We start from the raw sequence: 72089 nt of genomic DNA, 5'->3' as shown, positions 1-72089 counted from the left end.
CTCTCTCTCTCTCTGTTTGTTCTCCTCTGTCTCTCTCCTGCTCTCTTTTAATCCCACCCCCTTTCCTCTGCAACCTTCTCTCCCCTTGGTATTCTCTCTCTCTCTCTGTCTCTCTCTCTCTCTCTCTCTGTCTCTCTCTCGCTCTCTTCGCTGTCTCTCTTATACCTGTGTCTCTCTTATACCTTCTATCCAGCTTTCATCCATCTGTCTCTCTCTCTCGCTCTCTCTGTCTCCTCCATCTCTCCACTCCCTTTCCTCTCTGCCCTCTCTCTTTGGTATTCTCTCTCTCTCTCTCTCTGTCATAGAGTTCAGCTGAGGACAAGTCTCTGCTGTTGCATGCATGCTCTCAGTAGGTCGACAGACTCGACGTGTTGTGTGTAATGGGGCCCATAGGAACAGATGGAAAATTCGGCACCAGAAAGAAACAGATACAGCACACAGAAAATAAAACCCAACCGCCTAAAATGTACCCTGTGGAAGGAACCTTTAGGTTGCATTTTGTACTATATATCTCTGAGTTACAATTGACATTTGACTACATGTGTGTAGACATTCTGGGTATATAACTGTGACAGGAAGAGCCAGCAGCGATGTGACATGTCATCCACGCTGTCGAATGGTATTCCATACATTCAGGCTCCAGTGTCACACCGTAAACATTGTGGTGTTTGTTCACAGGGAGGTGACATGTTGAGTGATTCCATACACTCAATCTCTAGTGTCACGTCTTAAATCACAGCGACGGTTGTTCACAGTAAAAATCCTCTGTATCCGTTTAACTGTGCTTATGGGTCAATTTGATTACATGTATGTTGTGGAGTGACAAAAATGTATTGAACCCAGATTGTCTTAGTGTTTTACATTTGTTCTCTTCAAAGCAGGTTGTGACACTTTAACTGCTTTTTTCTTTACATTTAACTTTTACTCTAGATAATTGTGCATCTGTGCATCAGCAGTCTCAAATCTCAATAAGTCGTTCACAATTCGAGACATATGATTACAGCTTACAGTTTCTGTCAGGCAAGATTTCTGGAATCATATTCACTCTGTCTGGATCGATCCTCTGCATGATGCATACTGCTGGTTGCACATGCGTTGGTCACTCACAAGCTAGCTATGCCTCAAACGCAGAAAGATCATGTAAACTTTATTACTGTGAAGGGTGTAGTGCAGTGGTTCTCAAAGTAGGGTCCAGGGACCCTCATGGTTCCTTGAGGGGTGTTCCAAGTGGACCCTTAGAGTTGTGTGCAGGCAGGGTCCTAGCCTATAGGAATTAAAATGTTTGAAAACCACTTGTATGGTGTGATTTCCAGCAGCAGCGGCTCTGTGTCAGTAGCCTTCAGCTGCATGCAGGGGCAAGGCTGAGAGTTAGTCAGAAGTCTGTGGTAGCAATAATGAGGCTCATCTGGTCACAATCAGTGGTGTACTCACATTTTTGACTTAAATCAAAGTATCAATACTGCAATGTAGAAATACTCATAAAGAATGACAGCCTTTGACACCTTACAGTCCTAATTATCATACGTTGGTTTACCTGAGTCGCTGCTTCGCCTGGAAAGGAGCCAGCTTAGGTGGTTCGGGCATGTGGTTAGGATGCCTCTCGGGCGTCTCCCTATAGACCGATTCACAGAGGGTTGCCTGGGTGCGGCCATTACTGAGGTGTACCATTAAGCGCAGCAGCACTGATTAGCTACACCTGGCCTACGGAGCACCTGCTCCATGGATTACACCTCAGTAATGGCCTCGCCCAGGGCACCCCTCTGTGTGGTCTATAGGGAGGTCCTCGAGGCACGTCCCACTGGGAGAAGACCCCGGGGCAGACCAAGGTGCAGTTGGAGGAAACACATCGACTCACTGGCCTTGGAACGTCTCGGGATCCCCCAGGAGGAAGTCACTAATGTTGCTCTGGAGAGGGAAGTCTGGAGCAATCTGGTGGAGCCGTTGCCTCCACGACCTGACTATGGATAAGTGGTTGAAGATGGATGGATGGTGTACCTGAAGTAAAAAAATCGGCTACATGGAGATTCCTGGAAGTAATGGATCCTATTCCCATTACTTCCAGGAATCTGCATGTAATGGTGGTTTCTCTATTACTTCCAGGGAAACCAACATTACACGCAGATGTAAGGAATGTAGGATTACTCCGTTACAGGAATCAAAATAATACTTAAAGTACCAAAAGTTAAATTACTGATTGTGCAGAATGTCCCATATTTCACGTTCAAAATGTAAAAAGAAAAAAAATCTTTAGAAAATAGTCGATCTACAAGCTTGTAGATCTGCTATTTCCAAAAGGCCGAAATATATATAGGGCAGAGGTAAAACATGAACCTGGGACAACATTTTCAGCAGCAGTTTCCAGTGCAGTAACATTTGCTTCAAGGATATGATCGTTCAGTGCCGTGTCATTCAATCTTATATGGTGTCCTTCTGGGCGCCGAGCGCCAGTACTGCAGCATCCATTAGCATGTGTCCTTGAGCCCGGGCATGACAGTGTTGATTTCGTCGATGACGAAAAATCTTCGTCGACTACCTTTTTTCACTGACGAAAACTAAATGGAAACTAAATGAAAACTAAGCTATGATGACTAAAACTAAGACCAAATATATTGACAATTTTGTCAACGAATAAAAACTAGACTAAAATATCGTGATATTTAGTCGACTAAAACTAGACTAAAACTAAAACATTCCAAATGACTAAGACTAAAACTAAATGAAAACTATTCAAGACTATGACTAAAACTAAAATCAACATTTGCTGCCAAAATCAACACTGATTGGTTAGACATAGCATACATTAGTCCGACAACACCATGGCTCCCGACATGCGTGGCAGGTTAAAACTAACCCGTGGCAGGTTAAAACTAGCCAGTGGCTTCCTCTGAGGTTAGGTTTAGGGTTGGGTTTTGGGTAGGGTGTCGGAATAATGCCTGTCGGACCAAACACATGCACTCTCCTTGAGCAAGACACTGGACATTTAGCTGCTCACTCCGGGATATCAGTTGAGAAATGTTTCTAAAAAGAAAAACAGGAAACATTTGTTAGATTTACTTGTCAACAACACCATAAACATACAGCAGATCTATTTTTTTTCTTTCTCTCGGACAAAGATAAGAGGCCGCCTGTCACTGAACGGTGATGGTCGCTGAGTGCGGCACCCAACCCGCATTCAGAAACCACAGACTCACTCATTGTGTTCAAGTGACCCTCGAAATGGCTGCTATTCAACACAGCATGACCTTCCACTGCTCTGAAATGTGTATCAGGCTTGACCCCAGGGGACCGAGAATTCACCTCAAATCCCATCTCTCTCCAGCCATCAGCACTGGCCCTATTCCAGGTCAGTACCTTTGGCTTATAATGAACGCATGCATGCATGCACACAGACACACACACACAGACACACACACACACACACACACACACACACACACACACACACACACACACACACACACACACACGTCTGTCCAATGACATTTTTCCTTTCTCACACTTTCACATTTTCTGTCTTTTGGTCTTTCTTATATTTGCCCCCACCGTTGAACTCTGACCGAGTTCCCCCCCCCCCCCCCCCCCCCATACACACACACACACACACACACACACACACACACACAGAGCGGCCAAGCAGGCAGGGTTCCAATCTCATTAGCAGGCATGGCAAGGAGCCATGCAGGGAAGAGTGGGTCGATGATGGGCCAAGAGCTGAGCGAGACTAGGTGGCCAAGAGTCTGACTCTGCTTCACAGATGAAGAACTTCTCTCTTGATAAGACAATGTTAGGGCACATTATATATAATTAATACTTCGATAGGGCAACAGATCAGATGGGCCTATGATTTATACCTGGCTGGAAAAAGCCCATTTAGGCTCAAAATGCATCGCAACGCTGTGCGTGACATCGGCGTGCATGTAGAGCTCCTTTCAATTCACAGACAGTGACAGTCACAAAGTGCTTCACAGGTTTAAGAAACACAAAAGCATAATAATAATAATAATTATTATTATTATCCTGTCGAGTGCCTACTTGCGCGTTGCACACAAGTATAGTCCATAAATGGCCCAGAGATAGAATGCCATTAAATGGGGGTCCGTAGACGAATGCATGTAAAACTGGGGGTCCTTGAAATGAAATGGGTTGAGAATTACTGCTGGAGCCGTAAAGATCTTCTCTTATGGGGGGTCCCTGGCATATCTCCTTAAATGGGGGGTCCGCGGGGCTAATAAGTGTCAATTTGGGGGTCCTTGACCTGAAAAAGTTTGGGAACCCTGTCCTACTCTGGCCGGAGCATGTGCCCCATCTGGACGTTCCAATGTACAATTAACGTCACTTCTCAGAATTCTGTGTGAGATTATGTTCAGGCGATATATTTGTGCAGGTGGAGCGGGCGGTGGAAGGAATGTAGCGTGTACACCAAGTGAGTGACACCAATATCCAAGCCGTACTGACGTTCACGTGAGTGTTGAAAGCTTTGAAGCTTTTCAAGAGTGTAAAATGGAATAATCCCACCAAAACCGTTTAATCGAATAAAGGCTACTCACTGTCCGTCATGCCAACCATATCTCTCTCAACGGCCATGCATTTGCATTGGCATGTGCTGGGGAACAAAAAAGGTTTCTCAGCCATTTTCTAGCCCACATTATCCATTTACAGGACCCTCCTGTTTTTGCATTGGAAACGGGATAATTCCTGCTTCGTCTCCCTGGATAAAGTTATATCCACACGGTTGCAGGACTGTTCCATATTCAACAGTCACTTTGCAGATACCGTTCTTAACAAATGGAAAAGTTATGGAATCTCTGGAGAGGAGATGGGGAGAAGGGGAAGGCTGAGCCACTGCCAAAACTGGCAGATGATGGATTGCTTTAATGTTAGACTCGAGGATGTATAGCTTTTTGCTTCCATGGCGGCCGTAGGAGGATTATGTCCTGTTGAATTCATTACAGAGTCTAGTATGAGAATCACTCAGACGGCCCACCAGTAGCAAGACCCTGACGACAGATTAACATATAAATAGAACTAGCCTATTACATGGAAGATCCTGCCCCTCATTCCCTGTCTGCTTATTCCCAATTATGTACATTCAGCATAGATGAATGGATATATGTCAAGCTTCTGGATTTGATGCAGGCAAATGACCTGCTCCAAAAGTGTTTGTGCTCTGAGTCCAACCCCTAGAGTTATAAAGGATAGAGGGAGGACCGGAGCGACAGCCCCACCCCCTGCTATTCATTCTAATAGAAGTTGCTCAGTGGCGTTTTGAAGCACCCGGAAGAGTACCATTATAACTCAATGGCTCGAGTGAGTAGAAGAGCAGCCCGGACCTCAAATTGGATTACGCACATGACGTCACTGAACGTCTGTCCACCTCCATGAACGTGCTGCAGTTCTACTTTTAGCCAGTAGGTAGTGGCAGCTTCAACGTTGGATAGCCTTACTGGGGGCTTGCGTCCAACCCCATAGCCCAAACTATCCCAAACAGATTGAATTGGTATAACAGCAGCATATACGGTATACACGTTTGTGTAGTTTTTTCATTTATTTTCTTAATTATGGCTTCTGGTTACCTTAAAATTCAGGGAACAATGCCCTGTGGACAGTTTTACCAAGTTACAGCCTTCAAGTGCCTCCAAGCTTTACTTGGAAGGAATAAAACAAAGTATCCTATATAGGCCTAATTAACGTACTACATAACTTTCCCTTCTATCAAACAGCTTGAGGATCAAACCCTCGATAAAGTGTACACAAAGAAGCAGCTGCTAGTGTTTGTTTTATATTATTGTAAATTCAAGTCTGGCATTTCTCGATATGTAAATAATACGCGAGCAAACAAACATACAACACCATGCACTTGCAGGTCTATGTGATTAAATCAAAGCAACCCTAATTACAGAGCGTTGCTTCCACAGCAGCCTTTGTAACATCACAAACTAACTGTTTGCACACACTCCTAACTGGTCCTCGGCAGTGGTGTAAAGTAACTAAGTAGGCCTACATTTACTTTATTCAGTATGCTAATGTACTTAAAGCTGCTATAATAAATAATAGGCTATGTCAACATTTTCATTTTTTCCTTTTCTTTATTCAGACAGCCGGCAATGGGTAAAGCTCTCCCAAAAATAATTTAGTCTATGTGACACATCTAGGGGCTGCAATCTGCATTCAAAGATTTTCCTAGAAGCTTTGACGATTTGCCTGTCTACTTCCTGATTGGTTAGTCATTTCGACCGGGGTTTTTTTTTCAACCAATGACAAAGCTTCTAGGAACATCTTTGAATGCAGATTGTGGCCCTTAGATGTCATGACAGACTAAATGTTTCATTCATTTTTATAGACACTAGAGAGGTGCACGTGGGGCCACTATGGCGGTGCCCGTTGGGCACTGGCCTACTTGATGATGATATGATGCAAGTTAGAAATGGATGGCCCACCCAGATATTATGTCTGTGTCCCTTTTATGCCCAACGTCAGAATGATGTCAGATCTCTTTGTGTCCCTTTATTCCTATTCTGTGTCAGCCACTCAGCCATGCCCAAATATGGAGTGTTGGGATGTCAGAACAGGCCATCTTGTGGAGTTCTGTGTCAGGCATGCAGGTGGTGTGGAACCCGTGTGTCGAATTTGAAGTCTGTGTGGCGAACGGTTCTCAAGTTACATGGACTACACACAGACAGACGTACAGAGACTTGGTGCAGTCATAGACAGATATGATAACTTGTGAAACAGGACATTCTTCATAATGAGTATTTTACTTTTGGCAATTGATGCCTACTAATTGCCTATACTTTTGTACTTTTATTCAAGTAAATTTTGATTACCAGACTTTTAGTGTTTAGTGTTTCTACATTCATTGCACTATTACTGATACTTTTACTTTAAAACATGTGAGTACTTTTTCCCCCACTGGTTTAAACCCCATGTGTTCGGTCTCTTCTTCAGAGCGTACAGTGCAATAAACACAACCAAGACATCCCAAGAAATGGCTGCATAATTGTATGTTATGCTTAGATGGTCTTTGCTATTTTAATCTGTGCCTTTGTATAAGGATACAATGTTTGATGGCTCTACAGCAAATAGTCAAGTAATCCACCGCGGGGGTGGATTACTACATAAAACGCAGTGGCACGTACATTTTATGAATATCCCACACTTTCGTCAAAAGGCTGAAAACATTTGAAGATTCATGCTGTAAACATAAACATAGAGTCTGTGGTAATTATATAGGTTCTTGGTCCACTGTGTGTGTGGACGCTATTGTTCTGTTTCCATGTTCTTCTCTCCAGCATGTGGTATTTTATTGTTTGGATGTGTGTGCTGTTGTAAACAGCAAACATAGATTCACACTATAGTCTATACTTGCCAGCCCATAGAGCCCCATTGTGAACCTGAACATGTTGAGTACACTACGGTTTTATGTTAGAAATGTTGATCATGATTCATGGGTCCCCAACATGTAGAAACTGCCGGATGCTAACTTGCATATGTTGAGCAATTTTCATAATTCGCATAATATGTGACCATACCATTAACAACCTATAGAAGGCAAAACAAATAAAAAATGTCATCATGCTTTATGTAGCATGTGACGTGTCAAACTAGGTGGTTTTCATGACGCTGAATCCATTCCAAGCATTAGTTTTGCACAACAAACACTCCTTGGGCTCAAAACGGCCATAGCCGTCATCACAGCACATTTGAGCAAGTGACTATATAAGTTTTGGGCATTATAGTCAAGGGCTCCATTTTCGTTCGAGCATTCTAAATACACTATTTGGGGATTTAGTAGACCGAGAAAAAGGACAAACACCTGTCCTGAGAACTAGTGGGCAGCGGATTGGCCGTTGTGCGTAGAGCCCGATCCTTAATCACTCATTGGAATGCAAATGAATGCCGTTCTGCCTTTGTAGCCTATAGTCGTCTGGCAGGTATATGTCTTTGAAAACCTTTAGTGCTTCTGATTGTGCGGGGGGGGGGGGGGGGGGGGGGGGGGCATCTTGCCCAAAATATGATTCCTGGAAACGCTACTGGGCTCCCGGTGAATACTGTCCATGGATTATGCTTGTGTGCAGTCTTAAGAGAACCGCGTTATGCCAACTAAATATCCATTCTTTGACTTCTCTTGGTCTGTGTGTGGTTTAGGCCAGGGCTTAGGTGGAAATGAAAGTGTGTAATTTCCAAGTCCATTAAGGCAATGTGTTGTCAATCAGTCGCAGGGTCTCTCCACTTCAGTGTTTGAAAGATGACAGATCCTATTATGCTGCTTATAATAGTACAATAACAAACACAGGGCCAGTAAAGCAAACTCGCTGTGTTTCTGATGTTCAAAATAAGGTTTATGTGGGTAAAGCCTCGTCGGATTAAATGGATTACATCAATAGAATGGCTTAACGTTAATGACTTTACAACATGTCAACATTTACCATTGGACACTCTTTTGTATGCAGTTCAATAATAAAAATCCGGCTGAGCAATCAAAATGAGAGCAACTTGGCAGTGGCCTTTAATCTCCAGAATACTAATAACCAGCTGGTGTAAAGTAACTACATACTGTACATGTACTCAAGTACTGTACTTAAGTACAATTGAGGTATTTGTTTTTACTTTATTCAGTATTTACACATTTTGATACTTTCTACCCCACTGCATCTCAGAGGAAAGGAAAATATTGTACTTTTATTCAATTATATGAAGTAGACCTACTGTATATCTACATGGCAGTATTACCGCGTACATAGATGCTTTATTTGCTCTCCACAAAAAATATAAACTATACACAGTATATGGAAATATTGCATTGGCAATGTGGAAAAGAAAAAAAAAAGGGTTCTCATTTTCTAGCCCACATTATCGACGAAATGCAGCTTCATCATGCTGTAATTAGAAATGGATCACACTCTCCTCTTCAAACACCAAGCAATACAGACACTTAACCAGGATTTGATTCTAGGCCAGGCCAACATACACAAGATCTCTGTAAGCGTCTTAATTGTTATGCCATTTATGGCTATGTATAGACCTGAAATGTGCTAGTCTTAACAGCTTGTTAGATTCTACCATTTGGGCAGAAATCTTGTATCTCCAATTTCCATATATATTTTTCATAAATGAATGCCCTACTTAAATATAGAAGAGTGAGTCGTGAGAATAACACGATGCAACGCATTGTGAGCTTGTAGATCGGATATTTTCCACCATTCCACGATTCCGGACATGAGGTTTCCACCCGACAGCAACGGCATTCAACAAATATCATCATCAATAAAGACCCTGAGCTTTACAAACGCCAGCATGAAAACACAGCAACAGATACTTCTGGCCCTCCAATCCCAGTGTTTAATCATTTTAAGCCGATCAATAACCTCTTGGCGGCTGCTCAAACACTGCACTGCAATGGTTTCCTTATTTCCTGACACAGTGACACACACACACACACACACACACACACACACACACACACACACACACACACACACACACGCACGCACGCACGCTGCGCACGCACGCACGCACACCCACCTTGAATGTGATGGGTGATTTGACAGGCCATAGACAGATGACAGTGGACATTCATTCACCACCATGACACATCCCCATCAGGTCAACAGTGTCCACTGCTGTCCCTCAAGCAGGCAGGAGCTGTAGTAGCCGCAATTTGCAACTCTAGATTTTTTTACAATGGGCTGAATCCAGAGTTGCAATACCCTCCATCCACTTCCTATTCATGTTTTTTGGTTTGTGATCTCCTGGTCTTAAATGACGTTAAACTCACCAACATTGCAGCTGCAGTCCAAGCTTGAATTATCCTCTTTCAATCTGCTGTCGCTTGTTTTCCATAAAAATCCCCCGTAGACATGTTATGAGCTACTTTCTGTCCAAAATATTCCACAACTATTATTCCGAGCCGCCATCTTGGATTTTTTCAACGTGCCATAAAACAAGATGTGAGGGGGAGCGCTTGTTTAATAGCGTCCCTCCCTCCCTAGGGTGTCGGCCTCTTCTTTGGGTGTCTTACCTCAGGTAAGATTCTATTAAACAAGCGCTCCCCCTCACGTCTTGTTTTATGGCACGTTGAAAAAATCCAAGATGGCGGCTAACACACAGACAAATGGAACTACCACTAAACCTGACATGAAACACATAAGCAGTCGGCTGGATGGAAGGCCACACGCTGGAGTGCTCCCACACCACACGCAGCAGTGCTCCCACCCCGAAGTCCAGACAGAGAGTGAGCTTTATAGTCCAGGAAGCAAGGCCTGAGCTGCCACAGGACCAATCCGAGGGCTGATCAGGCTCCAAGCCAGGCCCTCCTCAGGACGGCAACACATTAGGGACAATAATGCTCAGCACCTGCAGGGGACAGAAGCAACAACCAGTACCAGGCAACATAATAGGCGCTCCTCCTATAACCTAGGCTAAACAAGCCTACTAATAAATATATATATAGATATGATAGCATCAGCTCTATATATATTGATCATCATTAATCAAACATAATCAAAACAGCCAACAGCTGTCACAGATGCTTAGAAGTATATTTTGGACATTCTAAACAGAATTGGAACCATGCTCTCAACTCTCCAATTGCATGCAGTTATTAGTTTGTAGTTTGGAATGATGACAGATGAACTCAATAACAGACCGATGTCGAATCAAAGCCTCAGAACACCTGCTGCACTGCTTGATTTGATGCCGTATCCAACATGGCAGCCCTCTAAACAAACGCACAATGTCATGTAGGCCTAAAACATTTGAAACGACAAATTGACGATGCAGTAACTGAAATGTATTCTATTTGATCAACACTTCCTCTTTGGATAATTGTAATGTTTTAAGTTCTTTAAGGCCAGGTCAAATTTGATCGGTGAAGGAAAACTACGGTATTGCTTAAAATATACTCTGCTGTATGGTGGTGTCATGTGCCAAAACCGAAACTATCTGATCTACAAGCTCACAGCGCATCACATTGCAACCCGTTGTGAACCTGTAGATCAGCTATTGCCACCATGCAACACCATCGTACAAGGACGTAGCAACGGTAACTAAGTGCCTGAATCACAAAATTAAAATAGAAATCACATGTCAAATTAAACCGATTGGTTCGATTGAACTTCAAGATCTAACACGAGGAACAGAAAGGGTGACATCAAAGGGTCATATCAAAATAGGGCAGGGCGTTGCGACGCGACACCCAATTCCACGATGGTGACATGACAGCCCTGTAGACACGCCTGCGTCTTGCCATGTGGATGCAAGGGAAAAATTTCAATTTGTCCCATTTCCACCCCGCTGGTCCTTGTTGGAACGTTCCGCATTGATTGTTCAGGAGACATGCAATCTGCAAGGCAATTCCACCCATTTAACCTGTCTCTGTGCATTAGAGTCACATAATATCGGGTCCATCATCATGGTTCATAGACGTTGCACAATATCACACAGCGGCCTTGCCAGTAACCGCTTCTATTTTTGTTGAAGCATTTAGCCTGGCTAGATCAGCATCCGAGACATGACGGTGAGCACATGCCATTGTACGTAATTTATGGAGGTATAGCAGCAGTGCTATTTTAATCAAGCTGTAAATCTGTGCAAGTTGCAACCAGTGAATGTGTGAAGGAGTCCATATATAATGCGGTGTGATGTTGTACTGGTCTGAAACAAGAACATATCGCACTCCACTTAGCGTTGCACTAGATAAGAATGCCAGCTGATTGCTATCTTTTGTTAAGTATTTCCTTACATCGTTCAAATCAAATCACGTTTATTTATAAAGCACATTTTAAAACAATTGTACCAACATTTCATCAACACGACAGATAGTGGGAGCACAGCAAAAAAAATAAAAAATTGCAGACAATTAAAACACAATTATAAGCAGACTAAGGTTATCATGAAAATAAAAATGATAATACTCATATACTGGTTTATACTTCGTTGTGGCCCGTATATGTCAATCCATCTCAGAAACAATATGTATCTGCACTGCAGAGCAAGATTGTTTGGGATTTCTTTTAAGGCTCCTATAGAAGTATATTTTGCGAACGTGATTGGATTTGGCCAAACAACAACAACAGAAAAGCCATAAAAATGCTAATTGAAAAGCTGTGATGGCAGGAGTGCTCAGGTGCAGTCAAACAGGGGTGTGTAGACACACCACAGTTAATGGCGCCCTGTGATCAATTGTGGCCACAGCTGAGGGGCGGGGAGGGGACCATACATATTTCATGACAGTGTTTGGATGGGACTGGCCCGAGGAGTATAGGTCCCCTCCCCGGCTGTCTCATCTCCTCCCCTCCCCTCCCCTCTCATCTCCTCCCCTCCCCCACTATAGGACCTCAAACCAACTCCTTCTCTCTCTCTCTCTCTCTCTCTCTCTCTCTCTCTCTCTCTCTCGCCCTGGCCGCCCAGATGAAAAAGAGGCTTGACTTGTTCGCACTCTGCATCAATTAGCTCCCGCTAGCAAGGCAGGTTGACACGGCAGGGGGCAACTTAGCACCCCCCCACCTCTCTCTCTGTGCGAGGGGTGTTGATCGAGGCCTTGTTCCTGTTAGTCTTTGTGTCTGCCAGTACTATACGGTGTGCGTACGCTGTGGGTGTACATACATTAGTGATGAATGATATAGGCCTGTGGCGATGTGGAGAAGATCAAGGGGAAAAACCTGCTGTGTGTAGTGTGTTGTATATTCTATGCAGGGCTGATTAAAGAGCTGCGGAGGACAGACAATTAAACTATATTCTTTGCATTCATTTGTCCTCTCTGAACAGAACAGAACAGAACCGAACAGAATCGCAGTATGCCTGGCAGATAAGAGATAACAGTTAACTTATAGTGTTTAAATAATGATTTCTCCTCTCACAGTCTGCCAGCGTTGTCTCACAGTCATATAGTATTCAGTCTGTGCCTGGGAAGCACCCGGCCTGTACGTCTGCTGTGATTGTTTGAGATTCTATGGAAGAGGTCAGTCTATTCATCATGGGACATTTTGGACCACAGACACATGATTTCTCTTTTAGACTATCTATCTATCTATCTATCTATCTATCTATCTATCTATCTATCTATCTATCTAGCTATCTATAGTTTTTTTGTTTGTTTTTTCAACCCCCATTCACACATATAAGCTGACTAGAATCATTGTGGAATTCATTTTGGTTGAAGTGTGCTTGGGTCCGGCAATTATGGTGGGGGGTTGGGGAGCCACATGGCTGGCAGTCGATTACTAATGCTTTGTAGTTGGGATCCTCCCAATCCCTTTGGCTTTGAATCACACGCTTGAAAGAACGAACCTCCTTTATTGTCATTTGTTGAATATGTTTTGGTATGTTTTCTTAATTGTACTTTATTGTTTATGGCAGCAGAGTGATGAAATAAAGGAAAGGCAACATTGCTCTATGGTAGGCCTTTATATAAAATAGAATGAAAGAATATAATTAAATTACTGCGATTGGGATTTCACATGATTAAGGTTTAAGAGTTTTATGTAAATGACTAAATTGCACATTTTAGTGTAAAGTAATATGGTAAACAATGGCATACTTAATACCACAGGAATGCACAGGCAAACCATCCCAAATAAACATAATCGGCCCTATTTCAACAGCCTGATGACTACAGGGTACGTGGTCAGACTATTCTCTCATCACACGCTGGGACGGTTACACCCTTCTGATGCAGCATTCTGGCCACATCGATGAGGATTTATTGCCAATATTGAACTGCAAAACAACTGATTGCTATGCCATAAATCACAACGAAACTCACCACAACATTCCATGAGGCGAATGTCTCAAACTCCACAGATAAGTGACTAACCTTTGAAATATACGGTATGTTAATATAGATCTACCTTATAATCAATCAAAAGGGGGAACCCATCTGCAAAAGCAATCTTCTACCACCCTTTCACAGTAATGCAATAGATGTGATGAGTGATCTGGTGCCATAGTGCGCAAATTACATGACTACAAAAACATTGTGTACAACTGTACACATCATACAGTAATACATCATACATATTTCAAGCTTTCAACATACCTTGCCTCTTGCCTGTATGTTACACACTTCAATGAATGACATAATAATCTTTATTAGATCTAAGGGTGGTAGCAGGGACATTCTCTTGAGTTTACAGGGTTTGATGAGTGCCCAGGTAGGGCCGGGCCTTAATTTTGGGCCGGCTGCCAGGTGCGGCTGCACTAATAACTTATACGGCGAGGCAGTTTGTTTAATGCCATGATGGCTGAGGGGACAAAACTCCTACTAAAACTGACGTTTTTCCATGGAAATAAGGTTCTATATCTTTGTCCAGATGGCATGAGGTTAAAAAAGCGATACAGATGATGATCAGTGTCATTTGATATTGAAAGTGCTAGCCGTGTAATGGCACTAGTGTGCGGATGTTCTTTCTCTTCCAGTATGGTGTAGAAGGTTGAATAATGCTGAGTCTATCAGCGTGGTTTGATTTGTTCATTTTACTAGATGTTCTGCAACAAGAATTTAACACAAATCACACAGCGATTTAGAAACACAGACCTTTCCTCCGAGGTGGAAAGCCTGGCGACACGAGGTTACAGAATCCTGTAGTGCTCGCTGGAGTGTAATGCCCCCTTGTGGTGCTGTGGAGCTACTGTATGGCTCCGCATGTGTTGTCTTTGGCAGGCAGGAAACACAGTGGCTATTTTAGTAGAAAAGACAACATAGAATATGACAAAATGAAATACACTTATGCATGAACTCTTAGCTTTTTAACTATATAACTTGTAGTCCCATGAACTCAACTATGAACTTGATTAGGAATTCATTATAATGGAATAAACAACACAATACTTATTACACAAATATTTCAGTGTACATTAAGTGGAAACACATTTCCTTTTAAAATAGTATGTAGATATTGGCTATTTAGTGAACCCCATTCATCACCAGTGACTGTCCCAAAGCTAGTGTTGAAAATGAGTCATCATCTTTCATTACAGAAGCCGTGAATTATCTTTCGATCTTTCATTCTTTTCATCCTCATAATGTCATTGCATGCTCATCCTTTTTTTATGCCAGTTGTGGAGTTATTCAGCTGTTTTAATCACAGCATCCCCCAAGGTTCCTGCGTGCACCAGGCACCGACCTTTATTCACAAACAGCCCACAATGATTACGTATAGGCTACTCTAATACGTGGTGGGGACATTTTCTGACAAAAGGTTACTGGGACACTGGGGCATTTTGGCAGCACTTTGGCAGGCCTAGAGAAGGAGCTTCTTCTTTATTGTCGGGAGGAAATGGTCTCGATGTATTCCTTGGCTTGGACTCATTCCAAGGACACATGCTTTTAACATGGTACATGGATGTCTATTCAGAATCAATAGTCTGCGTTATGTAACAAACATTTCCTGACGTCAACTAAGTTAAGTATGCCTCAGGTCAGGAGGAAATTAACTTAGGGACAAATTATTTCAAAATGACAGATTGCAATGCATGAATGTTATTGAAAGTATTGATAGCACGAGGGGGCAATACATTTGTATTATATGTTGATGAATTGAATACGTAGGATCACAATGGAATCAAGTCCCCAGGACTATTTTGTATTAGCTTTTAGCTTTAATGTCTTGACTTACTGTACCACGTGCTGTTTACATTACTCACTAATAAAATATTCAGTAGAAAGTTTAAAAAAAAATGCATACAATGCAATAATAAACCACAAATAGTCTTTGAGCACAAGATAGCTCAAAGTATGGTTTGAGGTACAGATATTTTACTATATTTAAATTACGAAGACCTGCATAAGGGAGAAGTTTGTCACATTAGACATGGTCAGAATCTGCTTTGTTTGCATGCATTTGTGTGATAAAATAGTGGCTTTGTGAGCAGTTTCACTGTGGAATATGAAGTCAATGGGGAGGGTATTTTGTATGATCTGACCAATATTTGTTATTGTATATCATGGGAATTAAGGTAATTAAACAACCCAAACCTCTACCAAAGTGTACAGTAGCCTATGAGTGTGTTTTAAAAGAGAGTTAATCTAGCAACAGTGTTCTGTACAATTTGGAGCCTATTGAGTGTTTTTTAGCTTTCATCTTTTTTAATCACCATTGCAATACCTCAAGCCATGGGGAAACAAAATATATGGTGATTTTGGTGTCATTACAATCTCAAAAATGATTTGATCCTGGATATATTCCTGAGATGATAAAAACAAGTTTTTTTAATGTGGCTCTCAGTTTAGGCTGGGGTCAAATAAGACTTCAAGGTTTTTGGCAACAGACCTGATATCGGTGGACAAAGGAGTGCTTTATTTTGGGTGATGAATTATAGTGTTGAGTTGACATAGAACCCCCCCCCCCCCAGCAATGGTATAATATAATTATTTTGGTGGGTAGATTTTGTTGAGCTGGTCATTTTGAAAGTAGCTCTCAAGTCAAAAAAGTGTGGGCACCCCTGCTGTAGACTAATGCATGTCAAACTGGGGGGTCTTTGAAATTAAACTTTGGGGGTTCACTGATGTATGATGATGACCCACATAATGACAATAGTAACCGTGCTGCTACTGACTACAGACACACATACACACAAAGTCACATGTTGGAGCAGTTAGCACAGCTCAAAAAGTGCTCCCCAGGGTTAATTAGCGTTTTGTGAGCTTGTAGATCGGTTATTTTCAAAAGATTATTTTAGACATGCAATAACTTGCATAATGAGTACTTTTACTGTTGGTACTTAAAGTTTGATTACTGGATGTTCACTTGTAAATAGTGTTTCTACATTGCAGTATTGATACTTAAAAAAAAAAAAGTGATGCGAGTAGTTTTCCCACCACTGCACATAGGCTATGTAGATCCCAGTCGGCGATTTTTTTTTTACTAAAAAAAGACCGACAATTAGCCGAAAATTACAATAATGCATGCATCACATATTTCCCCATAAAATATGTGATTTAATTTCAGTGCTAGTCTGGGAGACCTTTTAAATGCATAGTTCTCAATCTGGAAATTCCTCGGCTCAAAATGACATCATAGATGGCAGACCAACATTGTTACATTTCAATCTAGGGCTCAGATGAACCGAGTGAACCGGGGAAGAGAGGGGGAGTTGAGCGTATTGGCACCATCCTCCGTTCCACTTCAATTTGATCCAAGGGCTGTGATGCATGCAGTGTCCCGGTTTGGCCATCTACCATCAAACGGCCAAGCAGCAGAGGAAAGACTGAGCGCAGCCTGCAGTTATGTAGACCTAACAAAGGATTCGGGTGGTGGGGGGACTCCCTGTTGGAAAAATGGGATGACTGCCTCTGGATTCAAGCCAAAAGTCTGTCCACTAGGCTACAGTATTTGATGTGAATTGACCTCTGCTTGGTCTTAAAAGAGAAATAAATGATTGCTGTCAATTTAGATTTGTTATGTCTGGAAAGGAGCTGACTAACATTCTCTACCTAGCACTCACAAAAGACACCAACAAAAAAGGACAAACAAGCTTATCTAAGCACTGTCTAAGCACTTGTATACTGTAGAATCCACCTCTAAATCCAATGTCCCAAATGCACGAATAAAGCAGCAAAAGACTTGAGCATTTTCCAGCGGTAAAGCAAATATGTTTATTAAGCACTTTAATATACATCAGAAAATTCCACTTCATATAATACAGGAATTATTAACTGAACGTTTAATGTACAAGTTAAGCTATTTACAATCCAATTTGTTGACAAGTGAAACGTGACAAGACAAAAACACAAGCAAAACAAACTGCACCAAGACAGCTATGATGATTTCCAACACGTCGTCTAGAATCCAATCACAACCTTCAGACGAACCTTCAAGCCAATCGTCGCTGTGCGGGTGGAAACCTCAAATGGCTAAAACGGTTTATTTTCAGGATTCAAATTCAATAATAGCAAAGATCTGCAAGCTCAAAACGTGTCGCACCGCGGCACATTTTGAGCTTGTAGATTTAATGTTGTGGGACACAGTAGTACGACGAAGCAGGGCATTCATTTGCCGAAGGACGACATAAAAGGTTAAAATATGGAGATGAGAGGTTTGTCCCCGGACAGCAACGCCATACACACCGAGCTGCTGTTGCACTGAGGGAGCTAAGAGCTTTGACAAGGGCTTTAAGTGTTTGTGCATGCCATTGCTTTCCGTCTCCCCTCCACTCGCTCCCTGCAGAAAATAGCCCACTGTTAACATTAAGAAAAGCCTGCAAAAATATGACACAGCCTGTAAATGCTAACGCAGCTCCACACAGTTCATGAGAAACAGATGTTTCTGATGTTCTAGCGAGCGTCATATAGTCAAGCCCCGCCCCCACCACATACACAGTTCTTAAGGGAGGTTTACTGTAGGTTCCATTGAACTGCCATATGCAGTCAGCTACCCAGAAATGGGGAGGGGGGTGGGGGCAGTGGGATACAATTTTGGCTCGACTTGACAAGGACACATTTTAAGACAATGCTTTCAAATGACGATATTGAAGCCTTCAACGCCTCAGTTATACTTGTTGTGGTGCTCGTGTCGTGCTCAATGAATGGCAGATCTACAAGCTCCTAATGTGTCACGAATGTCACACGTTGTGAGCTTGTATATCTGCTATTTACAGCATGCAACACTGATGTGCCAACCAAGTACAAATCAGGTTTAAGTTGTCTCAATGGCTGAGACCGGCGGAAAATAAAACATACTGCCCACATGACACTAATAAGGGAAACAAAGGTTTGAATTTTGTTTCTTGCATTGTTTGTGATAGGTTAATATGTAACTGACAGCAAATACATTTTGTTTAATCACTGCGCTCATTTGAAAAGACTGCATTTAGCACCAAACTCCATTGCAGACAGCACACGATGGGTTATTTAAATATATATATTAAAACAAAAATAATAATAAAACACGCACACAAAATAAAAAAAACAGCTGGAAAAGAAATCCCATAGGGACAAAATGAAATCACGGGTTTATAACATTTTCAATGTACTGTCCCCTCACTCACATTATCTGCAATAACACACAATGCACATAGTGATAACAAAAAATAAGAATCCATAAGAATAACTGCAGGCAACCTTTGAACACAGCACCATGGTAGAGCGTACAACACAAAAAGTAGCAAAAAAAAAGTGGCTTCTTTTCCAAAAAAATAAATATGCTTGTATGTAATTGTATACAGTATATACGTAGCCTATATACTGTTTTTTGCGCGCGCGCACACACACACACACACACACACACACACACACACACACACACACACACACACACACACACACACGCACGCACGCACGACCGGAGCAGTAAATTGCCATAGCTACTAACATATTACACACAACATTATGTTTAGTACACTGATCAAGGTTAGACACAGATCATTTGGAGACTCTAGAAAGGCAGAGTATCATCAATGCAACGCATGTTTACATAACGGTGCGTATAGCACGGTGTCAGTCACCTTCTTGACGTCTTCTGGTTTTTAATGCGACAATGTACCTCGTGGTGCATTGCTGTCAGTGTGGACACACAAAAACGACTGTAAAACAAAACAAACGGCACATGTAATATAAAAAAAATAGCAAAAAAATAATAAAACAAGCATTGGTTTCTTTTGAATAAAACAAAGGGTGGGGGATGGGGGGGGGGGGGGGAAGTGGTATGGAGCAAACGGTACAAATGCATGTCTGTTTTTTGTTTTTCTCTCTCTTTACAAAGTGCATACACTGTTTCATTAAATATCAATACATTAAATTAAAAATGATAGTGTGCATGAGAAGGCTGTAACAGATGTAGGCACATCAAAGTATCAGTTCCTTTTAAGCCTTATTATGCAGCAATTGACAATCTTCCCTAGGGTTTGTTTTGTTTTTCTATCTGAGGTGTCCCACCGGCGTGTGGAAAAAGAAAAGTTATTTTTTTTACTATGCAGATGAAAATAGTCACTTTGGCACATTCCCTCCAATGTCTGCATGACGAATGGCATTCAAGACGTCTGAAATGGTATAGGAATGGTTTAGATTAATGCTCGGTTGAAAAACTGTTCTCTTGGCCAGATTGAGGCATTCCTCCAAATGCATCCATCATGCGCAAGTCTGGTGATATCCAATAGATGACAGCTCTCTCTTGACTGAGTCGAATCCCTTAGCTCTGCATATTTATCAGTGTTAATGAACAGAAAGGCGATAGAATCGCTTTATGTCGTCGCACCGATCACAACATGGCTGTTCGAGACGAATACTGAGTGTAGGAGCATAATAGTGTTTGAAAGTCTATGCATCATTACCGGCTATAATGGAGTCTCTTTTTTGTAGTTAAACCCAGCGTCTGATCCTTCAATCTGCAATTTAAGGGCTTGTTTAAGGCTTAGTTCCGTCTCCCCGATGGGATAGTTCTCCAGAACGTCCTGGTGGCCTCGGTTCTGGACGGCCCGAGGCACAGAGACCCTTCCCAGGAACACTTGATTTCCCAGGTGGTAATTGGGGTTGGTCATGATGCCGTTCCTCTTCTTCTCGGCGCAGCTCTGCTGCTGGATGAAGAGCTCGTGGCCCGGCCCCCCCTCCTGCTGGGGGGCCGAACCGCCGATGACGATCTTACAGTGAGGATCCTTCGCTGTGATGTTGGCGACCGCCTTGTTGAGAGCGATCCTCTTGTCGAACTGGGTCATCTCGTACTCCAACACTTGACCCTGGCTCGATCCGCTGTTGTTCTTGAGCCTTTTCTTGTCTCCCGACGACGTCCCTTTGCTGTTCGATGTCCCGTTGCCGACCTTGCTTCCCTTGGTGGACTTGAGACCGGGCTTTAACTGGGTCCAGTCAAAGTCGCTAGAGGGAGACGCCGGCGGCAGCTGGCCGACGGACTTGGTGGTGGAGGAGGGCGACACGATGGACTGCCTGCTGCGGCTGCGTGGAAGAGAGTGCTGCTGGATCTGCTCCGTGAAGGTCATGCCGTGGAAGCTGTCTATGGGCACGGTCTGTGCCGTGGCCGTGGACGAGGTGGTCCGCAGCGACGAGTTCTTTGAGCTTTTGAGGGAAGTGTTGGAGAGGGAGGATTTGTGTCGGTCCGCCGTAGAGTCGGGGGACTCCGACGGGGAGCTGAAAGCGTGGACTGGTCCGTTGGGCTGGCCACCGCGTCCGGACGACTGCAAGTCTCCGGCTCCCGTGCTGCCGGAGCTGTTCGACTTGATGGTCAGAGACTGCATTTTGCCCGTCACGGACAGTGGCGTTTTCTCCTCCAGGGTGTGAACAGGGGACGGGTTACAGCCGTTCAGAGTAGAGGCCCCGTATTTCTCCAGGAGTTTTATGATCGTAGAGTGGCCACCTTTCGCCGCCACTCGCATCGCGGTGCGCCCAAACTGGTCGGCGTGGTTGGGGTCGGCGCCTTGCTCCAGGAGCAACTGGACGACGTCGATGTGACCCTCCTGAGCCGCTATGCCCAGTGCCGTCGCGCCCTGGTTGCACGTGTGGTCCACGCGCGTGCCGTTGTCTATCAAGAACTGGACGACTTTCGTGTGGCCTTGCCAGGCGGCGGACTGAAGAGCCGAGCGCTTCTCGTTGTCACAGGAGTTGACGTCGGCATGGTAGTTTATCAGCAGTCGGACCATTTCGACGTGCCCCTGCCAGCAGGACACGTGAAGTGCCGTCCTGCCCTCTGTGTCGCTGGCCTCCACGTTAGCCCCGTTTTCCAGGAAGTACTCCGCCATTGCCAGCTGGTTTTCAAGTGCCAATATGTAGAGCGTCGGTCGTCCGTCCGCGTCTTTGTGGTCTATGTCAGCCCCGTGACTTAGTAACAGTTCCACAATGTCCCGGTGGCCTTCCAACCCGGCCACCCTGATGGCATTCCTCCCGTCGTATCCCCTCTGGTCGATGCAAGACTTGTTCTCCAGGAGAATGTGAACGCAGTCGTAATGTCCCTCCTGCGCCGACAAGATCACAGGTATCCTGCCGTCGTTGTCCACCTCGGAGCAGCGGGCCCCTTGCTCGAGGAGGGCGTCGCACACCTGCCGGTGGCCCTCGAACGAGGCCATGTGCAGCGGCGTCCAGCCCGCGTCGTCCCTGTGGTTCTCGTCCAGGCCCCTGTCCAGCAGGGTGCGCACCACCTCCACGTTGCCCTGGGCTGAGGCGATGCTCAGCACGGTCCTCCCCTCGCTGTCGATGCTGTCGACGGCGGCGCCCCAGAAGAGCAGCGTGTTGACCACCGAGGCGTGGCCCATGGAGGCGGCCGCCAGGAGAGGCGTGCGGCCGTTGTTGTCAGTGTGGTCCACGTCGGCGCCGCCCTCCAGCAGCAGGTCCACCACGTCCACGTGGCCCTCATAGCCGGCCACCAGCAGCGGCGTCATGCAGTCCTTGTCGCAGTGGTCCACCTCGGCGCCGCGGTCGATCAGGAGGCTCACCACCGACGCGTGGCCCTTGCTGGCCGGCACGCAGAGGGCGGCGACCGACAGGGCGGTGCGCCCGTCCACGTCCTCGTGGTTGACCTCGGCGCCGTGGTCCAGGAGGTGCTCCACGATCTCCCGGTGGCCCATGTAGGCCGCCGCGATGAGCGCCGTCCGCCCCTCGTTGTCCGCCTTGTTGACCTCGGCACCATGCTGGAGCAGGTTCAGCACGATGTCCTCGTGGCCTCCCCACGCCGCCGCCCGCAGGGCCGTGCGGCTGTCGGCGTCGGCGCAGTCCACCTTGCCTCCGGCGTAAAGCAGCGCCGACACTACCTCCGAGTGTCCGCCCCACGCCGCCGAGCGCAAGGCCGTCCAGCCGTCGTGGTCAGTGTGGTTTATGTCGGCCTCGCAGCCGATGAGGCAGTTGACCACCTTAGTGTGGCCCTGCCTCGCCGCGAGAGTGAGCGCCGTCTGTCCGTGGTTGTCCTCGAGCTCCATGTTTGCCCCCCTCGAGATGAGCAGGTTTACCACGTCGAGGTTTCCACTGTAGGCAGCGTTGGCCAACAGGGTTCTCCCATTAGAGTCACACTGGTTAACGGAGGCCCCGTTGTCGAGTAATGTCCGAATGGAGTCCTCCCTCTCCAACGCCTGCTGTACGATACAAGACGCGTGGTCGTCCTCATTGTTCACGTGAGCGCCAGCTTTGACCAGAAGCTGAAGCACCTCCTGCTCTTTTGGTATGGAGGTGCTTAGAGAGTCCTTGGCCGGGGTTCCGTTCCATACCATCCAAAGAGCTAGATTAAACGGCTCAATCTGCAGATTGGAGTTGACAAGATGCAGGGCAAATTCCTGCACTTCCAGCGGTTTGAGCTGCTTGGCCCGGCAAGTGTAACTCATCGCCAGCATCCTGTGGCCCTCCGCCGCGTTGCACAGGTACTTCTGCGTGCAGTGCTTGACGTCCAGCAGCCACTCCGCGAAGCTGTAGTGAAAGAGGATCTTGGTGCTTCCGAGGCCGTCCACCAGCAGCTTGGAGAGGATGTCCATCTTCTTCTGAAACTCCTCCACGGTGAGCGCCATGTTCCGGGTCCAGACAGCGTGGTATAGCTCCTTGACGGCGAGCGGCCGGCAGGCGGCCAGCATCACGTTGAGGATGGGCTGCACCTTGGCGAACTGCTTGCGGACAAACAGCCGCTGGCAGAGCCACAGGTAGAGGCCGTTGAGCGTGCCGGGGATGTCACGGATCTCGCGCAGCATGATGAAGCTCTCCACCACGCCGTCCAGCACACGCTCCAGGTAGAGGAAGCAGCCACTGCTCTTGATGTGCAGCTGGTTGAGCATCTCGGCCGTCTCCTTGGTGAGGTGCTGCCGCAGCGCCTCCTCCTGGTCCAGCCGGTGCAGGATGTACTGCTGCACGTCCTTGACGATGTAGGCCTTGCGCAGGTCGTCCAGGCTGATCTTGCGGAAACCTGGGGGGGAAAAGAGCGAAGAGAAAAAGGCGTTAGGGGCTGGGGTTACATTATAGGTCCGTCGCGATTGCACATTCGAGTTGACGATTAAGTGTCACGCAAATAATGATGCGATTGACGATTTAATTGTGTTTTTGGCATTGGAACAAATTGACAAACAAAATTTGACATTTTGGAGTAAAGAATACATTTCCGTTTGCCTGGTTATTAAAAAATATACAGGGTAGATATGACAAACAACTGGAATATACAATTATTTTTATACTTAAAAAAATATGGAAATAGCTGGTCTACAAGCTTACAATGCAATGCTATTTCACCTTTTTTTTTTGTGCGAAAATGTTCATAATCATAATCACAGTTGTTCCCTCTACAACGCCTTAGAATGGGAATACTGTAACCAATTTAGTCCCGAGAATTTATTCTACAAATGTCTTCTAAATCACAGTTTTCAGTTTTCTATATCAGTGGTTCTTAAACTATTTCATGTCAAGGACCCCCGAAATGATATGCATTTGGCCGCCGACCCCCATCTGAAAATATGTTCAGGGACCCCCCAGAAGATAAAATATGTTCAGGGACCCCCCAGAAGATAAAATATGTTCAGGGACCCCCAGAAGCAAATATAAAATATGTTCAGGGACCCCCCAGAAGCAAGGACCCCCCAGAAGCAAAGATTTGAGTTGAAAATGTTCACTGTTATGTGAAAGAGTGTGTATTCAAAGATTTGCACAAATTTTTACGATTTTTCTAAATTGGCAGATCTACAAGCTCGTAGCGCGGCACTCGGTGCTGTGTGAATCAAAACGTTGCGTCCCTCCAGGCTATGGTACGTAGCTCCGCATGCACACACATGCAGATCTGGTTGTAAACAAAGTCACAGAGAGACAGGCAGCAAAGCTCATGGATTATTCTACCCTATAATGTTTTCAGATACATATTTTTAGCCTGCTGCTGAAGCTGCTGAGTAATACACTGTCTGGATGTCATCTTAAATGGGATTAAAAACTGAGGATTTCTGTAATCAAAACCACCTGTGTTTGGAGGACGACGCAGCAATGGGAATCAAACAGGTGAATTTAATCAAGATTAATTTATATTCATGTGAGCCTCTACACGTCATCACGCAGCACGTTTTCGTTCAAAGGAAGTAATTGATATTTTCTCTTTATGATATATAAGTACACAAAAATGTAAATTCTCATTTCTTTGGCATCCATTGTTAGAAGTATGCCCATATGATGACCACGGATATGGTCTAAAAGTGTGAAAAACGTATTTTTCATTTCACTAGGTCTTTAAGGAACACAGGCAGCGCTGCAGAGCGCACCAATCAAGCCGAAGTGGGAACAGGGGAGCCATGATTTCCATGCTTGTAAGCACATCAATGGCCTGTAAAAAGATCTCTCAAATGCCTCACTTATGAGCCTACATGCTTCCAGCGTAGACTTTTATAAATATTGTTTGGTGTGTGTGTGTGTGTGTGTGTGTGTGACTGTGTGTGTGTGTGGGGGTATGTGTGTGGGGGCGGATAGTAATACCTCCATGGGTCTTAAATCGTTAATGTTGGATTCCTCTCCCAGGCAGGGGAGAAATGGCCATCTTAATGGCCTCTTTTCCACTAATAGGCAGAGAAAGGGGCCTTTCTCCATGCTGACACAATTTGCTCATGGTTTGCATGGGCTGTGTGGACCCCAGGGCACGGGGAGTGTTTTTGCATACTTTTACTTAAAAGTTCCCATGGCTCTCAGGCTCAGGAAAGATAAAAAAAAAAAGAAAACGTGGAGGAAGTCCATGCAAGACTCCTGTGATGTTATTGACATATTTCTCAACGACTAACAGGTGTCCAGCTGTGGGAAAATGAGTCGTTACCATGCTTTCTTATCTCATCTTATCTCATCTCACACTTTAACCTGTGAAGACCTGAGGCCAAAATCCTGAGTTTTCTATAATGGTTCAATGGTGCTTAAACATTTTCATGTCAAGGACCCCTAAAAATTATATGTATTTGGCCGCCGACCCCCATCTCAAAATATTTTGTTCCATGGACCCCCAGAAGCAAAGATTGGAGTTAAAAATGAACGCTTTAAAAGAATATATAAAAAAATATATAAAAAGTATTTAAAAGAAAATTGATCAATCTATAATGGGCCGGATTTGAATGGGTTAAAACCTGTTTTCCAGGAAAGAATAATTATGGTCTGTGTTCACATCGCCAAAGCCTAAAAGTAGTCGACATGCATTCGAAATCATGACACCCCTTGGACTCAACCGTTGGCAGTGAAACTGTGGGCACATGAATCACAGCAAACAGCAAAACATCCATCTTTGAGAGAAACCTTAACCCATTTAGACCTGAGGACGTGTCTGTGTCACCTTATAGCTTTTAACCACTTTAACCATCATTTCAAACTTGGAACTTCAATCTGTTGGAAAATAGTGAAATTGTCTACAAATCTTTGAATATTATTTCACAGTGAATATTTTTAACTCAAATATTTGCTTCTCGGGGGGGGGGGGGGGGTCCACGGCCAATTACATATAATTCTGGGGGTCCTTGACATGAAATAGTTTGAGAACCACTGATATAGAAACATAGGTTTTTCCAGAAAACTGTCATTTTTAGAAGGCATTTTGTAGAATCAGTTCTCAGGTCTGAATGGATTATGATTGCATGAATTATATAACACCGTTTGGCTCCGCAGACTATGAATCACACATCGTCACTATGCCTTAAGGCACAGTTCTCTCCGTTCAACTTATATTGTGTCGGTGAAGGAAAAAAGAAAAAAAGAAGGCGGCTGTGAAATGGTATTCCAATGCGAGGGAACATGGGAACCACCACACCTGCAGGGAAATGAGAAACATCCCCCAATCTATTGTGTGGTTCCTTAACCCTTTACAACCGGCACAGCATCCGTGTTTTTATAAAACAAAAATTGCAGACCCTCACGGCGTGTCAACACATGTAGATCTGCTATTTTGGGAAAAATTTTGAAAGTTTGTGCAAATCTTTGAATACTGTTATATTATTTTATTTAAACTCAAATCTTTGCTTCCGTGGGTCCTTGGAACTGAATATTTTGAGATGGGGTCTGCAGCCACATTTTGGGGTCACCACTGATGTTTATTTATTTATTTATGCATTTTATTTATTTAATGTGAAAACTGACGACTGGAATTAAAAAGGCATTTGTAGAACGGGACTCAGGTCTTGACGGGTAAAAATACAACCTGTGAGATTCCAGGCAGGTTCTGACAGCTTAGATAACAGACAGGGAGAAACAGGTGCAGCGGTTTCATGTCTGTCTCACAAGATCAATGGAGCACATCAGATCTCTACTACTCAGTCCAACCCCCACCCACAATACGTGCCACGAATGTGCCCAAAAAACACACAATCACACAAAGCGTTATATTAAGGACACGGAAATTATCCCATTTAGGTCTGGGTAGCGTGCCACTCGGTGGTGTGTATAACATAATGCTTAAAACACCAAAAGGGGTTCCCGTTCTGAATGGGTTATATAATGGTATTCATATCTTGCATGATGTTTTTTTATTTATCTTTTACAAATGATCGCAAGCCTTGCCGCAGGCGTAATTGTGGTGTTGTGTAAAATCATTCCAGTTGCATATCTAATTAAATGGTTCATTCCTAGTAGCCGTGACACTGTCTTGCAAATGCACATGGTCACCATGCAAGGCACCAACCAGCACATCGGGAACAATTAGGGGTTCGACACTAACTCTGGGGGAGCCCGGGTTCGAACAGGCAACCTTAAGGTTACCATCCAGCCACTACCCCTGAGCCACTGCCACCGCCACGTTGAAATGCACATGGTCCTTCAATCACCACTAAGACGTTGCAATGCACATGGTCCTTCAATCACCACTAAGACGTTGCAATGCACATGGTCCTTCAATCACCACTAAGACGTTGCAATGCACATGGTCCTTCAATCACCACTAAGACGTTGCAATGCACATGGTCATCACTAAGAACGGCTTTGATTCTGTATTTAATAGTGCATTATCGAGGTAAAGCGCAGGAAACAGATTCAGAGCCAATATGTTCAAACCATGAGATAAATTAAAACACTGAAGTATCCTTGTGAGACAGACCTTGCCGTAGCACTTGCCCTAGCCTCGACGACCTTGCAGGCATATGATATGCAAGGCTAAAATGTGTAATGTAGATTATATTATGTAGACATAGCATTCTATTGTGTATACTTTGTGGCGATCCGTTTGGAGCCACCATCATTTCTAACAGCAACCTTGAACCTGTCAGTTAAACTTCACACGCACGCCCATACACACACCTCTCTGTTGTCTCAACCACTGAGAAACACTTGCACAGAGTGTCGTTACGTTTTTATGAATGGAGGCGCAGTGTGGAGGGAGAGAGGAGAGGAGGAGGAAGCGGGGACTCACGGCTGAAGCAGTGGAGAACGGTGTTAGCGTCTGTGTGCTTAGTTAGCCCAGTATTAGCTCTAGCTTGTGTCGTCGACAGGAGGATCGGCTGTTTTCATTCAGAGGTCTATTCCTAACAAGGTCTATTCTTTTCAGTCTACTTATAATCCTAGAAGACTATTACTACTTTGATGTATTACCTTGTGTTGTGCTGTATGCCTACGTTGTACTTGTATTGTGTCTCTGATGCCATTAAGTCTTTTTCTTTTTTGTTGTTGTGGATTACTGTTTACCTGATGGTTTATTTTACTCAATATCTTGATTCTTTTTTTCCATTTTTTGTTTTTAAGGAAACTTGAACTTGTTTAACCCCTTCAGGACATCAACGCTTTTTGGTGTTTTAAGCATTATGTTATACTTTAGCCATTGAAAAATAGCAGATCTACAAGCTCATAGTGGCGCGCTACAAGCTTGTAGATCTGCTATAAAAATGTGTGCGCAAATCTTTGAATATATATTCTTTCAGAGCGAACGTTTTTATCTCAAATCTTTGCTTCTGGGGGGGGGGGGTCCCTGGAACAACATATTTTCAGATGAGGGTCTGCGGACAAATACAGATAATTCTGGGGGTCCATGACATGACAAAGGTTGAGCATAGGTATTTCAGAAAACTGTTAGGATTTAGAGGCAATTTTTTAAAGAATGGGCCTCAGGTCTAAATATGGGTTAGAGCTGCAGTGTTGGTTTTCCACTTCCCCTCCTGCTCCCAGACCCACCTCCAGGTGCAGTGAAACTAGAGGAGGCGCTGACATCATGGGAATTAGACACAGGGATAAGACACGCACTGTGGAAATTGAAAGTAATTAGCCCATTTAGACCCGAGACCAGGTTTTTTTTTTAAGTCTTCTAAATCATGTTTTCTGTCAGTGGTGCTCAAACAATTTTATGTCAAGGACCCCCAAAATAATATGTATTTGGCCGCCGACCCTCATCTGAAAATATGTTGTTCCAGGGACCCCGACCCCCCACACACACACTTTTTATGAGTTAAAACAGTTTGCTGTGAAATAATATATATATATTCAAAGATTTGCCTGCGTTTTCACGATTTAAAGTAAATAGCAGATCTACAAGCTTGTAGTGCACCACACGGTGCCACACGATGAGCTTGTAGACATGCAATGTTTCAACAGCTAAAGTTTAGAATAATGATTAAAGTGGTGATACAGACGCGTCCTCAGGTCTAAATGTCTTAAGACGGGCAAAAGGAGAAAACGGGAATGGAACACTACTAATGTTGAGTTTGGTGCAAGTCTGCAAAGTACAAGATAGACTAATCACACGTCTATGTATATTCCAAAACCTTTTGGTACCTCTTGGACGCTGGGATCAATACTTTGTGAAGGCTGTGACTAATGTAATATGATGCCAGTCAGAGCTCGCTCTGTTCTCAGATTCTGCTGCTATGGGAAAAGAGCTATGAGGAAGCACTTATGAATTGCCCAAGTAAAAACATAAAAGTGAAGGCATAAAAATAATAATAATAAGTACAGTACAGTATTCCATCAGAGACTCTTCCTCACTGACTGTTCCCAGACCTTCCATGGAAATTCTGGAATAGTTCCAGCTGGGACAGGAAATACATGCACAAGAGGGGGGGGGGGGGGGGGGGGGGGGGGGGGGGGGGGGTTGGAAGAGGCCACTAAGAGGGGGGGAAAGGGTGCATAACAACTTTGGAAGAACAGCCATTTTCTTCCAGCAGCAAGTGACTTTGACACAGCATGACATTTCACTTTTCAAAGTTTGTCAATTTAGATTGGTCCGATGCTCAGGGGGGAGTCTGAAAAGCAGCATGGACATCACAGAACACGAACACTGTTAAGAATACGGTGTTTGTGTGCGTGTGTGTGTGCGTGTGTGTGTGTGTGTGGGGGGGGGGGGTTACTTTTATGATCACGCTTTCTTCTGAATTCCACAGCTGCTGACATGCCAATTATGAAGTAAGTGACTAGGAAATCTAGAGGCAGAAGGGAGACAAATTTGACTGCAGCCATCACAAAATAAAGAGCATGTTTGAAAGGGGGGTGGGGGAGATTTAAAAAAAAAGATAAAGAAAAAAAGGATAAAGTTTTTGAATCAATCAATTCATGGGGCCAGGAGAAAGTCAAAAGCAAGAACTGCATAAGGAATTAGGGCGTCCAATCTGAATAAGCCGGGAAAAGGACTACTTCTTTCAATTATAGTGAATGGATGGAGATGACCTACAATTTCCACTTGAGTCATCGCAGGCATCACTTCATAAGGCTTGGATCTCAGTAGTGCAGCCCTTGCATTATTGCTCCCATTGTAGTAGGAGGGAGTGCAGCGAAAGCCCTGCAACAGCTGTAGGGCAAAGGCAACCAGGAGTATCGTTCTATAGCTGTGAGGGGACTACAAATAAATAAGTCTTACTAACCAAGAAGGTTCTTCGGAATGATGCACTCTCTAACTGAAAACCCAACACTCGCACAGCAAAATCTTGAACTTTTGTTTTACACAGGATGCACAACTACAAGGGCAGAATAAGTGGAATGCAAGAACTTTTGCTCAGCTTTGTGAGCATGCGCATATCTGTGTGTTATGTTATGTGAATGCATGAATGGCCGAATAGGCTGTATAAAGTGACTTGCTAAACAAGCAACAAATGACACATTCATCAGGCCGAGAGATGCAGGCCTCTGAGCCAGCTGCTGCTCGTTATGGAACTGGACACCAGCCATGAGAGACAGAGCACCAGTGCACAAAGAGGGACTGTTAGCCTTCTAGATTAATTTCTAGATGACAAAACGAAGCATGGGTGTGCGTGTGCGCATGTGTGCATGCATAGCAACTGGACTGAGGGCGTTTTACTACAGGTTCACTGGCTGATGGAGCAGGGTTTTTTTTTTTTAGGAACCGGCAGTGCCTCAACCTCGCCCGCCGCCACGTTCTTTGAGAGACACCGTCTTTAAGTCACGGGATCCAAAAAGAAAACAGAAACCCAAGCCTTGTTCCCATCTCTCTCCTCGGGCCCTCGGCGCTCAGCGAACGTCTGCTCGACAGCTGCAGAGGTCCCAGCTCGAGATTCAACTCCAATGTTTCTACAGCAGTCATTTCTTAAGGCTTTACTACTTTCATAATTTTGGAAAACAACATAACGTCATATTTGACAGCGACACATCATACCTCCTCCTTTGATTATGTCCATAATTAAGAATAGTAGCACGTTGCATTTCACCGTTGACAAATGGGGTTCATCAAACATTTTCGACACACATTCCAACCAGCCACTCTTTCAACTAACAGGCAGCTTTTGCAAGTGAAACAAGTATTTTTTTTTAAGCAGCTAGATTTTCGGGTCAATCTCTGTCCCTGTAACACTGCCTGACGAGTGACGAGACGCTGAAAAACAATTACTAAGAATCAACTTGGGTTTCTACCAGCGTAGACAATGACACATGGATGGAAACATCACTTGCCCCAACGTGCCTTACGTGACGAAATTTCAAACGGCTTCGCCAAGTCTTTTCCAGTTGGATCTGTTATGGTCTTAACTGAACACAGACAGCGGCGGCCCCCTCTCAGCTCCGCTGGGATTGGTGTGCAATCTAATAGTCTTATCACCTGCAGCAGGAAGGGGAATGCATCCATCAGACAGGTGATTTATGCGGAACATCGCGGAGCTCCAGGGCAGATGATGAGTGTTTTATTAAACAGCCAATGAAACCAGATTTTGCTGCGCTTGAGATGCACTCCGAACGAAGATAGTTCTGACATGAGATTAAGTCGCGAGGCACACCTGACCACACCTGGCCGTGCCGTGTGTGCGTGCGCTTCCACTTATCATCCCAACAATCCAGGGCTATTCTAAGCTAGCCGTCCCAATATATCACGGCGGTTCTTGATCGAGTGCAGCTGTGCACAGACGATGGGAAATTTCATCCGAGCGGAGAAATTCCCAATACGAATCTATAGCTGCAGTAAAAGAGTGATGACATTCCTTCAGCCAGTTCAACAGTATACAAATCAAATAGAACCCACAAAATATAAATAATACGGTAGTGCATACATTTAATTGTATGAACTTTATCCAATCCAAAGTATCTATTCACCAGTATATATATTTTTGAGCGGTGCCTCCACTCCAATATGCAGCTACCGGTATGTGTGTCTGTCTCTGTATATGCAGTTTCACAGCAAATAGCCTGGGAAATATCAATCTTTGTAACATCAGTTTTTGTTTAACTTTCATATGTGATATGTTTTTGACACACACACACACACACACACACACACACACACACACACTCCCAGTTTTAATGGGTAAACTCACCAAGTGTATGTGCAAACCAAACTATTTTATCAGTTGTAAATTCTAAATGTTTGCTTTTCTCTTGAGTTCTTGAAGCGTTGACTAACGTAACTGTCTATTTTCTCTCAACAATAGTTTGCTTTCCCTCTCAGTAGTTTGTCAGATCAGTGCATAATTCAAAAACTTTTTCGTAATTTTGCCAACTTTTAAATAACTTCTCGTTGTCATGTGGGGGTCCGCACGGCCAAATACATATCAATTCCTTGAAGTGAAAATGTTTTGAGAAGCACTGCTCCAGCCTTCCTGACTTCACCTAAAGTTTCTTGTTTGCCATTACGTCAGCTGGCCTCTCGGCGACCTCACTTGGCCGTATCACCAGCACATGCTTCTGTTCACCTACGCAGTAAATGCACTCAGTCTAGCGTTACCAATCATGTTTTATTTGCCACCGAGTCACTTCAAATAAACCCCATTATCTGCTACCGACACAACGTGTACAGAAAATGTCTGGAACCATTTACATTTGCCAGAATGTCCACACAACAGATTTCTTTAGGAAAAAGAGGAAAAAAAAGGGAAAAAAAGTTTCAGCTCTGTGGAATGCTCTGCAAGTTTTGCTGTAAAAGCGAGGTACTTGCAAAGTTATCCGTGGCATACCAATTGAGGGTAAAGTGTGGGATAGGACACTGGTTCTCAAAGTGGGGTACGGGGATGCCCCGGGGGTCCTTCCAGGGGGGTCCCCAGCAAAATGAGGAAAAGTATAACCACTTGAACCCTATTTTATACAGAGAGAGATTTGATCATTGCAGATCTGCAAGCTCACAACAATCTGCTATTTTCAAAACATTTGCAAAAATCTGGAATGGTTCTGAACATTTTGTAATACTTCTCTTTTATGGGGGCTCATGGCACACAATATTTTCAGATGGGGACAAATAGGGGAAAAAACCTATTTTTTTTTCCTTTTTAAAAACTAAATAATTTGGGGACCTCCAAAATAGTTTTGGGACCCCCCCCCCCCCCCCCCCCCCCCGAGGGGTCGCGACTCCCAGGTTTAGAACCCCTGAGCTAGAGCATCAGCATCACCAATTTGCGCTCCGAAAAACCGTGGCAGGGGCATGCCACGTAGCATGGGGCATCACCTACTGCTTAATATACATTCTGTTGCACGTCGAAAATATCAGATCTACCAGGTCACAACGAGTCACGATGCATGCGATGCGTTGTGCACTTGTAACATCGTCTATTTACAGTGCCCCTTAACACCTGACAACACAGACAACAACGGAGCACATAAATTAGGCTTCAGAAGTCGGGGGGCAGCGGGTGCGAAAGTGGCCAGCCAGGTTTCTCCTCCACATACAGTGTCATATTGCTGCAGAGCAGCACCTTAAGGTGTTATAGATACAGAAACTGTAGACCTGTAATTTGCCTGGCTTGTCAGACTGCACCGCAGTCAATTACAGTGTTCAGCCCAGGATTAGGCTCTCTGGCGCATCTCAAAAGAGAAGCCCAACAACGTACAAGCATGCAGACAACGAAACGGTATACATGAATACAAACGTGCTTGTCTGTCTCCAAGCCCTTCTTTTTTTTTTTACCAAGGGGTGACGAGATAACGGAATTAATTATCCGTCCTTTGCCCTGCTGACTGACAAGACGACGTTTACAGAGTTTGATATAAATATATAAATGTTTAATCACACGCATATAAAATGATTATATATGTAAACACAGTACACACACACACACACACACACACACACACACACACACACAGAGTACCGTGCATCATTTTAACCTGCAGCCTTCACACCTACAAAGAAAGCCCTGTGGATGACATTACTGAATGTCATCTGTGGTGGTTGCTACAGTAGCTACAAGAGTTTGTGTGCAGGGGGAACATTCCACCGTTGGCTCAGAAAGAAATACAGCGTCCTCCTCATTTCTGCATGGCTGTGTTTGTGTTGTCAGCCAGTCAGAATGACTTGTGGTGCCCTGACTGAGTGCGTCGCCTTGCCCTGCAGCCCCAAAGAAAGAACACACAAAATTTCCAGGGACACGTTAACAGCTCTGTTGACCTTTTGTGGGGGGGAGGGGGGAGATCTTCTCAAAAGTGTTGTAACCCAGGCCAGTGGGCAAAATAAGGGCTGGGGTCCTCCTGAGAGGCTGGACTAGCAGGGAGTGAAGAGCACCTACTTCAAACAAGGCTGCTATTACATTTGTGATCAGCGGTGGTAAATCAACTCTGTCACTCTGGCCACTGGGCAATGAAAGCCCCATTCATGGCCCGAGCAAGGGGAGGAAAGCGGCGGTTGAGGCTCCTTGCTGGGGTGGGCTACGCTGTGAGCACAGCCCACTTCTATAAACAAGAAGCGGTAGCAGGGAGCTAAAAACACAGTTCCAGTCCCCGGCCAACCAGGCAGAGAGAATGTCCAGAAAACTCTCGCTTTCTTTAGACAATAGCTAGCTGCACTAGGGCAGTGGTACTCAACCTGTGGGTCGATCAAAAGTAATGAACAAACGATACTTTCCTATAAATAATAGAGGCGAACAAACTTGTAGATAGGCTATTTTCACAATATATATCGGTCGAACAATTCCTACAATTACAAGTGTGTGTCAGAGTGAGGGGTCCCCAGTTCAAATATGATGATAGTTCTAATATGATGATTTTGAGAGGTCCCCAGTTCTAATATGATGATTTTGAGGGGTCCCCAGTTCTAATATGATGATTTTGAGGGGTCCCCAGTTCAAATTATGTATATTTAGAGGGTGAAAATGTTGACAACCACTGAGGTAGGGTATACACAATGAGCTCTCTTCAAAGGGTGTGGCATGTGAGTAAAACGAATGGTAATTTTGGCCGAAAAAGTACTCTTCTAGGAATGTGTCCGAATGTGTCATGTGCAGAAGGAAATGAGTAAACCGCGTTAAAATGGCACTTAGCCCTCTCCATTACCAAGACCCAACCTGAAATATGTTTAGACTAAATATCTCAGATCTACAAGCTCATAGTGCGGCACCGAGTGCTGGGTCCTTGACATGAAAAAGTGTGAGAACCACTGGTTTAGAAAGCAGTGGTTCCCAAACTTTTCCATGTCAAGGACCCCCAAATTGACACTAATTAGCCCTGCGGACCCCCATTTGAAAAGATATGCCAGAGACCCCCATAAGAGAAGTTTTTGCGGCTCTAGCAGTGATTCTAAACCCGTTTAATTTCAAGGACCCCCAGTTCGACATGCATATTAGTCTACAGACCCCCCATTTAATGGCATTTCTATCTCTGGGACCCCAATTTATATTGTAAAATCAATGTTAATTTAACTCTAAGAGTGTACAAATGGAACCAAATGGACTCGTTAGGGTTAATTTGGTTCCATTTGTACACTCTCAGAGTTACAGACCCATAAGGGTCCATTTGGTTCCAAACTATCATTTAGCTATCATTTAGCAAACTATCATTTAGATTAGGACACCCTGGAACTCCCTCAAGGACCCCTGGGGTCCCCAGACCCCACTTTGGGAACTACTGTGTTAAACCACTGTTTGGATGTGTTCCATTACAAGGAATTTGTGTTGGCTCATGGTGCAGTGACAGCCCAACAGATGCAACAGATTTTCTATCATACAGACTAATTTATGGTGGCGCATTTATGGAAACGTATAGTTTCTGTCGGGTGGAAGCCTGTGTTAAACCGTGAAGGTAACAACAATGGCTTCCACGGATCCTGTTTTCATTTGGTTCAATACTTCTAAAACCCACAGACAGACTTGTGTCTGACTAATGACGCGCCGTGAGCTTGTAGATCAAACTTTTACTATTATAGTATAAAAATAGTTTAAGAACTTTTTTAAGTAACTAAAAAAGTTCAAGGAAAAAGAAAAGGAAAAAATATGAATATGGGACACAAGGTTTATGCCTGACAGCGGGCATATTTTTGAATGTCAAAACCAAAATGTCAATAGTAGTGTGTGCCTATGTTCCAAAGCAATAAATTCCAAAATATCCCTCTTGTAGTGGACCAAGCACCCCTAGTTACAGTAACAGGCCTATGTATGCAGCCGTAGTTACAGTAACAGGCCTATGTATGCAGCCGTAGTTACAGTAACAGGCCTATGTATGCAGCCCTAGTTACAGTAACAGGCCTATGTATGCATCCCCACAGCAGTTTGAGAAATAGCAACTATGACATGCCCACACCACAAAGGATATTGGGCAGATGGCAGCCATTACAGTCCAATGATTCTTCTACTCCGATACGGAGATCTCACACACACACACACACACACACACACACACACACACACACACACACACACACACACACACACACACACACACACACACACACACACACACACACACACACACACACACACACACACACACACACACACACACACACACACACACACACACACACACACACACACACACACACTACCAGCAGCTTATTACTCAAGTCATTTTCAATGAGAGACTAAATGATTCAGCGTTTGAATTATATTACAGGGCAGAGGGGATTCTCTTTGCTTCACAGCAAAAGGAGAAAATAGAAAAATCTAAAAAGTCATCGAGTCAAAGCCTCTCTACGTTTTCAGGGATTTCAAAGGAAAGCATGGGATCTATAAAACAAGAGGCACGCTGTGAGAAACGGTATCTGTCAAGTACAAGCTGTACTGCGAGAGGAATTACAGATGGACAGCAGACAAATGAAAGAGAGAGAGAAAGAAAAACATGAGTGGCCGTTTATATTTATGTAAACCGTATTCAAGCCAACAGTCTACAACTCTGCCCTCACACTCATTTTGCTTGCTTTCCCTCCACTTCGGCTTCTCTTAAATTAGTGTGGTAGTACACAAATGAAATGCCTGCCTAAACAAAGCACTTCACTCTGAGGGCCGTACAGTAACGGAGAACCCTGGATTGGGAGATTTGGGTCTTTTCACCAGGATTTGGGCAAAAAAAGGGGCCATGACGGTGGCCTGGCCCGCTTAGCCCATCAACTATGATGACTCATCGTAAACCTGACACTACCGCCGACCATTTTCCAACGCATACCACCATTGGTTTGTTTGAGTTTCAAGACAGCCTTTGGATTCTGTTCATTTCAGTACGGTATGAAAATCAACTTGCAGAGACTTGAAACTTGAGGCTGAGATTGGTGATCCAACTCATGAAATATAATTGTGTGGTGGGGTTTATTGCTATTATATTATTAATCACAGTTATGTTGTCATTGTTCTTTCATGATTTTTATAGTGCTGATTGATTAAAACTATGGCCTGAAATAATCCCTGGAGACAAGATAGCGTTTAAACCATCCAGGACACAATAAAGTTTAGCGAACTCTAATTACTCTAATTATGCAGGCAAGTTTGGTAGTGACATAATGACTTAATGAGGAGAAAATGTAAACAAATGAGTACAAAATCTAAAAATAAAGCCATTAAAGCAAGCAAGCAATAACAACTTGTATTCACACTGTTTGTGGTCCTTTAACTACGTATTTCCTTGCCTCCCTACTCTGACCCAGTTCACAATACGTCAACGTTGGGCAATGTGATGACCATTCAGCAAAAAACAACGCAGCGTTGTGAGCTTGTAGATCTGCCATTTTTGGCAAAGAGATTTGGTGTTTTGAGGGGGGGGGGGGGGGGCAAGGATGCCAGGATAGACCCCTGGGGTACGTGATGGTGGGAATATAAAGTTGTCCAATCATTATACCCGTTTACCCCTCATTGCGTTGGAGGGAATACGTAGGAAATGGAGTGATAATGTTGATGCGATGGCAGACAGAGGGATGATGATGCTCTGGTAGAAATAATTTAAGTTAAAAAAAATTACCTTAAGTTTTTATCACACAATTTTGCAACCCATTTTTTCACCCAGTGTCAATTATCTAATGTAATCCTGGGCGCTACACTTCCTCTGCCAACCTGGGGGGGGCAGCGGACTGAACTCATGCTTTATTCTATGCATGAGGAGTCCAAGCTGCTTATTTTCACCTGACATGGGAGAGTTTCCCCGGCCGGACATAGCACGTGGAATGAACACGTTATTCCGAGCAGTTCCTTACTTCCTTTCCCCTCCATCAGGCGCCACCTGCTGGCCAGGGGGACATAGTTTAGATTGCATGTTTTTTGTGAGGGTACCTACTCTGGGGGACACGGGGAGAACATGAAAACTCCACACAGAAAGGCCCTTTCGCCAACCTCAGGTATGGGCACTGATGACGCGGAGGAGAGAACCCAGCAGGAATCAAACCCAGGACCTTCCAGCTGTGAGGCAGAACAGCACTACCGAAATGATTTAAGTTATTTCTACTTCTCCCTCACTACAAGCACAGAAACATAACAGAACATTCTTTGTTTGCGAGGCATTGGCCAGCGGATGCGAGTGAGGCATTCTGTTGGAAGGAGTCAGAATATAATGCCTCCTCCCTCTTCCTGCTCAGGGTCTCAGAGGTGTTGAAAACTTCCCAAAGCACATTCCAGCTCCAAGACCGACACAAGGAATAACAGTTGAGCAAGGAAAAAGGAATTCACGAGAGTGTGACTCCTGGGGTACAGCACTCTATCCTTGGAACTCCTCTATCTCCCCCGCCCCAAGTGATTTCAGCTCGCATATCTATGGCAACAGTAATGATTCAGCTAGCGGATGAAATCCTCCAAATTCCTTCAGATTTATTTTGGACGACGGACACTCTACTCTGCTGTACTTTTCAGAAAAAAATCCCTTTTGGTCAGAAGTAGTTTCTGAAAGTTTATCGGCACTATATTCACGGAACCACATCGTTCCATATCGCTGCAGAACACAGGGTGTACTGGCTGGGAAACCCACACAACCTCCACATCAGGCAAAATAGGCCGTTCTCGTAAAAAAAAGTTTGCTTTGCACAGAGCATGAAAAGTGTTTTGGCGGGCCAATGCCACCTCTAACTTGTAAACAATATGGTGGGTATTTTTAGCAGATACTTGGCCTCAATGTGATGCTCTGAAGTCCTCCCGTCTATTTTAGGTCTGGGGCGGCATGAATAAGGAGCGTTCACATGGCTGTCATAATAGGGCTAATGGGAGATGCGGAGAGTGAGTGTGAGAGTGAAAGTGTGCACACGCCTGTTATGTGCCTGTGAAGATGAGAAAGCAGGCCTTGCAGAAAATGTCTCAATCGTTGAGCTACAAGCGGAAGACAGAGTCTAGACAAAACAAAGACTGAAAACGCATCAGCTGAAGAGAACTGCCAGGGACGATTACACACACACACACACACACACACACACACACACACACACACACTAGTGCTACCCCGAGCATCATAAACTCTACCTTGTTACAGTAAATAACAGTCTTGTGTCATGCTGCTTCGGCGGTCCCCTTTTCAATGGCATCGTTTCGCATCCATAATCACTGGTGGTCGTGTTTCAAGAGCAAATCGCAGCTGAATCTCCATATTCTAACTTTGTGTCTTTTCACAAATTAACTACTTTCTTATTTTTTTTACCCATTTAGACCCGAGAACCGATTCTAAATGTCTTCTGAGACAGTTTTCAGAAAAACCTATGTTTCTATATCAGTGGTTCTCAAACTATTTCATGTCTAGGACCTCCAGAATTATATGTAATTGGCCCCGGACCCCAATCTCAAAATATGTTGTTCCAGGGACCTCCCAGAAGCAAAGATTTGAGTGAAAGAAATTTCCAAGATTTGAAAAAAATAGGAGAACTACAAGCTATGAGCTATTTTTCAATAGTATAACATAATAAATAAACACAGAAAGAGGTTCCCGTCCTGAATGGGTTAAAAAAACTACAAGGTTTCACACAACGTGCTGCTGTATGCTGCAGGCCAACACATTTCTCAGGAAAGTTAGAGTTTCTCAGAGGGAAAACTTTCATTTAGTTAACTATCTAGGCCAGGCTTTAGTAACCACTACACATATTTGGTTAACATGTTTTGCAGTTAAGTGTCACAACAGCTACATTTGACATTGCGCGGCCGTAACTGAAAGTGGTAAGGTAATGGAACATAATGGAAACCTATACTGTACCATCATGTGCAGTGGAATTTACAGTGTGAACTTGAATAGCTTCATTCATTAACACCTGGCTACGTGTGTATCTTCTCTGTCGGGTGGAAAGCTGTTACTTCTTAGGATTCAAATTCAAAAGTGGCTAAAGTAGCAGACCCCAGCTCACACCCCAGGTGGAATCACCCGGAGGGTACTAAGCCACGCCCTGGAAACCCCCAAGTCAAACACCAAAAGCCTTGATAGGAGCTTCCTCTACTCAATATGGAACAGCCTTCCCCCTGCAGTTGTTGGAGACATTACATCAAGTAGTGTCCATATGTTCAAGAAGAGACTGAACAAGGGAAAGGAACTGGCCGGAAAAACGTGTTCCTTCCACTCGCTACGTCCAGCCGGGGAATCTCCCCCGTCAGGTCTTGGACTCCTCATACATATAAGGAAGCATGAGGTCAGTCGGCTGCCCTCCCCAGGTTGGCAGAGGAAGTGTAGCGCCCAGGATTACATTAGATAATTGAGACTGGGTGAAAAGAATGGGTTGAAAAATCGTGGGATAAAAATTAGAAGAAAAAAAAAGAAGAGGCTGAACAAACACTTCAGTTACAGTATGTGACTGTAATAATTACAGTATGTGACTGTAATCCCATAAAGTAGTTACAGTATGTGACTGTAATCCCATAAAGCTCAAGTACTTTCAATCATCCAACATTCAGTTTATATTTACCCCTGACTGAGTAGCTGCAGATCACTGATAGGCTCTTTGAATATTTTTCTCAAAGCCTGTACCTGACAAAGCGCAATAAAAACAAGCTACAAGCTCGTAACGTGTCGTTTGTGTCGGCTACTTGCTGGGCGCTGTAGTATGATCGAGTAGGGCGTAGGGTTTCTAGCCCGACAGCAACAACATAGACTTGCAGAGTATGGAACAAAACAGAAAGGATCACATAAATTGGAATATATTACATAACCATGCAAAGTGTCAAATGTGGAGGGAACAGAAAGGCTGTTTGTGGAAAGGTAGATGGATGCTCAGCACTGTGCAGCCTGCAGGAAGGACCTTCCTCCCACACGGCCTTGTGGCCCTTGATTAATGTTGTTGCTGCTCGTCACCGCTGCGTAGGCCGCTGTCCTGACAACTAGATAGGCCCAATCAGACATGCAACGTGGAGAATGGCCCTCATGTTCACCGTTTCAGAACAGCCTTAAAAAAAGGGTAAGTCTGGCAGTTTTAGAGACCTATATACTTTGACTTTTACAGACCTGTAGCCGCTCGGACACACAGAATTATTATACTTCCAAAGTCAGTTGTCAGTAGAAATGGTGAGCTCCTGTTTATAGGATCTTGCTGCAAACACGCATTTCGTTTAAAAAAAGGGTAATGTGAAACTATCTCCAAAATGTCATCCAGAAGGGGGGGCGAGAAAACCAAAATGCCAAGTACGTAAATTAAAATGAGCTGCAATATTTATGATATCACGCACAATTTCACTACTGAGGAAATCACTGAAATATTGTTCTTTACCAAAGCTCCTGCTACGTGGGTGGTAGAATCTAGTTTTTCATTCAGTCAGGTGTAAACATTAGCAAATGGAGCCAGGTAGAGAGTGAAAATTGTGGCATGCAGCTGCTTTCTTGTGAAGGTAAAGACAGCAGTTGGTCACGAATCACGATAACACTTTCACAAGCTGGATGTTTACTTTCTTTTTTGCCCATGCGGTTTGGAATGCTTGTTAGCAGCAAGAGGCTGGGAACAGGAGTGTGACGTTTATACTGACCGCTGACTCTGGACGTAATTTATCGTTGTCGTCAAGCAGTAACCTCTTATCTCCATATTTTAACTTTTTGTGGATTTTTTTTGTTGCTTTTTTCATAAACTAATGCTCTACTACAGCGTCACACAAAAGTATCAAAATCAGCAGATTTGCGTTGCGCTTTGAGCTTGCTTGTAGATCTGCTACTTTTGCCATTTTAGGGAGCACCCAAAATTTGATTTGAATGACCACAGGTGACAAAAGCATTCAGAACATTCTAATAAAAAGGATCTTGATGGCTTTGCCTCTTCGCCAAACCTTAATGCCAATGCCAAGGTGAAAAAGCTGTCAGATACTGAATTTAAAACGTGTGACTCATGCGTTTCATTTCGGGGAAAATTAAACATTTAAAAAATACAAATATTTGAAACCTGCTCTTGCAAATGGATGGTACAAATGTTAAGCAAATAAGGTAACTTAGAAACAAGAATGTGGTAACTCAAGTTCTCGGCTGACAATATAAAAATAACTATACAGACTGGATCCTCTATATTTTGCTCAGCCAGGCCAGGAGGCCATGGACGGATTAGATTTTTGCCCCCCCGGTCGCTGGCCCAAGATGCACAAAAGGAAGTACCACGGAAGTGAAGGAAGTACCTCCACCCCAAGTCTTTCTATAGGACTCATGGTGGCACTTCTATACAGCAGCTTGTTCTATAGGACTCATGGTGGCACTACACCAGCTTGTTCTATAGGACTCATGGAGGCACTACAGCAGCTGGTTCTATAGGACTCATGGTGGCACTACAGCAGCTGGTTCTATAGGACTCATGGTGGCAGCTGGTTCTATAGGACTCATGGAGGCACTACACCAGCTGGCTCTATAGGACTCATGGTGGCACTACACCAGCTTGTTCTATAGGACTCATGGTGGCACTACACCAGCTGGTTCTGGCCTGTATATCGCCTGAATGGTACAATCAAAAATTTCCGCAAAATTGTTTTTGAGAAAGTGTCTTTTAAAAAAAATGCTATATGCATTTTCTTTAAAAGACACTTTCTCAAAAACATTTTTCAAATGTCTTCACTAAAGAGGGCTGTTGGACAAGAGGTTAGAAACACAATCCTGGCTCAAACAGTGAATACTGAAACACATGGTCACTACGAGGGTCAGTTTAACCAATTTAGGCCTGACCTCAACATTCATCTAAATCCTCCAGTTTTCTGAAATAAAAACTTTCACAATTTTTCAAAAATAGCAGACCTACAAGCTTGTGGCACGCTATGAGCTATTTTAATAGCTAAATTATAACAATGTTTAAAACACCAAAACGGGTTCCCGCCCAAAATGGGTTAAAGCCTGTGAGCTCATCCATCTCATCTGCCCCACCCCGACTCTAACCTACATATTCTGATTTTTTTTAATAAAGAATTTAAAATTAAATGGTGCTATAATATACATAGCAACACTAACAGCCCCATACCCTGCCTAAGTGTCCTTGAGCAAAACACTGAAACCCAAACCTGCTCACTCATCAAGTCATTCTGGATGAGTCAGCAAAAATGCCCCCCAAATGCACAGAAATATCAGGTTCAAATCCTGCGGCATTTATTATGTCCTGCCGAAGTATATTTGACTCCAACACTGGTAGTACAATCTGTGTACTCCTGTGTCAAGCCACACAGCCTGAAATAGAATATCCCTGTCACTGATAGAAATATATCTCTCTGAAAGAACTAACCTGTGTATATTCATGTGCCTGAATATGCACTCAGTATAGTGTACACTCCATAGAACCTAGTCTCGCGTAGCCAGTCAACTATTCCACAATCAACAGAGTCTGGAACTACACCTCCCGAAATTTGAGTAATGAAGCTGCCATTTCCATTCACGAAAATATATTTTAAAATATCTTTAGAGCTTATTTTTTATTTCCATTTCTTCTAAGTAGCATGCTATATATGCTTAGATGATTTAGATTTAAATTAGGATAGATTTGCGCGACTGTAAAGATGAAATGGAAGTGGGGAGGAGGCTCCACTTCCTCTTTATATTTTACTCAAGTCATGATAGAACTTCCATTCTATTTGCGAGAGGCAACAGTTTGGCAATGCGAGACTACATACAACCTGTCACATACTTTACAGATCCTGTACTATATATAATTTGCTAGTGCTTTTAACTGTGTTTTGTATTAACTGTTTTTATCTTGTTGTACAGCGACCTTGAGTGCCCTGAAAGGCACCTTAAAAATAAAATGTATTATTATTATTAAATAGCCGATCTACAAGCTCACAACGTATCGCAACGCGATGCATTGTGAGCTTGTAGATCAGAAGAACAGTTTGGTGATGGCCTTGTTCTGCCTACCTGTGAACAGTTTGGTGATGGCCTTGTTCTGCCTACCTGTGAACAGTTTGGTGATGGCCTTGTTCTGCCTACCTGTGAACAGTTTGGTGATGGCCTTGTTCTGCCTACCTGTGAACAGTTTGGTGATGGCCTTGTTCTGCCTACCTGTAAACAGCTTGGTGATGGCCTTGTTCTGCCTACCTGTGAACAGTTTGGTGATGGCCTTGTTCTGCCTACCTGTAAACAGCTTGGTGATGGCCTTGTTCTGCCTACCTGTAAACAGTTTGGTGATGGCCTTGTTCTGCCGGCGCGCCGAGCAGATGAGCAGCAACCAGGGGGGCAGGAACTCGTGGTGCGCCGCCAGGAGCTCGGCGATGGTCCTGGGGGGGCCGGGCGGGGACGACCTCTGCTCCACACCCCCATGGCCACCACCTTCCACAGGCTGGCAGCCCTCGTCCACGGAGTCCACCAGCAGGAACAGGGACTGCTGCGGAGGCTTGACGCTCAACAGGGGCAGGAGGACGCATCTGTGACACACACACACACACACACACACACACACACACACAGTGTTGAGAAGAGCAGCGTGAGACAGGAGGGAGGAGGACAGACACGTAAAGCAGTGATTCTCAAAGTTTTTCATGTTTGAACAGATATGCCAGGGACGGCTCTAGCAGTGATTCTCAAGCCGTTTAATTTCAAGGACCCCCAGTTTGACATGCATTAGTCTACGGAGTACGGCATTTATATCTCTGGGAACCCCCAATTTATATTGTGGAGTGTACAAATGGAACCAAATGGACCCGTTAAATGGTCCATTTGGTTCCAATTGTACACTCTGAGTTACAGACCCATATCTTCATCACATGCATATCAACCTGCCTATACAGTTCCTAACTATCATTTTGCTGGAACTGGACCCCACTTTGGGAACCACTGACATAAAGTACTGGTTCCCAAACACTGTCTGTCACGGTCGGGACTCGGGACCCCTTCCTGGGTCGTGGTGGACAAAGTGTTATGGTCCCCTTGTTTTTGGTTTCCTGAATTTGGTTTTTAATCATTATTATTAGTTCAAAACATTTTCAAAAAACATTCCCAAAAAAACCTAAACTTTTCATGAATTAAACCAAAATTGAATGATTATTTTCAGTAACTTCAAAGAAAAATCTAAGAAACTCGATAAATTTGAAGAAATTAGCCGACCTACAAGCCCACAACGCAGGTCGCGTTGTGAGCTTGTAGATCTGCTATTTTCACTAGTTTGGGTCCCGGCCCTCCCGGGAGAGTGTGTGACGGGCAAAAAGGTTTGGGAACCACCAACATACTGTAAAGGACAAGCGGACTAGAGCAGAATGTTCAACTCCATATCCGTCACAGAATGCTTTTCTCTGAAATAAACAAGTTGCCAACATGCTTTTCTGGTGTGACAGCAGCACCGCTGCTGCTGTAATAAGAGTGAACTGAGCCATTTTATTGATGAGCACTATATCTGAACAGTCTATCAGTTCAAAGTTGAGAGCAGTGTTGATTTCATCGACTAATACTATGACCAAAAATGTTTGCAGACTACCTTTTTTTCACCGGTGAAAAAACTAAATGAAAACTAAGCTATGATGACTAAAACTAACACTAACATATTGACAATTCCATCAACAAATAAAAACTAGACTAAAATGTAAGGAAGGGACTAGTGGACAAGAGTCAAGTCATACACTCTTGGTTGCATGTTGAAAATAGCAAATACATTTTCAGCAAGTGTAAAACGACGGCATCAAGGCCCGCCAAAATATATTTTAGTCGACTAAATCAACTGTAGAATTAGTCGACTAGACTAACACTACTAGACTAACTAGACTAACACTGAAACATTCCAGGTGACTAAAATGTGACTAAAACTAAATGAAAACTATTCAAGAGACTGACTAAAATCTAAATTTGCTGTCAAAATCAACACTGGTTGATAGTAGGCAAAAGGGCATTTCCATATCTCCCCATTCGGTAGGGTGTCACAATTCTCCAAATCCATGATTCAATTTGACTTTTGATTATAAAAGACACAATTCAATCATATTTTTAATGTAAATATTTAAATCACGCTGTAAACGCAAAAAAGAAAGAGAGAGAATTATTTATATTCTAATCGTGGTGGCTTTGTGCAGTGAGGAAACGGAAGCAATTGTTGTAAAGTAAACTTCTGCCATGTAGGGACTCTAATTTTAACTGTGTGTGTGTGGTGTGCACTTCACATCAAGATTCAAGCTCTTCAAAGCAATTTGAGGTCACGGATTAGATCCGGTCCTTGCTCAATGTGATTGATTTGTGACACACTGTCCCCTAGTACCAGGCACAAGCCACATAATATATCTTGCAGGCCCAATGTGGAAGACTTGGAAGAACGGAAACATGCTGTGCAGATATCTTCATCTACACTTCATTATGCTGTAGTTTTCTATGATTCATCTACGCTAAATGATCGTTCGTTGTGAGAATGTGATGTCAGAATAAATACATAATAATAATAATTTGCAAGCTAAATTATTTCCAAATACATCTCTCTGCTTCATTAAATGCATTAAAAGAGTACATGCTGCTCAATGTCATTCCCTACTCACTATGCACTTCCTGTCTCTCTCTTCCACTTGACTGTCAAATAAAAGACTTAAACTGGTGATAAGTGCAGGATGTAGGTATTGTGTTTGATTTGTTTCTAGCTTGCGCTTGCAATGGCAAGAATTTCAATCCACTTTCATCTCTGCTTAATGAGTTAAGTGTGAATGCAGGACGACGTGATGAGACAGTTTGTGACAAGAACAGTTTGTCGACAACTAAACAGAGAAGTGTATCATAGCAGGGTTGCAGTTGCACAAAGCCATCATTACAAAGACAAATGCACACACCAAGAGTTCAGTTGTGCAAAAACCCATGGGCAGTGGTGAAAAAAGTGAGATGGACAGATGATTCCTCCTTGACCATACATACACTGTACAGTGTACACACGTGCACACACACACACACACACACACACACACACAATAACATGGTGTATATCAGACTACCACATCAATTCTCAGCTGAGCTCATAAACCCAGGGTTTAAATGCCACATTAACCTTTAAACAACACAGAACCACATGCCGTAGGAAGAAGGCGAGAAGTCCGTTTGCTCCAGTGCTAATGTGTAGTGCAATTTCATGCACAGATTCCACTCCAGTAAGATAGCTTACAACTGTACTTTTCTTGTTTGTTTTTTCTTGTTTGGGTGGTATGTGTGTGCTGGCGAGATCCCAGTCCTAGTGTAACCGCCACCAACAGTTACGACGAAATTCAAAAGGCTTTCTCTGTTACTATTATTATCCATTCCCAGAACCGGTGTAACTGCTTTTAGTTCAAGCGTGACCCTGTTCCCATGTCAAGACATAAAAGAACCTTTGTATATTGCACTGAGTAAATAAATCGATGCTAATGCTCGATCATTTCTAACTTCCTGTTCTGGAATTGTTCAGTATCCTGAGTTCCTGACATGTAAGTATTTGTTTGTATACATTTCACAGTCTCAGGGCAGACAGGAGCCTTGCCAATGCAAACTACTAATAATGTTACAAATTAAATGCAATGGACACTCTTTCTGCAAGTATTGTAAGACAATGTCTGATGTGAGTGAATTCAATGCATTACAAAAGTGAATATGGCATGGGTGCCTTGCCTTCATCTGTATTTATATAATGTCGTCTCTGTTGGGTGGAATGTCCACAACTGTTACATTTCAGGATCCAAGATAAAAAATGGCAAAGGTAGCAGATCCACAAGCTCAAAACGTGTCGATAATTTATGAAAGAAAATACAAAAGTTAGAATATGGATATAAGAGGTTTTTGCCCGACAGCACAGCAACATAAAGAAATACACTCTGGCAATTTTCCATATAAATAACACATTCCACAACGACATCCCTGGTGGTTGTCGTAAACCACCAGGTGTCTTCTTATGCTCATTTTCTCCGCTCAGAGAAAAGATGAGGGTGGCACAGAGACACTGGTGAACCGGTAGATCTCTCTTCCATTATCAGCACTGCTCTCACTGAGAAACACATGATCAAATCACACTCTGATTCACTCTGGGTCTCCGATGGAGACACACTGCCATGTGGGACTGGGAAAGTACCCGTGCCCCCCCAGCGGCAGGATGTTAACTCGAAGAAAATGACCACTCCTTTTTCAATCAGACTGTTTTTTTTCAATCGTACAGTATTAACTGTAACATATATTGTCAATGAAACAGTTTGCATTCCTGCTTGCTACCTTGGTCGTGAACCTGCAGCCGAGCTACAGTCTAGATTTATTTATTAATCATTATCGGAGAACGTTTCGATGTATCGAAATGTTCTGATAATGATAAAGATAGAAATGTATCCTTTTCATGTGAATTAACACGACCCAAAGGCTGAAGTGTTCATGTTCTACACTTAACCCAGCACCCACTGTTGGAACTTGGATGTGCGTGTAGTTAATGAGGACCAAAAAACTATTATCTTCTTATCAGCTGCCTTCCCTTTAAGAATCAAGCCGAGGACCAATCACGGCAAGTAGCAATACGACTAAATGGAGAACATTCACACAGAAACCCCAGTTTTGAGAAAACCCAGTATGTGATCGGCAAACACTAACCAACATAAATCCTGAACCAAAAAAATAAATATCACACTCGTGTGAAGTGAGGGGCACTCTTATCATCATACATCATCATACATCACATGCCGTGCTCAGCCAATCAACATCGGCATGTAAGCAACTCCTTGGGTGCCCTCTCGGCATACGTATGCCCGAGGTGATGAATGTGATCATCATTTGAGAAGAGAAACGTGCACGGCCAGGTTTCTCAAGGAAACGTGAAACGCTGTCTAAAGTCATCGCCATCCATCATTGCTGCGGGTTATGTCGTGTCACGTGCATGCTAGTGGCCAATCACAGCCGCCGCCGATACGCCATGTGCTGCAAAGCACTGATGTAAAGCAACAAAGTCCATTTACTTAAGTACTGTACTCAAGTGCAATTTGGAGGTATTTGTACTTTAGTTGAGTATTTCCAATTGCCAATACTTTTACTTCTACTCTACTACATCTCAGAGGCAAATATTGTACTTTTACTCCACAACATTTATTTGAAAACTTTACGTTACTAGTTACTTTGTAGATTTTGATTATTACAAAACAGACATTAACCAGTTCAGCTCTATATACATTTAGTTAATTTGAAAACAGCCGATGTACAAGCTCACAATGTGTCGCAATTATACAATTGACAACTTGAAATGGGACATTCCGCACAATGGTACTTTTTGATTCTAATACTTTGTAAATTTGTACCCGTTGACTTCTAAACACAAGTTGCTCGAGTTAATTCATTGTAGAACACCTTCCCTGCGATTCGCAAGTTGCCCGAGTTATTTTCATTGGTTAATCTACGTTTTGAATCAGTCATACGACATACGGGCAATCCACCGGACAGAATGGGATATGAGACTCGTTTTGATGACGTCATTCACAACCCTTTGCATGCTTCGGCATGCGTTGTGGTCACCACTTTGGAAAACTTTTCAACACTACAACAAGCGATTACAAAGGTCGTCGGGATCAGGACTCAAACCCGCAACAGGCTGCATTACCAGCCTAGGTGCCTGTACTGCTCCACCGCAGCCCAGGCCCTCAAGTACATTTTGAATTCATAACTTTTACTTGTAACGGAGAAGTTCTGAATTGCCATATTGATACTTTTACTTAAGTAACCTTTTTTAGTACTTTTTCCACAATTGCTGCAAAGCCTCCAAACACAGGCCTCGCCGCTACATGATGTGCTGCAAAGCCTCCAATCACAGACCTCACTGCTACGCGATGTACTGCGAAGGAGACTTTCACCCACAAAATAAAAACATAGTGAAGATGTCAGGGCCGGTGACATCAAAGGGGAGTGGGGGGGCACTGTGCTGGGAACTCTGCCACTGCTTTACAAATGTACACAAGTCATTTTATGGATTGGGCACTGAGCCCGACATCCCTTTCCTTCCTCCCTCCTAAACAACCCCCCCCCCCTTGCGCGCGCGCAACACACAAAACAATTGTAGTGTAGGACAATATTTGCGAGATGTAGTGGAGTAGAAGTGAAAGTATAGAAATTTGGAAAAACATTTTACTTGTACCTACGGTAGTAACTTTTCACCACTGCACATGCACAAGCACACATGTGCACAAACTTGTACACAGTATAATGGAGGAGAACAAGTGGTACACAGTGTTTGAAGGATGTCAAACAGCCTTGACACAATTCTATCAGGTAACAGAAGAAGAGCAGTGAACAGGGCTTTGTAAACTCCAGACAGAGAAGAAATACCGATAAAACTCTCAATCTTGTCTGGCAGGGGGGGGGGCAAATTAATGGAGACTAGGGCTGGGACCTTAATTAATTTAGTTGAATTAGTTACAGAAAATCAATTACGTTATTAGAACAATTAACTCAAAGAAACTCAAAGGTAGAGGGCACTCGGGGCACTCTCTTGAGAAAGGAGGGTGCAGGCACCAAATCACCAAATCAAATGACAGGGACTAACGGCGCTTTGCTTCAGCCACTCTCTCAATATATACATGTAACGCCCAGGATTCAAACTCGGGTCTCCCCAAGCCCCCAGTAAGGCTATCGAACGGGGGTGCATACTTAGTTTAGACTAGTCATTGGTTAGACATGGGTTAAGGTTAGGTTTAGGTGTGCTGCCCCGTGGGAGGTCAGGTTTAGGGTGAGGGTTTGAGATAGGTTGTAGATGTAGGACTAATGAGTAATGACTGGTCTAACCAATGACTAGTCTAAACCAAAAACTGTATAAACTAAGTACTGCACCAATCCAACGTTGAAGCTGCCACTACCTACTGGCGAAAAGTGGAACTGCAGCACGTTCATGGGGGTAGATTGAACGTCATGTGCGTCATCTCGGACCACAAATTTGATGTCCGGGCTGCTCTTCCGCTCGCTAAAGCCATTGAGTTATAATGGTACTTCCGGCTGCTACTAGGGTTGGGTGACGATACGAATCTATCGTCAATCGTGATTTGGATGAGTCTATCGCCGATTATTTTCATTATTAGGCGATTTTTCAGGGCGATTATTATTTAAAAAAAAAAGAAAAATAATACTCAATCTTATCGAAAATTCAACTCTTCAAACGTAGCCTGTGAGCAAAATGAAAATCAATTTGGGCCAGCAGCGGCCGGTAGAAAGCCCTCCTCCCCTTGTAATGGTATGCTCGTGCACACGTAGCAGCCCGCACTCCCAAAGTACCCGGCCGCAGCAGCATTGGGGTCTAACACTCCGACCGTCTGGGCGATGAAGAGACGTTACTGTGGAGCAGGCTACATGTTGCTGTGTTTACGTCTGTCACTCCAGTCCGGACTCAGTTAAATAATATACAGTCACACTGATGTCTCGTGTCTCATTACCCGACGTAGTTAGCCTGAATGCCTGATGTTAGCTTAACTCGCTGCAGCTTGTCTATTTTGTTACCCTGATACGGCGCTGCAAAAACAGACAGATCTACAAGCTCTCAACATGCAGCGAACGGCGCTGCAAAAACAGGACGCATTGAGAGCTTGTAGATCAGCAGCAGCATCGTCAAGACACTTCGAGCCTCCGACGGCACGGGGTGGAGAAGTTACTAGGGCAGGCTGAGGCTACATGTTGCTGTGTTTACCGTCTGTCACAACAGTCCGGACCCAGTTAAATAATATACAGTTACACCAGAATGCACACTGCTGTCGTGTCTCATCACCCGACGTGCAGGGCCATGAATGACTCAACGCGTAGCGAACGGCGCTGCAAAAACAGGCAGGACGCGACACCTTGAGAGCTTGTAGATCTGGCTTTTTTGTGACCCGCCGTGAGCTGTTCTCACTTTACTTTTATGACATGAATATATCGTCTATCGGCGATTTTTGGATTGTCAGTTGATAAAAATTGCCATATCGCCCAACCTTAGCTGCTACATGTTTGTGTTCCAAATAAGGTTTAGGTCTAGGTTCTGGAAAACATAAATCTGCTACCTGAAAAATTACCAGTGGTGTAGGGAATTAGATGTAGTTCCTAGCTTTAAAAAAAAGTCCCAATTTAGCAGCAGGATAGCCAAACTAGGTTGAGAAACTATATTGTTCGTGAAAGGACCATGTCCATGTTCAATCCCCATATAATTAGCTACTGAATTTGTGTCCATGTCCATCACCAACCATGTACTCCTCCTGTGCACTGTCCTTTATCATGACACTGAACCACCCTAGCAAATCATCTAAAAGAAAACTAACATAGCACGATGGCTTAACTTACAAAACAACAATCATTTAAAACGTTGTACTGTATATGTCATTTTGGAAATCAAAGCCTTCATTGTAGAGGCTACTCTTGTGTTGCGGAACATACAAAATGGGGACGTTCTGATCCAGCTCATTGTGAGTCGAGCTTTCTATGAATCAAGGAGTGGATAAAGACGGGTTGCTCACATAGAGGCAAAACTGTATTTTATACGGCTTAAGTCCTTGACAGACGTATTTACATGATCTTGTCTACGTAGCCATTCATTAGACAGATAATACTCTGAGCACAAGTCAAGGAACGGCAGGGTGGTTAGAGTGACAACAACAACAGAAAAGGGCCTAGATGCAATCGTCACAACAGCCGCAATGACAGCCCTGTGAAACTGTCATTGAGTGAGAGATACTGAACCTGTTCCAACTCAGGATTAGGGCTGTCACGATTACACATTTAAGTTGACGATTAATTGTCACACAAATAAAATAATTGCGATTAACAATTTAATTGTATTTTTGGCATTGGAAATTGGAACGTTATGAATAGAAATTACAATTAATTCAGTTTAAAAAGTGCACAGGGGAGATATGACAAATAACTGGCGTTATTATAGATTGTATAAAAAACAAATAAAAACTAAAGTAAAAATAGTGGAAATAGCTGATCTTACAACGCGTAATAACGCAAAATATAAAAAAAATTGGCTGAACGTCTGAAGATGCAACTTTGTTCCTTAACAGATACATTGCAAAGAAACCCATCACTTGAACAACCAACACCATATTGACCATACTCAATACAATACAAATATGCAACACAACTCCACCAGTAAAGAAACAATAATGAATCAGTCATAACTGCCAGGTGCAGCAACAGAGGTCATCGCCATGTTGGCTTGTGGTGGCCATTTTTGTAAACATATATTTTTTGCCACAGACATACAAAATGAGTGTACAATATTATTATGAGAAACACATAAATGGAATAGATAGCCCTGAATAACAGGTCTGTAACTCTGAGTGTTCAAATGGACATCATAATGGTTTGTGAAACATTTGCCACGGACATGACCACGTCTTTGCCACGGACACATTTGTCCGTGTACGGACATGTTGGTGACCCCTGGCAGCAAGCTCTCGTTTATAAACATCTATAATCAGTTTGTGTGCCTCAGCCTTTGCCTCAGTTCACGGCTTCACGTTGCAGCGTTTTTCCGAGTATGGGTTTTATGCCGTTCAGACTATGGGCTTTATGCGCAAGTGGCTTAGCGGCAACCTAGAGGCAGGCAGGCAGACAAATGAAAACGTGTCTACGACGGTTGATAGTAGACATTTTCTGATAAGATAAACCACCAGATTTTATCAAGATCTCTCCTAGCATAACGCTATTTGGCCTATGTTTCATATCTCCAAGATGTTTTTATTTTCTACACTGTAAAGTTGTAAAGAATATGGCACTGGTCGACTGAGTTTGGTCAATTTGTGTCCTTTATGAAGTAATTTTTATTTCTTAAAACTTCTTAAAATCAAAAGTCACTGACTGACCTAGTACAGTAGTCATAAAATGTTAAAATAAAAAGGAATTTTAAATGCCATGTGTGTAAATGTTGTTACATTTCCGTCCCTGATCCCTGGACCACTGAACCCGCAAACTTCTTTGCTAGCCCAGACGAGGTGTGCATTCCTGGGTATTCAATCCTGACAGAGCAATATGAAATTTCACCCCCTTTCCACCCCCTCAGCTCTTTTGCCTCTGGGACATGATCCTCAGATATATGCGTTATATGTGGGATAGACGGTCTATCCCACATATAACGCATATATTCATCAATTCAACACACATCCACTGCCACACCAACCAACGTACACACATATCCACATGCTCGGCTTGCTTACAGGAGTAGGTACACACATAACTGTACATACTACTCCATCCATGCACACACCGTTAACCCATTACGTCCGGGTAAACGTGTGTCGTTTTAGATTTGAGCTATAAAAAAAATAAGCATTATTTTACACTTTGGCTGCTCAAAAATCGTGAACATCATTTCAGATATACGTTTCTGAAAGTGAACCTTTTTATTTTGAGATGGAGAGTCGGCGACCAAATACACAGACATTAAAATGTTTGAGAACCACGCAGATATGGAAACATTCTTTTCATTTATTTCTTTTTTAAACTGAGGTCTTAATGGGTTAACACAGATGAGGAAAATATCCAGGCAACAACCTATGCCAGTCAGAAAAAGCATGATGTGCTGCCTCCCCTCCCCCGCCTCCCATCACAGTGGAAACACAGGCAGCAGTGATGTGTGGTGGTCTGGTCTCGCCTGGCAGCATGGAACCATGCACATTCTCCAGGGAGCCTTGATCAACCTCCCACCCTGCACCGCTGCCAGAGCATTACGTTCACACTTATAGATCCAATGCTAATATCCATTTTATAGAGTCCCGATCACCAGATTGATCACTGAGATTTTTAACCGATATATTATCATAAAAATAATAAAATAAATACATACATTGAAACACCTAGATTTGATACATTAAAGCTTATATTTGAGACAGCAAACAAATACAAATACAGAGATTACTCTTTGATAGATAAAGAAAAAAGTATACTTATATGAGAACATTTAATTATACAATGAAATGGCAAACAAGTCAATCTAAAATACACAAACTGAACTTAATTTATTTAACCACTTATGCTATGCCCATATATATATATACACACACACACTCACGCAGATGTTTTTAGGGTAAACATTGTGATCAGCTGCATAAGTCAAATATGATATTTCGTCGTCGTTATATCGGTCACAGTCAGGCTCCAGTTCTATCATCAACACACGTGCGTGCATGTACAGTATATGCATGCAGAGTGGAGAGCGTCGAAGGGCTTCTGATTGGAATTATGGCAATTACATATACCCAAGCATACACACCCACCGACCCACAGACAAATGCACAACGTGGAGGGGGGAATATTGACCTCAGATTGCTGAGTCACCATCGTCTGCCCAAATGGAGTTGATGGAGTTCACCGTGGGATGCTTTTCTCCGGCTCTAATCTGCAGCATGCTTTCCACAGCCATACACCACATGAAAGGATCAAGATGAGCGCTGCTTAGGCTACTTTTTTATTTTATTAGTGTCCCTTCAGCCCACTCCACACGACTGCTCCGAGTACAACATTCAGAATTTCAGATCCCCCCTCGCCTACGATCACAACCGGCGAACACATACAATTTGAAATTGCTTTGAAGCCGAGGTCAGAAACAGAAATCACACAAAAGGCCAACATGACATATTTGACACTACAACAGTTTCTATGAAGTGTGTTTCACACTTTTACAATTCCCTTGAATACTGAATACTAAAGCCTGTAACCCTGAAAAAGCTGCTGTCCAAACCAAGTTGTACCAACTCAATGACACTCTTTACAGCCAAGCAAAAATGAAAGTTTACTGTACTATATTTATATATATATTATATATATATATATATATATATATATAATGTGTGTGTGTGTGTGTGTGTGTGTGTGTGTGTGTGTGTGTGTCTTTTTGATACAGAGACAGTCATGGTGGCAAGACTAACTGTTCAGGAGAGGAGAATAACTGTTTTTTTTGTTTTGTTTTTCAAAATGTGTTATATTCTTCTTCCCCATGTCCGTGTATATGTCCATAAGTCGGACTCCAGCAGAGCTGTCCTTGGTGGATCTTCTGCCATCCAAATTTCTGATTTAATGTGTGCCTTTGTACCGTGACGCTCCTTCGGTGTAAAAGCTTCTGACGAAAGGTAAACAGTGTGTGCTTGTTCCAATGATACTCGAGTGTGTGTCACCTGGAACTGGGGTGTATGATAACAGCTAGCACCAATTATAGACAGGCAAACTAGTATTCACATACTATAGCATGTCTGAAATAAATAAATAAATAATGTAAATATTAAATTAATGCTTAAAGGGATCTTAATCCTGGGGGTCTTTATGTGTGTAATATGTGGTTTTAGATATTTTAAATTGTAGCAGTGAGCCTGTTGTCTCTGATGTCATGGACACTGGGATCACTTCCTTCCTGGACTACATGTTGTCTCAGTAAGACAGCTCTCCCCCCTATCCACAAGGAGGAGCAGTGCACCAAAGAATTATGGGAATTGTAGTCCAGGAAGGTAGTGAGACCAGTGTCCATGACATCAGAGACAACAGGCTCACTGCTACAATCTAAAACCACATATTACACACATAAAGACCCCAGGAAAGTGATCTAAAGCTTCTAAACGTCATTAACATATATTTTTTTGCAAAAAGGGTGAAGTGTCCCTTTAACATGTATTATTTTTCAAAAAGGGTGAAGTGTCCCTTTAAACATGTAGCTAGGCGTAATGTTAGAGACCACAGAAGTGAAACTTTCAGGCCTGTTTTCTCAACTCGCCGTTTTCTGCAAGACATTACTCTAAAAGTCATATCTCTAAAACTGGTGGGTCAAACTGTCAAACCAATATGTCAATTTGAAGCTATATGATTACCTGCTTTGAAATGACATGAAAATACGAAAATGTAAAAAATGTCAATGACTTAGCCTTGGTCAGAATCGGTCACTGTGTGTGTGTGTGTGTGTGTGTGTGTGTGTGTGTGTGTGTGTGTGTGTGTGTGTGTGTTATTTGTGTTAGCTGCTAACATTAGATAGTATTAACTACTAGCAGCAATATTAATAACCAATATTCTTTTTTTAAGTACTTGAAATCATGTATTATTCAGCCTTGCAGAAAAACATCGGATCTTGTTCACAAATCCAAGCCATGGACCACAGTCATTCATCATTTCTGAAATGTGTGCCCTTTATTACCACCACACAGAAAAACTCGCCTGGCTGGAAGTCAAACTCCTGTGCATGCTCGGTGGAGGAATGCCCCACAACACAGAGGCCAAAAAAGGCAACTTGCTCATTCAGCAAAAAGAAGAAAAGAGAAAAAAACATTGCCTTTAGACTGACCCACATGACTGGGTTAATTCCACCTGTTTGATGTGTGCTCTTTTGTCCTAAAGGGGTTGAAAAAAAAGAGGTATGAGGGGGAGGAGGCGGCCGACTGGTTCAGCATAGCACGGCCAAATTCATTCACATTGAAGGAAAATCAGTCAAAACATGCTGAATGGCCTTGCATTTACAGTAAGGGCACTGTGATGTGGAGTTTGTGCGTGTGTGTTCACCTATCTGTTGTTAAATATCAACAGGTGATGGGCAAGATTTGCAGAATAAGGTTATAAGGCCATGATGGCGGAGGACCTTTTGTGTTTGTTTACATTATCAAGAGTTATCAAGCAAAAAGGCGTTTCTGGTTTCATCCTATTAGCAGACCTTGTATTGTACTGTACTTCCCTGTGACTGTTCTTGCAAACTGTTAATAAAGTATTCAATCAAACAAATCAATCACATCAGGTTCAGCATTCTACACTCTGACAAGAAACACTGCTGCATGCAAAAGTGGGACGATTCTGGTACAGGACAGTCACTCTAGCAACATCCTGTAATGACCAGGTTGTAAGGGTGAGACGTAAACCCACGTACCAGTCTTTTAATGTATTAACACACCACTGGTGATTAACATCACCAAACAGAGCTGTTTGTCTTTGACCAGCCTAAAGAATTTGGCACGCCTTCCCCCACAATCCCATACGGGCTGTGTTTATAACATCACAGCTGAGAGGGTCAAAGACTGTCCCAAAAGAGTCACGTTCAACAAGGTCCTCAACAAAATGAATATCATATAAGTTTTATTTTTATTGAAAGAATTATGGCCATGAATAAATTCACCCAAAACTCATACCGTCAACCCCACACTAGCTGTGAATTTTTATCACAGATAATAAATTAGACGGATCATAATTTTTTGAGCAATAATAAACTTTTACATCCTCCCTTTGCTTTGGGTATTATTTTCTCTCTTACTCTCTCACTTTCTATATGCCACTGCCAGATGGAGACAAGAGTCTTGGCTTCAGTTCCTTACACGTTCAGCCTTTCTGAAATGTGATAGCATCTGAAACGGCTGGAGAGGCCTGTGAAATTATTTGTGTGCCACAGTGCTCTGTGACGCTTTTACACCTGAGATGGCGATAAGGTATTCTCTAAAGTGCATATTTACAGCACAAACAAAACAGATTTTCGTGATAAGATCTGTGTGTGTCTCTTGTCTGTCTGTTTTCCACAGGACAGGGCCCTTCAGCAAGAAGGGAACATTTGTTTCACATGCCAGATTTAGGAACTGGGTCCGTCCCTCTCAACATGCAACTGACGTGGTGCAGAGCTGGACTAAAGCTGTGCCTTATGCCGGCTGGATTCAATCTCTGTTCAAATCTCTTCGATAACCAGCCTTCTATCTGCTTAGGTCAAACCGAAGTCGTGCACTGTTTCATGGCCAAATTATAATTAATAGCATGATTACTACGAGCAGATGAGCGCAACGGTGGTCACTGAACTTTGAGCTTCCTTGGGAAAAGTGTGAAAAAGGTGCAGGTTGAATCAATGACTTTGTTGACCGTTTAAAAAATGATTTACCTTGCTGAACGTTTGACCTATTTTCCCCCTGCCGTGTGTGATGTTGAGTTAGCGGTAAGCGTCACCAGATGGCCAGACAAGAGCATGTGTGTATGTTCAGCTCTGCATTCCAGCCGGTGCTGCAGAGACTGCCCGACCTATTCAGTGTCGACAAGTTGTGCGTGCCCCCCCACCCCCTCAAACCCACCCACCCCACACAACACACGTGCACAAAGTTTAAAAGGCAGCGTCTTTTAAAAGCCTCTGCTTACAATAACAGTCCGTCTTGATCGTGTTACATGCCTGGACAGGACCCTGTAAGGCCGTCACCGTACTGTACTGTACTTCAGTTTCACATGTCCCACAGTGACTCCCATCTTTTTAGCACGCAGTCACTCCAGGCAATGGCTTGCAGTCTAGCACACTTCCCTGTGGGCCGTGGGCCACCTGAGCTTGGGTGCAACTTAAAAATATCTGAACATTTTCTGTCAGGCCGGCTCCAAGCAGAAACAAAACACCACACTCACGCAGCATGCCACACCATGGGGCAAAACCAACAAAAACATGACTTCAAATGAGCATTGAGGCTGCTGCTGGCGAGGAGGGGCCAAATGCTAGTGTGTGTGTGTGTAGTAAAAAGAGGGGGAGGGGTACATGAGGGTCAGGAGGTGGAGAGGAAAGACAAGGAGGAGGAGGGGGAGTGGTTGGCTATGCATTTACATTCAGGCACACTTTGCATTCCCTACATCACCAACATTAGCAGCAAACCAATGGCAAGGGTTACGACTCCTGCCTGCCTAACACAGTGCCTCAGACAACAGATGTTGGTTAACATCCTAGCCGAAAATAGCTGATCTACAAGCTAACAACGTGTCGTGACGCATTGTGAGCTCGTAGATCTGCTATTTTCACTGAATGTCCTCCCCCAGAATAGGGACACTAGTGTTCACTGTTACCATCAGTCAAAGCCACAGAAGGCATAACAAGCCTTCCTGTTCCACAAGAATGCTCAGGCGCTGACTGTATGCCAAAGAAGTACTAGGTAATGCAAATATGGATTTCAGGAAGGCATGTTTTGCTCATACACCTACCTCTTGAAAGCCTCCGTGGGGTTCCTCTCACACTCTCCGGGCTGCAGAGAACACTGCACGGCGGGCTCGCGAACCTTCTCCTCGTACCCCGGCAGCAGGCCTCCGCGACAGATCTGTGCCACCAAGCCGCGGATGAAGCCCCCCATGCACATCGTGTCCGAGTCCTCCGCCCGGCAGAAATGGAAGGCCAGGCCCTGCTGGTGGAGGCCCCGGTGGGCTGCCTGGGCATGGGCACTCTGGTTGGGCCACAGCAACTCTGTGCACAGTGCTGTTTTACCACTACCAGGGCCCCCCACCAGCAACACCCCCCAGGCTGTGGTAGCCGCACCTGTACCTGCCTTGGTGGGGCCCGGCGTGGGGTTGGCCCCGCCACCGGGGACGCAGGGGGGCTGCTTGCTGGGAGTGCTGGCAACCCCACTCAGGCCATTGGTCTTCTCCTGAAGGCAGTGCTGGATCTTGTGGAAGACCCACTCCCTGCAGTAAAAGCGCTTCCCCTGCAGCAAACTGGTTTGGGCCATTTTGATCTTTGTTGCTGCTCTCCCAGCTGTTCCTCCTCATAGGGCACCCCTCAATCTGCCCCTGACGCTTGCAAGTCCAACAAAACGCCAGCTATGAAGTCGAACATCCATTTTTTCGGGGCGTCCAAAAACGTAGCTCTCAAAACAAGCAAAAGGTTAGCCGTCCTTGTTTTTGTTGATTAAATGCCTCTGTGCAACTTAAGACTTGCACCAAGAGACAGTGAGACAAAGATTCCAAAAAGGAAAAGCAAAGCAGCTGAGCCGCCACAGTGTGCAGAATATCTAGGTCAAAATAAAAAAAGTAAAATAAATCAAAATTGAGGCTAAAACCATAACTTTTCCACCAACTTTTTCCACAGCTCTCTCATTGGCTGAATCGACTGCTCCTTGTTATTATGAGTGTGTGTGTTTAGCATGGCGTTGGGCATGGCAGGGCACCCGGCTCTGAGTGCATCCGCTGGCTGCAAAACTTCAAACCACCGCCTGATACCATTAGCCGTGCGCCTTGGACGTGGCGATATATTTCCGTGGATGCATTTCCGATGCTAAATGGGGCGATCGGAGCCCATTTCCATTACATTACAGTAGTCTGTACAGTCAGTGTCTCCAATAACACCGCCAGTCTGCCTCTCCCCCTGGAAAATAGAGAAAAACATAAAAGGTCAGATTGGGACAAAAAAAAGACGGAGGTTCAACTGATATAAAAATGCGCCATTCGTCGACTATAGCATCGCTATATTCTCAGTTCTCACTGGAATACAATACAGCCCTTTCCACGTCTTGGTAGAGGCTCTTCCAGTTAAGTCTCCCACCCACGCCCCCCTTCCCCTATGTGGCTTTAAATTGCAAACGGTCCACATCCGTCCTCCTGAACAGTCAGCGAGGAGAGAGGAGTCTTTCGCCTACGTGATCATGTGTGTGTCTGTGTCAAAAAAGCAGCATTGGACAAAATAAAATATGCCTCCACGAGTCTTCTTTTGTGCCCCTAAACAAATTAACCCGGTCTGCCTGCTGCCACACCGCTGACTGCATTGCATGGTAACGTTATTAATACACACTCAGGGCTGCTTTCACCTTCCTTACGTGATGAGCGCTCACCTACCGACCAACAACACTAGCACACACATCCTCCGATCAATCTCGGATTGATCGGCACACGATCCCAAAATGAAAATGAAGACACTGACACAGTGACACTAAACCATGGCTATGTGTGTTAGTTAAGATTGAACCTCTTAATAACGTTAAGCGACAGATAAACACAACAAGCGACAAGGATGCAGTACTAGTACGGACGGGTCTTTTTGTATATATATATATATAGTAACCCCCCCAAAAACCCTCCTCACCCATTTCAGACGGGAGAGAATTCACACCTTCGGGTGTTTAGATGCTGCAGGCTAGACAGACAATCCGTTAATAATTTGGCTTGCCGAAAACAAAAATCGAACCCATAGCATAGATAGTACGCTGACTGGATGCGGTCGGTCATGCTGTTGCAGGCAGCTCTCTTTCAATCATGACACAAACACTATTCCGTAAACTTCAATAGCGGCGGAGCGTTGGTTTCTCTCTATTTTCCTTCCATACACTTTCAAATGTCTCTTCTTCGCAGCCCACGGCGCTCTCTCTCTCTCTCTCTCTCACCTCTCTGTAACGATCATTCCCGTTTGCCTCGTCGCTCCTGCATGATCCGTGGCTCCTCAAACAGTTGCAAAAGAAAAAGAAAACCTTTGTACGAAACGAACCATGCTGCGATCATCATATCCAGCGCGTTTTAAGAAGCCGAAAAATCACTACATTTGGACAGCATCCACCACGATTCCACAAGCCTTCTCTTTGTAATGTAATTCTCTTTCGTTTCGTTCCCTCCGGGGCTGGCTCCTCCTGCCATCCGAAACACACACAGCTCAAAAACTGAACCCTTCCAGTGTTGCCACATTGTGTGAGAGAAACAAGCAACCAGATCACATTGCGACGCGTTGTGAGCTTGTAGATCTGCTATTTTCAAAACAATCATGGAAAAAATGTGACAAAATGTGGAATATTCTTTGAAACATTTTAACAACACAAATCGTGTTGTTCCTGGCACAAAACATTTTTAAATGTAGGGTCCTTAAAGTTGGACAAATACATTAATCTGGAGGTCCTTGACAGGGATATGTGAGAATCACTGGTTTGAAGCCCAGATAAGTGACTCGTGAGTCGTGACTACACTTTTTGAAACAAGCCCCAAAAAACGCAACACAACTACCTGCCAAGCCCAAAGTCGCGTATAATAAGCGGACATGGCAACACTGAACCCTTCTCTACTCCGACCGACCGCCTCCAAACAGTCAAAAAAAGGTAGAGTACAGACAGACCCCATAGCTCGAGGGATGGTCCATCGCGCGGTGATTGGCTAGTTGGTTGTCGGGGCAACCGCTTTCAAAGATGTGTCACAGAGGGAAAAATACTATTATATCAAGCTGTCTCTCAATGTAGTTACTGCCCACGGAGTGTATTTATAACTGTTTCCTCGCCAGTGGTTGCCTGACAACCCGCCACAGCGTGACTGTCTCTCCGGCATATGGGATCTATCTAGTCAAATAATGCTCGCTATGTCTTATGGGACTTGGAGTTCTATCCCATCCAGTGTGGGCATTGAGAGGCCACATACATCACATCATATCCCATTGACCTGACTGTTCCTCAGTCCAGACTCCAGTGCCCTGGGCTTCAAGGAATATAATACCAATGATGGCAACGAAGTCGCCCTTACCACTCCCTCCGGGCATACAGTCGGCGGAACTGCTCAGCCTGGTATTGAGGTATTCCAAAAGTATAACCTAAATAAATTATGCTTAAACGGTTAAACCTAACCTTATTCCTAACCTTAACCTCAGTAAAATGGTGCCAAAACCTATAACCCTATTTCTAAACTTAATCCCAGTAAAACTATTAACCTTATTCTCAGTAAAACAAAATAAAGAATACAAGAACCGCCACACCGAACGGTCAGCGGAAAAAAACAAGGGTGAGATGGATTATGGGCGACGGTACCTTACAGCTTCAACCACTCAACAGTTTTCCCCTCCATCTTTTTCCCAATCTTTAATACCCCCATTTTATGGGGTATTATGAAATATGTTGGGCACTACCCAAACCAAATCTGGTAGTCCGGCGTGTTGCGGGTTCAAGTCCCGATCCCGACGACCTTCGCTGCATGTCTCTCCCCCCCATGTCTCTCCCCGTTTCCTGTGAACTTATATAGTGATCTATCAATAAAGGCAAAAAGCCCCCAAAATATCATATGGTTATAGTTCTAGCCTTGGATCAAGAGTGACTGTCATAGATTTCTTGTGACATGAATGCGTCGATAAAAGAAATCCGCCATGACATAATTAACATTCTTGACCCATGGTTGTACACTGAACATAGCGTTTAAACAAAATAATAATATATAATAGCATCTATCAACTGTCAATTTCATATCTTTCACATTGAGACCGCACACACACACACACACACACACACACACACACACACACACACACACACACACACACACACACTCTCTCTCTCTCTCTCTCTCTCTCTTTCTCGCACACTGATGGCACACGTATATCAACCCTCATTATACAAACAAACCATGTTTTAAATGGTGCTGGTTTCTCAGGGTGCTCACTCAGTCCACTCCAATCATGTTGCCATTCCAGTGTCAGCAGGAGGTCGCGGTCCACTCTCATTTATCTAGACATGAATATACGTAGTCAATATAGGTCTCACAGACGAAGCCACATGTGTCTGTTTATGCTGCTTTTAACACCAATGAAAGAATACCCATCCGAGCAGTTCCAAACCACATACGCCAATCTTCCAAGTTCGGAAAATTGTGGCAATTTTCTTTCTCTTTGTGCACACTAATTACCAACCATTTGAAGTCACAGGCATCAGGGGATGCACTAAGAGCAGCAATACTTATCCTCCACTTTTGTATTCATAAATATCCTCTGCCTCCAGACCATTTGGCATTAAATGCATGCAATCACATGCTTTTTTCTTTTCTTTTTTAAAAGAGGGGATTTGTGTCCGCTGTCAGGCCAAATAGGCTTTGGCCTGACAGCGTGTCGTGTGTTCGAGTCCCGTTCATGACGACCTTTGCTGCATGTCTCTCCCCTTCTCTCTCTCCCTCTTCCCTGTCTATCTCCACTTGATACTATCAATAAAGTCAGAAAAGCCAAAAAGAAATCTTTAAAAAACAAATGGTAATACCAGCACAATGTAGAAATACTGTGTTACAAGTCAAACTCCTATATTTAAAAATGTAATTGAGTGAAAGTACAACACTATTGGTATCAATATATACAGTGCCAAAGTCATCATCCTCCTTAAGGGGCAGGCCCACATATTCAATGTAGCCAAGGTAATGTAGCCAAAGTAAAAGTACTTGGGGGGCCACCATATATCCTAGCAGCCCACCAGTGGTCCCTGACCCACAGGTTGATAACCAGTGTTTTAAGGTATGTTCCTCTGGCACTCCCTGTGGAAGGTAGGCGATGCAGCACACATATAAGGATACATAGGCATTTCTAGAAACTCAGGTTGTCACAAGCAGAATGATAATGTAGCAATAATGAACAATGTGGACACTGACAGCAGTAGCTATAACTGATGCAATATCTCTTCAATTTGCACTCTGAATAGTGGCTGCATGAAACATAATTGGCAATCATGGAGCCCATGGCTCATAAGCCTGTGAATGATAATTTGCAATCCCAGGTTGGGTTATTGCTGACACTCCATTTTTTGTTGTTGCAAAATGTGTTTTGAGGGTGTATGTGTTTCTGTGACTGTGCGTGTGACTGTGTGTGTGTGTGTGTGTGTGTGTGTGTGTGTGTGTGTGTGTGTGTGTGTGTGTGTGTGTGTGTGTGTGTGTGTGTGTGTGTGTGTGTGTGTGTGTGCGTGTGTGCGTGTGCGTGTGTGTGTGTGCGTGTCATGTGTAGAGCCCAGGATCACATTTGATAATTGACACAGTGGTGAAAAATGGGTTACAAAATCGTGGGATAAAAAAAAAGAAAAAAAGAGAGAACTCACTAACACACTGGACCAGAAAGTTCTTTAAAGGGTTGACTGAATCAAGTGTGAGCAGTGTGAGTCATGGTGCAAGCCATGGCTGAAGCCAGACGTGAATCAGCCGTTGGCAAAAAAAGAATTGCCAGACTCAAATCACACACGACAGGCTATAGGTTAAATCAGGGGTTCTCAACATGGGGGTTGTGTCCTCTCTAGGGGGCGCCAAATTATTTTGGGAGGTCCCCAGATGTTTTTAAAAATATATTAAAAAAATCATAGTACACAGTAAATGCATAAACTTTCATTAATGATTATATCTGGTTTCAGTATTTATTTATGATGTATTTTCTCTATTAGTATGGTTATTATAGCGGTGAACTTGTATTGGGGACAGGGCAGGGGTCGCGAGACATGGCCAAAGCATTTGGGGTCCCCAGCCAAAAACGTTGAGAACCCCTGGGTTAAGTGAAAGGTCATGGGAACTGGAGTTCTGAGTCTATCATAATGCAATGCCCTTAGGGAGAGTCTTAACCATGCTGTTGACAAGCAATCTGTATTATTTAACAAGAGAGACTGAGTGGAGAGTGAAGCAGATTTGTACGGCTCTAGCAGTGATTCTCAAACTTTTTAATTTGAACAACCCCCAGTTTGGCATGCATATTAGTCTACAAAGTACAGACCCCATTTAATGGCATTTCTATCCCTGGTACCCCCAATTTATATTGTAAAATCATCTCTGAGTGTATGTATGAATGAAAATACATCACATGGATGCAACTGCATGGGACGTATCCTCAGTGATGTATCCCAAGGTCATCTGGGTTTCGGGTCTCACGAACATCATAGCCCTCACTCGGGTGACCCAGCCGGGGTGATCAAGTCCCGACTTACGTCCCAGTAGCTACCCTCGATCAGACCCACTAGGGAAAGACAGGGCCGCACAATCCGTTGGAACCACTCCGGAACTACTATGCCGGGACTGAGAGGTACAATTCCGGCATGTGGAGGGACTAGGCTCTGTGGGTTGCCTCCTGTCCTGGCCCTCCTAAAGGCCTCATCGAAGGTTTTTGGGCTTCCTCCTCACGGAGGATGGAGGCGCTAACGGTAACCCATACTGCTCCCGAGGTGCCATCTACATTCCGGCTGTCACCCGTCTCTCTGGTGGTCACCAGACTATACCTGGTTGTCACATATTTCTATGAGTCACTATAAATAGAATACCTCGAAAATACATCGCATGGATGCAACTGGGACATAGCCTCAGTGATGTATCCCATGGTCATCAGGGTTTCGGTTCTCGCAGTCTCGCGAACATCATGCAGCACAACATCAGTTATATATATATATATATATATATATATATATATATATATATACACACATATATATAAATTAGGGTAAACATTGTGAAGTCAAATATGATATTTCTTGGCCAAACCGTTATATCGGTCACAGCCAGGCTCCAGTTCTATCCTCAACATACGTGTGTGCATGTACACTATATGCATGCAGAGTGGAGAGCGTCGACTGGCTTCTGATTGAAATTATGGCAGTTACTTTGGCAGTTAGTCCTATACCCTTTTCTCATAACTGCAAAACATTTTGTAATGTCAGCCAAAGCCTAAAGGTGGTTTCACACCGGCCACGTTTTTCGGAAAACTGATGGAGAAACGCTGCTTAAAAATCTGAATTCGTGCTCTGTGCGTGGAGACCTTAACTGTTACATGTTAGGCTACAGCATAATGTACTTGAGCGTCAACATGTTACGCTCAAGTACAATATACTGTAGCAGCTGTTAGGCTAGTTAGATTCCTTCATTTGCCACAATTTTAATTGTTTCAATAATTTATTGTCCGAAATGCAATTAAACATGTAAGAAATGTATACTCCAAAACATCACGCATAGCTCCATTTGTACCCATATGTCGGTTGGAGTCAGTCAGTTCATCTGTTGCACAAGAGACTTGATTGGTGGTGTAAGTAAACAGACCGTGCACGAGTGGCTTGATAACCATGGAAACTGGAGGCACGGTGCTGAATCATGTAACCTTTTGGACAAAACAGGTGGCTAATACAAAATGTTCTTAACGAGGTAACAAGGCGATAGATTGTATCATTGTACTGTATGCATGTGTTTACCTCTATGTGTCCACCTTGCTTACTGTAAGTCACTGCGGATTACGAGCGTCTGCTAAAATGCCTGAATTGTAAATGTTATCATTGGTTCTCATAGTGGCGTCCAGGGACCCACAGGGTTCCTTCGGGTGGGTGGGGGCGGGGTTCCAAATGGACCCTTACATGTCTGTAATTAAATCGTTTGAGAAACACTGGACTGTATCCTTCCAAATGAGACACAGCCCCAGCTGTGCTATACCACTGAGCAAATACATGCCTGGAGACGTCATAGCAGCACCAAAATGAATTCACCCCTCTGTAAAACAACTATGGAGAAGGAAACTAAGGCTCATATAATAATAATAATAATGATAACAGATAGCATCTTTTACAAAATGCTCCACACAGCATTAATGATAACACAAACGTCTGTGAGAAACTTAATAAAATAGCGAAACATAGAAACATAAGTGAGCGAGAAACATAATAAGCATACTGTACAAACATAACCAGGCATAAAAATGTAGTGTGAGATACACAATAAAAAAGCATAAAAAAGAGCACAGAACATACAAATCAGGTAGCAAAAGCAAGTCTACAGTATATAAAAGGTGTGTTTTACGAAGTCATTTAAAAGAGAGCATTGATTTTGCTAAGATGATCTTCTCAGGTAGATTACAATTTGCAATAGAAATTTAGGCATTTAGCAGATCCAGAGCGATTTACAGTAAGCAAGGTAATACATCAAATGATCATTCCAAAGTCCAAGAGTCCTGGTTGCAAATGGACAATCAACTTATTTTTATAGACATTGCAACGACCAGAGCTCCTGGTCATACATGGTTAAAAGGTCTGTGATGTAGGAATAGGCTAGAACAAGCCGTGCCTTAAAAGTAATCAATAAACTCCTGGAATCAATTTTTAAAACCAATAGTTAGTTAACCAATCAGGGGTAGCTATTGTGTGCTTGTGTAAGCCATAAATGTACAATGTTGCACTATTCCAGAAAGGAACCTTGGAAAACAATTATTGTGGTTCGACCTCGGGACGCCTGATGACCTGATGTTTATCATACTGTACTGTCAAAAAGCTTTCATCATTTCAATATAAACTAATAATTCCAATATGACGTCCCACCAATCTGGTCACTACTATAACATATATATCTCTCCAGGTCGTCCTCAGACGAGCCCTCCATTGGCGTCTCCAGTCATCTCGGTTCTCCATACATCTGGCCAGCTCATTTGTGCTTTCTGCACCAGCATCTTTCTTTAGTACCACGTAGGTAGGTGTGGGACGTCCTCTCGATCGATGCTGGTTTCCATGTTGTTTTTCAATGTTGGTTTCCACAGTACAAGCTTTTTGGCCGGGAGTTCTTGATGTCGGTGGCAGTGGCCAGCTAGTCTCATCCTCCTTACTGCTGTCTTCTCTGATACACTTGGTAATGCCCCGTACAGACGCTTGCTGGTGATGTGCTCGTCCTGGTTGATGTTCAGTACCACACGTAACATTCTGGTGTAGCACCCGTCCAGGGATTTCTTTAAGGCTTGTGTTAGTGTCCAGCATTCTATATAAATGTAATAATTGTAATTTATTACAATTAATTCAGTAGTTATGCCATAACCATTTACGAGGCATACGTATTTTGGGCATGTCATTATAGGTAAAACATTTCCAAATTGCAAAACACGTTGAGTTTATAGAGCTTAACTCTTAACTGATCAATTTTGGGGGCAGGGTTGACCTTGTTGCAACAAATGGCCCAATTATCAGGAACATTAGTGGGTTTTATGCATTCTTTAGCTAACCCCTCAATGTCACAAAAAGTCAGACACACACACTCACTCAAGTGTGCACCGGCGGAGGAGTTCAGAGGTCATCGCACTCGGAGCAGTGGCTCTTAAATTGTCTCCCCCCCTCCCTCCCTTCCAGAGCCTTGGACTTAATTTGGTGGTTTAGAGCAGTGGTCAATGGTTCCCAAACTTTTTCATGTCAAGGACCCCCAAATTGACACTAATTAGCCCACAGACCCCCCATTTGAAAGGATATGCCAGGGACCCCCATAAGAAAATATTTTTACAGCTCTAGCAGTGACTCTCAACCTGTTTAAGACCCTCAGTTTGACATGCATTAGTCTACGGACCCACATTTAATGGCATTTCTATCTCTGGGACCCCCAATTTATATTGTAAAAGCAATGTTAATTTAACTCTGAGAGTGTACAAATGGAACCAAATGGACCCGTTCATTTGGTTCCATTTGTACACTCTCAGAGTTACAGACCCATAAGGAAGGGTCCATTTGGTTCCAAACTATCATTTAGCTGGGGACCCCCTGGAACTCCCTGAAGGACCCCACTTTGGTTTAGAGAGAGTAAAATCTATTCTAGATGAGGGCTAGACAAAGTAATATACGGTATGCAATAAAGAGCAGGTGAAGTGAATGTGTGATAAGGCAGATAGAGATACTATGGAATAACATTCAAGTTTGACATTGACTTGTGAAAATGGCTTCTGATGCTGTCTCTCTAAAGCCTGATTGTGTGCTGGGTGTCACATACAAAAATAGATCTACAAGCTCACAGCTTGACTTGACATTCCAGATTTAACTTGGGGGACCTGATTTGATTTCATGCTTGTAAAACTATTGTGTGATATATTGCATAACACTTCAGCCAGCCCACATGTTATGTGTAACAAGCAACTGGGAATTATGCAAATGAACAGTAACGATCATACACTACTCCTTTTTCCCCATCTCTCTCCCAATTTCCCATTATCACTCTTCTCTCCCTCAATATCACCCCCCCCCCCCTCCCTTCGCTTTAACTCCGCCCCTGCCTCTCTCCTCCCTATATACTCTGAAGAGAGGAAGAGAGAGATCTCGCCCTCGATCTCTTCCCTGGCGTTTTACAGCAGATTACGCTGTCAACCTCTCTTAAGGTGGCCATTCACAGGGTGCCACTTCCTCTCGCTCTGCCACCAATATGCAATTATTGCCTAAAGCGGGCCCTGCAGACGCACCAGGTGCCGGGAAATTGTGAGCTTTGCAGGAATGTGGGAATGAGTCTATTCCAGGAACAATTACGCTAACTTCCGCTTTTGTTCAGACAATGTGAAAAAGGGGCCATCGTTGAACTGGTATACAGCAAATGTATTTAAGGTGGTGGAGTAGTGGATGTGATGCTCATCTGTGGAATTACATTACACCACAAATGTCCTCAAATAAATCTTACAGCTTTTCTTTCCTTTGCAGTATAGCTCCATTATAACTCCCTCGAGTCTCAGATTGAATCCATAGTTTCAGTACCAAGACTAAAGGCCAAATTATATTTATCGCATCTGTGCAGCCGCGAGGGTATGTGCATGTACAAAGGCTGCAGTGACCACATGCACCTGTGCAAGCACATAAACTGTTGCTATACACGTCTGTATGACTCGTTAAAAGCCTGCCCTATACAGACAGACAACACCTTGTGCTTACATTTGTGGTGAACGTGATTGTTTTTGCAATCCACCGATGTGATTATTTTCGTAGATAAGATATCTTGTGTGCTAGCCAGAAAGACACTAGAGGAAAGGCCAGTCAGTGGAGATCATCCTCTTGAGCAAAATAAATTATGCAGCAGTTAGCCAGCCAGCCAGCCAGCCAGCCAGCCAGACAGACAGACATGTATGAGCCAATGTTAATTCAGGAGTTGCAAATGTAGTCCTAAACCTGCCATCTTGAGA

At 43.6% G+C, this 72089-nt stretch overlaps 1 protein-coding gene across 2 annotated transcripts; it reads right to left on the bottom strand.

Annotated features, from left to right (window-relative positions):
* Nucleotides 1-17566: 17566 nt before the first annotated feature.
* On the bottom strand, nt 17567-63074 carry ankrd50 (ankyrin repeat domain 50). 2 transcript variants are annotated; one of them, XM_080774697.1, is made up of 4 exons: nt 62836-63074; nt 60671-61823; nt 44969-45222; nt 17567-23819 (listed from the first exon to the last, which is right to left on the bottom strand). In XM_080774697.1, exons 2-4 carry the CDS (start codon nt 61186-61188, stop codon nt 20269-20271), a joined length of 4323 nt encoding a protein of 1440 aa, XP_080630823.1. In that variant the 5' UTR covers nt 61189-61823; nt 62836-63074; the 3' UTR covers nt 17567-20268. The 2 variants fall into 2 exon arrangements, with proteins under 2 accessions (XP_080630823.1, XP_080630824.1); XM_080774698.1 differs by lacking the exon at nt 62836-63074 and adding an exon at nt 62538-62815.
* Nucleotides 63075-72089: the final 9015 nt, after the last annotated feature.

Source organism: Protomyctophum bolini (genome assembly GCF_963924005.1).
Source record: "Protomyctophum bolini genome assembly, chromosome: 10".
Classification (NCBI taxonomy): Eukaryota; Metazoa; Chordata; class Actinopteri; order Myctophiformes; family Myctophidae; genus Protomyctophum; species Protomyctophum bolini.
This window is presented reverse-complemented; position numbering and strand designations above follow the sequence as displayed.

What these genes read in the sequence shown, in the direction of transcription:
- ankrd50 (XM_080774697.1), bottom strand. Translation starts at nt 61,188, where the DNA reads ATGGCCCAAACCAGTTTGCTGCAGGGGAAGCGCTTTTACTGCAGGGAG. An exon ending in CCCACGGAGGCTTTCAAGAG is followed by an intron (nt 45,223 to 60,670) that starts GTAGGTGTATGA and finishes TGTGTGTCACAG; the next exon opens with ATGCGTCCTCCTGCCCCTGT. An exon ending in CATCACCAAACTGTTTACAG is followed by an intron (nt 23,820 to 44,968) that starts GTAGGCAGAACA and finishes TTTCCCCCCCAG; the next exon opens with GTTTCCGCAAGATCAGCCTG.